Below are 66167 nucleotides of genomic sequence, written 5' to 3'. Positions count from 1 at the left end.
TCCTGCCACAAGGTGGCAGTTATACAATTACAGGCTGTTTGGAACCACAGCGAAACAAAGAGGATGAATGCGCTTATGCTTCCATGGCAGACCACAGAAGCGGTTCATCCACTGATGTAGAGCGAGGAGTACTTTGGCCCATCCCTGTCGCAAAACGTTGTTTTGTTGGTGGTCCTGCTCGTCCGTGTCCGTGTTCTTGAAGGTCTGTTAATTATATGGTAATGAGGATGGCAAATCTGGAAGTCCTTTGTAGGATTGTTACTCTGTGAATTTACAACTTCATAAAACACCAGTAAACGTGCTTTAATTGAATTACATGTTGAAAGTGGAACATTACATCAGGTTACAAATGAAGCCCGCATTGCTTAATGCCTTACTGATCTTGATTGAAGTTTCAGCTTGGTCTCCTTACCCCACGCATTTTGATTCAGAATAACTAAATGTCTTATATTTCACTTTTAGGGGAAACTATTTAAGGTTCCCTCCATGTTAACCCTTTCATCTCTGTGTCCTGGATGATGATTGGACGGTGTCGTGACGCGGTCTCCCATCTTGAATCGCCATTCCCCCCTGTCCTGCCAGAAACAATGATGTCACCCTTGTTGCCATGGTGCGCAGTCGAGTGAGCAGGAACATGCCCGAGAGAGGGAGGGAGAGGAGCTGCTGTGTTTGGGAGGCCATGCTAAAAATGACATTTGTACAGGGAAACAATGGAGGAGGCATAGTGCAGCATATAAACCTTTTCTGACTGACTTAGTGGTCTAGTTATTTTCAGATTTGGTTTAAGATGGTTTTCGCCCATATTTGATGACTTTATTATTTATTTACTTTTTTCCGCCTTCATAAGTAAACACTCTTTTGTTCTCGAAACGTCCTCCTTCCAAAAGAATCAGATTTTTGTTGTTGCTGTAAACAAACTGTGTGCCTCTAATGCTTTAATAAAATGCAAATGATCTAGTTTCTGTCCATTTTCAAAATGTAGAAATCCTGCTCATGACTATTTTTTTATCCCCAAAATCACAAGATGGACAAAGTAACAAAGTCAAACAACTTCTTTGTTACTTTGTGTCTTTGTTTGTCTATGACTGGGCATTGAAGTTTTAAGTAAAATACATACCAGCATTTAATTCAAATACAGTTCTAATAAATACATACCGGTACTGAATTGCAAATCCATATTGATTTTGTGCTTTCATTCTTCATCATCAATGGCCACAAAAAGTCAGATAAGCATAATTGCGGTTTAATATTGTTTTAAAAATGGCTGCATTTGAAATGAATCCGGACCAGCCATGCGGTGTTGTGGGTTTGTTGATAAGGGAGTCGTTATGGAGAACGCTGCGAGTTCTGCGTCGTCTTGAGGCTTTGTTTTGGTTGGGAAAATGCAGACAGATAGATCACACCGAAGCAGTGGAAAGTCCCCGTGCTGAGACGGAGCCAGTGCTGGTTTTACTCTCACTCCCACTGACCGCTCTATTGGCCCTCTGTACCGGGAGAAGACTGGCGGGAAGCAGAGAGAAATGCTTCATATATTACACACCGAACACATAAATTGACAACCAATCCACAACTATTTCCTCCAAAACATTTCCAACCAGATAGTCCTTCCCCTGCTGATTCCAGAGGTTTGGGCCTGACTGGGGAAACTAGCCAAGCAGAATTCAGAGTTTGAGCTCGGATGCAGCCTTGCAGTAACGCTGCTATTTTTAAGAGCTTTTTGTGGCCAGTGTTGTTTAAAGTGGCAATAAAACAGTCCCTTCCACTTGAAAAGACCATCATTTTGACTAATTGCCATAATTCACATTCATGACATCCCTTCATTCCTTCTTGTTGGAAAGCATGCAAGTTGACAGAAATAAAAGTAGAGCCATCTGCAGCCCGGGCGATTATTCACGCGTGTTAAAGCTCAGTTGTTGTTTTTAGACTGCGTTTGTGCTTTCTCTTATAGCTTTATATTCTTCCCTCTTTTAGATTGGCTGGTTTTAGGTGACGTTTACTTGTTTTTTCCCTCATATTCATGTTTATTTTTAGAACTTTGGAAACGAAGCTCAACACCGTTAATAACTCTCTATCCTTTACTATTTTTTTCCTCTTCTCGTTTCTCCCCTTCAGGTGAAGCAGTATTGAGAGGGAATCCCAGACTGCAGTCCCTGTCTCTGTCATCGTCTTCCTCCTCCTCGTCCTCCTCGTCCTCCTCGTCCTCTTCTCTCTCCTCCAGCCACAGGACAGGTCCTCCTCCCATCAGCCCCACCAAGAGGAAGCTGAGCGGGGAGCAGGGCGATAGCGACATGGATGACAACGAGCACGTGGCAAAGATGAGCCGGCTGTTTGCTTCACAGCTGTGAGTACATGCATTTAGAAGCTTTGATGACTTTCTACATGAGTAATATCTAATCAGATCAATAGGTACGTCTTTCTTCAATTTCCCTCTTCCAATTTCCCAATTTCCAGACATGCATCTCCCCTTGGTTTTAAAATGACTCATTTTCAACTACATGCAAGTTTGTATTGACCGTATGCTCGATGGAGCAGTGCACAGGCAGACTTTCCCAGAAGTCTTAGTTTGGATTTCATGCTGCTAAACCGGGTTTAGCTGCTCTCCTTTTAGTTACACATCTCTGGGAGCTTGGGAACAGGGATTGCACAACATAAACATTACTCAAATAGCCAACATTCCCATATTTCCACTTCCAGAGATTCCGGAGATTCTGGGGCACTGATTGGTGGTCACAGACCGCTGCGGCTGGAAACGGTCGAGTGTTAGCTCTCTTAGGCGAGCTCTCCTGTCTGATTCTCAACGCTCACATTCAGTAGTACTTTGTTTCACGCTCTATTTGCAGTGGTTGTTTGAAATATACGAAGCGGCTTGTAGAAAGACAACAATTGGCAATAAATCTAGAAGCATTTTTTTCCAGAACCAAAACCTTTGCGATAAGAGTATCTGGAGAAAGTTGGGTGCGTTTTGTCCGTGTGACAGTAAATCATTTCTGCAGTTTTTCAAAGCGACTATTTATTGCAATACAAATTACGCTATGTGAATGTAATACTAATTGATGTTTTAAGACTTCAAACTGCTCACTGTGCCGTGATTATTTCAGAGAAATAATCTGATAGGCCATAAACCCTTTACATAATCCACCTAAATTAGAACCTTCAAGTCTTTTGAGTGTTGGGGTCTCCATAATAGTCAGTTAGTGCTGAGGGCGACTATAAAATAGTAATTTTGCATGAAGCGCCCATCCCTGGTTGAAACCTGTATTTAGTGTCTGAAAAGTTTTCATTCTCATTTGAAATGTTGACCAAAGAACACTGATCACACTGAGATGGAGAACAAAGAGTTGTTGAACTAAATATAGCAACTAAAAACTGTTCCCATGTATAAACTGATGGGGCAGTCGACTTGCTCTAACTTAATATCACAATTCTTCTACTTTAAATTAGTTTAAATTTTGTTCAAATTCAATTTCACCTCCCAAGGTTTTTAGGCCCAGTGGGGAAACCCTCCCTCATCTGTCAGAAGTCATTATAAAGTGGTGAGAAGCTGAGAACACGCTCACAGTCCCTTATCTCTTTGAAGAATAATTACAAGATAACGGTTGAACAAATCCCTTCTTTTTGTTTTGTTATTCCACAAGCGTCATACTAACTAACATTTACGAAGCCTGAGCGGGGGGGGGGGGGGGGGGGTGAATGCCAGACAGAAACCCAGAGGGTGACCCCTGGAAGCCCTTCAGGAGGGACACGGATATGCCGACACAAACGCACCGTTGGAGCTTGTTGTTTCTTGTCTGCCCTGATAGTTCTGCTTCAAGTTTTGAGGGTGTTTTTGGTGATTGTGGACGCGGATAGACACCTGACACCTCCATCCCCAGGTGGGGGCTGTGACCGAGGAAGCTTGGGTTGCATTTATTCCAGTCGAGACAGGCTTACGTCTGGGGGGGGGGGGGACTTTCTTAACCAGCTCAAAGACTTTAATGTGGGGAAGCACTAGCAGGCATGATAAATGAATGGGATTTTGCTTTCGTCATCAGCCTGTTTATTTAACAATGTGGTTGTGAATATATTTTTCTCAGCAGTCTGAGTGTTTTAATAGTGTCTCTGAGTTTGTGCTGTGAAGTCACTATTGCAATACAAAGTTTATTGCACGCCTGCCTGTAAAGGTCCAATAAAAAAGGTCCCGCTGGCAGGCTGACGTGTGCATGTGAGCTGCGCTTCTCTTTCTGCATGTATGTTAATATGCTGTGCGTACTCTTCACGCATGCACGTGTCCTTGCCAATCTGTGATCAATGTTTGCGTGTGTGGTGGCGAGTGTACTTCTTGTCAGACAGCATGACTGTGTTTTCATTTTTTCTGAGGGAGGAGGAGTCGCCTGAAACAAAGAAGCCTTATCCCGTCCGCTGGAGCCTGCGGGCTGGAAGCTTGCTGCTGCTGCCTGCTCGCTTGCCCACCGCTCTGCAGTATAAAAGTCTCATGTCGGCTGTTTCACTCCTCCTCCAGAATAAGAGCTATAGTCACACAGCAAGGTTTTGTATAGATTATTATTATTTAAGTAATACACGTTCAACTGTAACTGCAGTAGCGCGTTTGGCACTGCTGAGTTATGTGAGCTTTGAGGATTTCCTTAGATGTTGCATGATATATATATACAATTGGAAGTTAACTGTATTGCAACTTCATAGTTTTATTTTGTATTGTATTATAAACAAACCAGTATCGCATAAAAAGCCCCCAGGTCAGATTTTTCAGCAAACTTGCCAGTCTGGTATCCATAGCTCGGAATGTATCTTCCATTTTCATGTTTACATGCAACATTAGAATGAAAAACGAGCTGGGTGTCATTCTTTCTGGTACGTAGATATGCAGTTAGCACAGTTAAGAAACCAAAAAAGAAGAAGAGGCAGAACTCAGCCAGTTTTTATGGGTGTCTGATTTTTGAAGCTCCAGGCATGAAGAAGGCAACAGGGACAACATCATCCGCAGAAAGCAGATCTCCTCCTTGAACCGCCACCTTATCGTGGCGGGGATGTTTGAGTGCCGAATGATCCCAGGGGTTATGTCATCGGGAGCTTTATGCTTTAATGAAAGTTTTTTTTTTTTTTATGTCAAATATAATTGCGTGACTTAACACTAGTAATCTTTGAATAATATTTGCTGACGTGTATTTCCTCTGGGTTTTGACTTTTCTCTTTTAAGGATGCAAATATTTTTGCTGCCGTTTACTCGGTCCCACTACCGAAACATGGCCTCAGCAGAGTAAGTGTAGCCAGAGTATACTTTATATTCATAGCTGATGGCTTATGGCTCACGGTGTGTGTTTATGAAGTATAGACATCCATTGCAGTCTTCACAGGGCCTGGTTGTAACCTTTGGTTGAGCTTCATCCGCCTCCTTTTTTGTCTTCTATTTTGTCTCCTGTGTCCTGATTCTTACCAGATGTTTCCTGTGTGTATCTCTCTCGCTCTATTTCTGAAAGGAGTGGGATGTGAACTTCGGTCCTGCTTAAGACTTACAGTGAAGCTTTTGCTTTTCTCTGCTGCTCTCAATGTTCCTCTTACTAAGATAAAGATAAGACGCCAAATTGTGATTCTGCCGTAGAGGTAAATGTGGCACACTTTTGAAACCAATATATATTCTTAAGTCTCTCTCTGTCTTTTTTACATATCGGTATTTGTTTATTTAGTTTTCCACAGTTGCAATTTGATAAGTTGGGCCATAAATCACTTATTGTCAAAGCAACAAGAGCAACATTTTAATTTCTCTAGTTTTACAGGAACACAGCAATTTGTTTTCTTTGTTTTGATATAAATGATCAATTTAAGAAAGATAATTTAATAAGAACAACCGAGATATTTAAAAGAAAAAAGAAGAATAAGAATAGGGACTCTCATGAACAGGGCAGTAGCGGTGTGGATTATTTTCCTTTACTTCAGAAATAGATCCGCTGCACTTGCAAAAATGCACTGCAAAAATGGCAACCACGCTAAAAGTAGTGTGTAACATTTTTGTTGTTGTCAAGCATTAATTTCTCGTTACAAGCTGTGCTGAGAGAAAGCTGGGCTTTCCTCCGTGATCTTACGGGGGCTTCCGAAGAATCGAACATTTGGACACTGATATAAAGCATTTTGAAAAATGTAGGAATACTAAACAATGTCTTCAACCAAAATCAAGTTTTGGCATTATTAAGACCTGATTTTTATGATTAACTCCTTTTTGACCATTTGATAGAATGAAAGTGATGTTATCGTGGGAAAAAGCGTGTCCTAAGCAGCCTGCCAGGGTTTACAAGAGCACTGCAAAGTCTCTCCCTTTTAAAGCCTCAGGAAGTCGGTCCCGATTGTGAGGGGAAAAAGACAAAAGACTTGGGAAAACAAGCCGGGGTTGCTAATGCAAGCTTCTCGGCACAACTTAAGGAAACTACTTACTTTGTTCTTTGTTATCGTCGAGGTTTGGAGCTTTCACATGCAGCTCCCCCCCACTCAGCTCTTCCTCTCTGCCTCCCTCTTTTCTCTGGACTATTTATTTGCAGATAGGGCCGCGGGCTCCAGATGCCCGACCCAGCAGTCGGGTTGCCTGGTCACAACTGGAGCTGCAGCTGAACTTGTTGTTTTGCATCCTAACAAACCTTAAAATGGCTTTTCCGGTGTGTCTTCTCCATTAGATGTTTTAAGAGGAATATTTGTTCACAGCTGATATTCAGTAAACTTGACTGCACTGCCCCAGTTCCAGGTTTCAGTTGTTTACTTGGAGTTAAGTGTGGAGCGGAGGAAGTCACGGTTGCATTGATTTGTGACTGGATGTGTTTATGGAGAGAGAAAAAGGATAGCAAGAGGTGAGTAGAGTAAATCTGTCTCCCTCTAACTGGGCCTCACTTTGTACGAGGGGAGTACAACACGCACACACAGAGCCAACAGGACACATTTGACGCACTGAACAAAGTAATTGCTAACTGTTAGCGTGGACAGTATCAAGCGCCGCCGCTTCACTGCGTACTGTATGAATCATTTACAAGCCATTATCATCGGAGCTGGAAAAATGAGTCAAAATCTGTGTTGTGTTGAACTCCGATTGCTCAAATCCCTAATCCTTATCTGGGCTATCTCCATGGTTAATTTGTGAGGTCACACTTTGGAAAGGACAAAGGGATTTTTCTCGGGGTGGTTGTGGGTTAAAGGAAGCGCGTCATGAATAGAAGCCAAGCGACAGAGGTAAAATAAACACACACGCACACATACACACACAAGAAAGACGTCAGCAACAGTTTGAACAGGTTAAATCAATTGTTGACAGTGAGATGAGGATGAAGACGAGTTGTCTCGTGTCTGTGCTGCGACAGGCTTGCTGAGAGAGGAAGATGATTTGCTGTGCTGCGGCTCAGTCGAGGGACACACAGAATGCGATTTGCTTGATGACTTATTTTGTTTTGTTCATTTAACAAATGTAATTGTTTGTTTGTAATTACCCCCCAGCGTTGATTCATGTTACAGTGTATGGGCACGATGCCTGAGAGAGTCGCGGGGAAAGGGTTGAATGCACATCTCTCTTATTCACCATGATCACATGAAAGCATGATATTTGTCAGGTGCTGGTGCTTAAGCCTATTTAAAATAAATGCATATTTGTTTATTTTTGTTTCCCTCTCTCTAAGCTGCTGTTAGCTTCTCTGCATTTCATTTTCTGTCTGCTGTTCATCGTCTTTCTTCACCCATCTCCTATCTGCTGCCAGCTCCTTCTACTCTTGGTCCATTCCGAGTTCATCTCTTGCACCGGGGAACATTGGACCCAATATTGTTAGCTTGAATTGTTGAAATACAAACACTGCCCAACATGCTTAATGTGCCTGCCTTTGTTTTCAGGAAGTCTAATGGCGACTACCGCAGTTCTCCTGTCTCCAAAGACCGGAGCCGGAGCCCCATGGAGTGCGTGGTGTTGCCCAGCGCTTTAGGAATCCACAGCAACCACCTGTACAGCCACGCCCACCTCAATCATCACCACATGGCCAGCCTAGCTGCCATGGACCAGCCACTGGCCCTCACCAAAAACAGCATGGTGGATTCTCCGCGCAGCAACGCAGCAACTTTGTCCACCGTGGCTCACTCGGCGAGCGCCGTGGAGCGGCAGCAGGTACGTTCCACATCACGTCCTCCTGATTCTTCTTCTGTTCTTGCAACGTTTTGAGTACAGGATCAGTTTGGCAGGTCCCCCGCAGGATTAGTAATTAGCTTCTATCATGGTGGAGAGACATTTCCTGTTGGGCTTGTTAGCCAAAATGTTTTCAACCCTTTGTGGCCACTGAGTCATTCACTCTCCCTCCAGCTTCAAATTAGCCTTTGGTCTGCCATCTTGACTTTATTTCTGCATCTCTAGTTTCCTTTTTTTGCTCATCCTGTCACTGTCATGTTGTTCTTATAATCCCTAAATGTTGACATTCTGTTTTCAGAATCGTCCTTCGGTGATCACGTGCGCCCCGGCCAACAACCGCAACTGTAACCTGTCTCATTGTCCGGTCTCTCATAACGGCTGCTCAAGCCTCACCAACAACTACAGGAGAACCAACAGTGAGTCCTGATCTGGCCTCTGCTGCTTCCCAGTCTCTCAGTGACTCTGTTACTTCTGTATTATTGCAGTGATGTCTCTACATGCCGTATTCACCACATTGTTTTTCAGCCATTTAGTTAACTTGAGCTATCAGCCAATCAAGTCTGCTTTATTTCCTCTGTTTGTGTGTGGCAGTAACATTCGCTTTGAGGCCGGAAACCTCCCTGTGGCCATTTTATTCTCTATGATCTCATTGAGGTTAACAGCGAGATTTAAAATGGGATTTAATAATAAAAAAATAAAAAAAACTGCACTAAAAAGGTAATTTGCTGTTTAAGTAAAAATATTTTTTCCATTGGCCTAAAAATGAACATTTCTGAGTTTTAAGCCAGTTCAAAGCAGTGATTTGTCATTTTTATGTGCTTTTAAAGATGCCTCCCTTTTCATTACGAGAACTAAGAGCTCTCCTTTTCCTGTTTTCTCCGATCCTCCCTGTTCTAGCCAACACGGCCTGTGACCCAGTAATTGAGGAACATTTCCGCCGCAGTCTGGGGAAGAACTACAAGGAGCCTGAGCCCACTGCCACCAACTCGGTGTCCACAACGGGCTCTGTGGACGACCACTTTGCCAAGGCGCTGGGCGAGACTTGGCTGCAGATTAAAAACAAGGGGAGCCCCTCGTCGACCAGCAGCAGCCCAAACTCCTCCCCCGACAGTCACATGGTCAATCATAACCACTCCCCTTCTGTGGTCTCCTGAAGGCGGAGTGATTTAAGAGCAGTTTCCCCCTATTCCCCCTGCACTCCCCACAACCCCAGCTCCAGCTCCCATGCCCCCTCACTCTGAGCAGTCACCAGCATCCCTGAGGGGATGCCTGCTGATCTGCTAGCATCATCCCAAACCCTCCAGCCTGCACTCCCTTCTCTGCACTCACAGAGGATCAACCGAGCAATAACAACGTGTATTTTTATAGTCTTCGGTGCTCTGCTGTGGTGATGCCAGACCAGTAATCAATAATACGGGACGAGGGTTCGACTTGACTGGGGAGCGTTAAGCTGCTCCGTCCAATCATTCTTCATCACTGCACGTCAAGCTCGGAGCTGAGAAAGCGTCTGCAGTTATGTGTATATAAAGAGAGTGGAAAGGTGGTGTTTTATTCATTTTCTCCTTTCTTACTTGTTTCTCGTTTTTTGGTTTTTGGTTTGTTTAACAGTAGTTTTGTGTATATTGCTTTCACGTTATGACATTAGACAGCAAACATGAGAAAGAAAAGATAAGTGGGAGACCCCTTTGGAGAAAAGAATCTTAAACCACCAAAGAAACTTCAGACACGGATCGATGCCCACCTCCAAAACGAAACGAAAAACAAACAAGCATCCGGTCACCGCCTCTTGGTTTTGTAACTGTATGTAAACTCCACTTGGTCTGATTTGTGGCTCTGCACATACTAATTTTTACACTATCTGGAATAATCCATCTTTTCTGGAATCCTGTATTTTGCCTCCCAAAGATAAAAAAATAATAATAATAATTAATATTGATTATTGCAATGACATGGCTGCCTTGGAAGGGAAGGAAGCAAAGGTTGCTTGTATTACCACCTCTGGCAAGCACCATCAGGTCTGACTTTAAGCCAAGCCATGGCCGACCGGTTGTTGATTGGTTTAAGTTGCATATGGTGGGAGGAAATGGCCACTCTCAAAAAGTGCCATTTAAAGTACAAATGTAATAAAAATTATATGTGCAAGTGGAGTGAAAATTATCAACATCATACAGACCAGCTTTTCTTATTGATCTTGAGCAACGACACAAAAGCTGCATTTGTCGATTAAGTGGTATTGGTTGGTATTGATAGATGCATATTTTGTTGCCCTCAAATGCACAAAACCACTTAATCTATGCCATATTGTTGGAATACATTTACCAAGGTTAATAAACCTGCAAACTATTTGGTTGCTTGACATCAGAGCCACCATTATTCAAAGTACAGTAAGTCCAGTAATTGATCTGAACACACTGTTCTCATTGTTACACTTCCATGCAGGTGTAATTACTATCTTTTATTGTTTGTTTGTGTTTGTTTTAATAGCTGGTATCTATTAATAGTTTTAAGCATTTCAATCTTAACTACTATTATCAATTGGACGTTAGTTACTTCATTCGTTGCTAGTAACATACGTAGACACTATACACTCACTGCTGGGTCAGTTGTACTCCATATTATTATTATGATTGTTGTTATTATTATAGTTTTGTGTTTTTATTTTGCATTAATATCCGCATGGTAACAAACTAGCGAGATAGCCTCCGGACAGGCTCTGTTGTAATGGTGAGAGCTGCAGTTCTCAGAATCCATCGGCTTGTTTCTGCAGCATGGTTCAAGCTTGGGGATGCACATTTGGCTACAACCTTTGGCTTGACTAAAATGAGACATTGCATTCATATTCTGACATAGTCAGCAGGTCCTCATCCTCCCAGAAAAGAACCTCATTCTGGGAACTAAGACACGAGTCTGTTTTGGCTGTCATCTTTCAGGCACCACCTTCGTGCCAGACTTCAGCCGCATTCATCTTGCCGTCTGAAAGTGCTTAGAAGATCACATCTCAGCAGACTGATGATGCCCGAGGAGAACTAGGTACCGTTACCTTGTGCGAGCTTTTGATTCAGACGTTTGGATTTCAGTACTTTCATTTCTGGAAGGTGCCTTGTTGATCTACAACTGTCGCAATCTGACTTGAATGAATTTAACTCCAAGGTGGCAAACATTCCTCCTGTGGGGGAACTTTGTTCGGGCCCTGTGTGCATTCTGCATCTCCGTAGTAACCAACGGAGCTAAAAGACAGCTAGGGTCAACACTGGAGTTTTCTGCGGACAGTTTTCTTGCATCTTCACAGGATGACAAAAGAAAATTCACTTTGCATCACATTTCTATAAACCCATGTATTGTAACAAAGGAACAATAGAGCATGTAAGCCAATTTGAGGCCATTCAGAGCATAGATTTTAGAGACGTTGTTTATAACGGGAGGATGTCTAAAAAGCACCAACATTTCCAGGTTTAGGAGGCTGAAAGGTGACATGGTTTAGTCATTTTTTATTTTATTTTAATTCAATATGATTGCATCCTTTAGTGAGTTCTCTAAATGAAACACTGAGTGTAGTTACATGTCCACACATTCCATACTCAACTATCAGAACCAGGTGTGAACCAGGACTGATGGTGGAAGTTCTTGAATCTACAGGTGCACAAATATTTGAGTCGTCGCTCAACTGCCGTTTAGATTCCCTTAACAAATGAGCGCTATTAATGTGCTCTCTGGGATTCCGGGTTCAGAGTGGTTTGGAATGGGTATTAGTCGTAGGCAGGTTTTGGGTGTGGGAGAGCGTCAGGAGCTGAGCTTCTGTTTGGATGTAGATCATGCCAGAAAACCGGAGGGGAAAAGGGCTGAGTGTCCAGAGGATTTAGTTTTTCTATTGTTCTTTCTCATTATCATTTCACTACCACCGTGTAGGTAGGAGGCTCTGTCTGCCTCAATATACACTCCCTACACACTGTAGGAAAATCACTATAAAAAATACTTTTTATAATAGCTAACTATAAGACCATCGTTACGCTGTGCGTAACGAATGTACAGAGAAAAAAAAATCGTAGGTATTTTTTGAGGAACAATTAATTTGTTAATGATATGTAGCTATTTAATTGTTGGTTTTCCCTGTTCTTATATTGTAATCATTGCATTTTCTTTTTTGTGGAAAAAAAAAAAAGTTGATCTTTTTTGTTTGTAGTTTGTCTGGTAAGAGTAAAGGTTCAAGTGCAGGAACACCGCAACATCTAAACCACAATAAGCCACTGGTGTGTTGGTGACAATCGCTACTTCCATGGGTCTGCTATGCCATTGTTTACTTGTGTTCCGTTATGAGACTTCTTACACATCCAAATGAACAATTCATTTGTTAGAGGAGAGAGGTTGGCATGTCGGAGCCTCCGAAGCTGTTTGCATGTTTTGCATTGATGGAACACAATCATTTCGCCACTAGCCCGGCAGATCTTGCTGGTCATTTCCAATTGTTTTCCAATATTTGTTAAAAAATCAAATACAAATCTACAAGTCATGGGCTAGCAGGCAGGTCAAGTTTCAGCTGCTGCATGTAAGCAATATACATTGGTGTTTATTGATGACTGTGTAGGGCCTACGGATTGTACCACAGTACGAGGTCCTCTGAAGTGGAAGTAGCATGTATAATGGTAGTAATACTCTGATCTGTAAAAAGAAATTTCTGAAAAATAAGTTGGATTTGTGGCTCTGTGTCTCCTGCTAAAAAGGTTTTGGCAGGCCACCTTTTTTGTACGTAAAGTAGCCTTGATGAACAATAAAATGCTCTTAAACCGCCGCCTGACTGCGTGGCTTCTGTTCTCGTCTAGCGTTTGGGACAAAGGTTCTGTCGATGGGGACATGTAAAACAAAAATGTGGTGTGAAAGAGGAACACTATTCCATATAAAGCACTATTTTACTCCAATATACAGATCATAAACTTTAATACAAGACAGACATTTTATTCCAGTTGGTGAAATAAAATGAAAAAAGTGCAGAACTACAGATCTTACCACACACACAGGGAATCGGATTTTCAGAATTAGCACTTCTCCAAACTAAAAGATTGAGCAGATGAAAGTCGACGTTTTGCTAAAGGATGCTTTAGAAGTCCCATTAATGCTGGAGCGGCTGATCCTGTGTCAGTTTGCTGAAGCTTTAAGCATTGTAACCAAAGAAGTAAACATTACATTAAACACAGTTTTTTTTTTTGTCCAAAACACAATATGTAAACAGTTGATTACACACATGGTGGGAACAGCGTCATACAAACAAAAGTGCAAAAACTACCTTGTTCAAGCTTTAATTCTGTTCCTAGTGTAACAGTGAACAAAGTAGTTCACTGAATATTCCAGGAGAAAAAGCGAAATGCTCATTTCTTTTTACCAAATGTCTGCTTTGTTCTAAAAATGAAGAATAGAGTATCGGTAATAGGTTTTAAATCTTGAAATAAGTGCTTGGTTTTGAATAGGCTAGTTTTGACCCCGTTTGCTGGTCTCTGCGTTGAAAACGCTGCAGTCCTTTAGATGCTCTCATCATCACTCATGTCCCAAATCTGAGGATAAAAAGACACAAAACGCATTGAGAGTGAAGCACATCCTTAATACAATACAATACAATATTACCTCCGCCGAGGAGGTTATGTTTTCGCCTGTGTGTTAGCAGGATAACTCAAAAGGTTCTGGATGGCTCTAGATGGAATTTTCAGGACATGTTGGGAGTCTTACCAGGAACAGTTGTTTAAATTTTGATAATGATCCAGAAGAGATCCTGGATTCTGCATCACTTTGATATTTTTTATAACATTACAGTCAATGGAGCTTCAAAATTGAATCCTGAATAATCAGAATTCAACGTGACAGAAACGTACAGAAGTGCGGGCTCTGATTCGAGTAGAAATGTTCCCAGTTGGGGCGACACTGATTAGATAATCTGCTTCCATTAAGACTAGATGAACAGAAATGGCATTTAGTCACATGGAAATAATTAAAAACATTACAGGCTTGGCTTAATGCACTGAAAAGGGTCGTACAAGGAAGTGGCAGCAATTTGTGACCATCTTTCTCACACACACACACACACACACATGCACACGCACCATTTTCATGACTGTGTCAGTAAACAAGATCAACATTCTCATGGCAGCAGATTCTTCACATTCTCTCCCAGTAAGACGTAATTCACATACCTCTAAGACAGACTGGAATGTTGCACATGAACGCTGTGGTTGTACACACACACACACACACACACACACGAGCATGGACGCATTAAGAAAACAAGCAAAGTGTGAAGGCAACAGAGAACTGATTTGTTAATTGATTCATATGAAGTTTTTTGCCTATTTTCTGATTAAATTGATAATTATTTGGTGAGTAAAAGATCACCCAAAAACGGTTTTCCACTGTCTTGCATTTCAAAAGCTATTTTTGTTAATACTCTATTTATTATGCTTTCTTAGTCACATCCTCGTTGATGGGGGGGCTGAACGTGCACCAATGTAAAATTTATCGGGAATAGAAAGTTTCCAAGAAATAATAAAACTTTGAAGTGGAACTGCAGTTGCACTCAATTCCATGGAACCATTATTTCAGGAAAAATCTTAAAAGTTAATCCAACCTCAATTTTTTTTTGGCCAGAAACATCCAAGGAAATTAATTTCCTAACGACAGACCTCTAAAAAAACCCAGACCCTGCATCTCTCTGAGATATTTTCCCTTGTGTATCTGAAGATAACGACCACACGGCATTTATACAAAGTGCAGTACCTGCTGGGAACAGTGAATGACTTGTGAGAGGGGACGCTCTACGACACTGAAGAGGTGGTGACGGCTCTGCTCTGAGTGCAGCACGTCCTCAGCAGAGCACACCAAGACCTCTCAGTTATTTATAACTGAGTCCAGATTTGGCAGGTTCCTGTGAAACAGTCTAGAGTCCCTCGACGACAAACTGACGGCGCATGCATAGTACGAATGCTGCGCATCCCATAGGATGCGCACGCCAAATCTGTCCCCAAAGTTCAACTAACTTCAAAAAATGTATGCAAAATTTCATTTGAACTAATTTCATAGTTTGTTATGGCTTTAAAAGTAGATTCAGGAAACATTTTATGCATTTATGTTTTCTGCTAGTGAAGTGAGTCGATGGATAAAACTACAGTCAGAGGTTTTCTCGCTGTAAGTTCAGCTGTCGATCCCTTTTAAAGCTCTATGAGGCTCAGCCTCGATGCAGGTATGATGTTACAGGACCTGGCAACACAGTCATACAGAACCTATGCTACCTTGAGGGTGTTTTCATTCGTCCTTTTATGCCCATGGACCCATCTGTATTCACAAGGGAGGCACAAGTGGCAGTCATGTGGTCAAAAGTTAGACGAGCATCCTTCAACTTGATAGGGCTAAATGGTTCGTAACCGTGACGTCGGGAGGTACTTTGCAGAGATAATCAGGAGACGTGCGGGACCGCATGAAGAATGATGAACAAATTGATATAAAAGATGGAGGTTCGGCCTTTCTGCTCCGCTGCTGCTGGGGAGCCGCATCAAAAGGACAGCGAGCAAAGAACTCTTTGAAACAGCGACACTGGAGCCCCTCTCTGGACGCTTGCCATGCCACACTGGTGTGTGTGCGTTTAGAGAAATCTTTTGTGCAACACAAGAGAGGGAGGGGAGCAAAAAAAGGAGGCGAGGGGAACGACCTTATGTAACTTGAATATCTCCAGTAAACTGTAGCTAACAACTTCACTGCAGCCTTTGAAGCTGGGCCGACTCCATCGGATGCGTCTCAAACATTCTCCTGCTCTGCTGCAAAGCATGAACAGAATAACGTAAAGTAGAGCTCAGCGTCGTCCAATTAGGGAGATCACTGCCAACAGTAACGGCCACTCGACAACTAAAGCAAAGAGTTAGACACTGTTCAATTACTTAGCCTTGTTTTCCAATATTTTTTTTTATATATGATTAAAAAATGATATATTTAAAACCAGGAAATGAACATACAAAACACAGCAGCACACATCAGCATGGGATCACATTGGTTTATCAGTAGAAGACATATCCTCCATTCCTTTGTGAGTCCAGAGTGCAGAATAATCATTTGGAAGTATGCTATGGAGAAGATGGACACCCTGTGAAATACTATTAAACTAAAATAATCACAATAACTAGAAGAGCGCAGACCTCCGCCGAGCAGCTCGTTCCCCTCCTAATCAGATTTACCAACCAAAAGGTTCTAAGTTGTTCTTGGTATCTTTATACACCAACCATGAAAAGTAAAAGTGAATCAGAGTTTCTGTGTTTGTAACTGAGTTTTGAATCCCTAAATGGAGTTTCCAATGTTAAAATGTAATATTCTTTCCTGACGTCATTCCAGATCCGATCCAGATTAAATTAAATAGATATGGAGGAACAAATTTTGAAGCTCATTAACTGCAATGTTAACATAAATATCAAAGTGATCCAGAATCCAGGATCTCTTCTGGATCATCACTGAGATTTTATCATCTATTCCTGGTAACATTCCCAACATTTCCTTACCGTGCGATGAACAATATTTCTTGAGACTGGATATTTAGTCTCAAGAAAACTTTAGGATTTTCTACTGCTTAAAAATCAAAATAATTACAAAAGGTAATGATTGCATTAAGCAACATCGAAACAAACGTCTGGTCTGGAAAGGAACTGGAATTTTATCTGTCCTAACTGGTCAACCCCCCCCCCCCACACACACACACACCATGACAGCACCTAAAAGGGATTGGCAATAACATAATCAGCCCATCTTCCACTTGGATGCATCCTTATCAAATCAAAACCTGGAGTGACTGCCGGTTAAAAAAAGGATGTTGGCGGTTTCAAAAGGTCTGAGAATAAGCTGCATGTAATCATGGTGAGAACGTGTTTGGATCGGTAGTCAGTTGGGATGTGGCTGATCTATAATCCCAGCTAGTTGTTGGAAAAGGCCGGGACCTGATCAGAGAGAGGTCTTAGCTGGAAGCCGAAGCCGGGGAGTCACAGCCAACGTTCTGCTGCCGCTGATTACCGTTTTCACACACACACACACACACACACACACACACACACACACCACAGCAGGCGTCAGCATCTGGGTCGTAATTGATATTTGTCACACTGCTGCTTCTGGAAACACTAGCGGTTAGCCGTTAGCGTCACCCCGTTTATCAGGAGCACTTCAGCTTTCGATTGTGCTGTCAGGCGCGGGCAGACGGTCCAGGGTTGTTCCGTGTACTGATGAATACTTACAGGAATACCTCCTGAATGCGGGTGGCCCACAGCGGGAAGCCAACATCTAAAGCCATTTAACTCGGCAGCGCTACACAACCACCGATGGGCTTTGATATTAAACACACATCTGCTTTACATATTAGAACTGACACCGAAGCACAAAGCGTCAAGCTTTCATCCTGGAGACTGGCTCCATGTGACGTGCAATTAGTGGGCCACACAGAGCGGTCCGAGACTGATGTGGTTTCAGGCGGCTGGTTGCAGCGGCGACTGCGCCGCTGGTTGAGGAGTCGAGGGGAAAAAAGCTCCAGACTGGATCTCCGTTTCATCCTTGTGATCTCGAGTGGTTTATGTGGAGCCTTTACAAAGAAGCTGTGGCTCATATCTGTCATTACAGCCGCCATGAAGCGCATCGACAGAGGAGACGGAAGCGAAGGCCCCGCTTCAGAAAAGGAACGACAGCGTTTGGTCGTGAAGCTCCAATGAAGCTTCTTCTGTTCAACAGTTCAAAAAAAAAAAAAAAACAGGTATCAACCAAGGAACGTCTTGATTTGCCTAACGTCTGCTGGACAGTGTTATGTGTTTGTTGATTTATGTTACTGGGGGGGGGGGGGGGGGACTCTTTCATCCTCTCTCATAAAGCCCCTCGAGGGCAGTTTTTACCTTCAGAAGTAGGAAGGAAGAGCCACACAGCTGCAATCAAAGAGATGACGTACCAAGTTAATAGTTACCTCCATCAATGATAGATGGAGGTTGTGTAAAGACGCTCATTTGTTTGTCCCCCCCCCCCAAAACAAAATTTGGGGGGGGGACAAACGGGGTAATATGTATTCTGTTACATAAAAAACACAAAGAGAATTAATGGAGAAATTCAGCCAGGATGTCCATTGTTTGGAAAAATAACTAAATAGCAAGTACATTTATACGTCAGACATCAACGTTTAAGAATTCCCATAACGCTGTAGCATCCTCCCGTCCTCTGGGGCTCCCAACTCGACTGCCTGATCAGAAATAACTACAGCATCTGGATCATTTTTTAATCATAACCTGACATGTCTTAAAGGAGGCCGTGCAGTAGACTAGTTTTAAACGGAAAAGTACACAGTCAATGTGGACCCCAAAATAAAAGCAACAAAAGATATAAATGGTTGGCGCTGATCTTAAACTAATACCGGCATTAGGGTGTAAAACATGCCAGCAAACGCCATCTTAAAATGTTTTAGAAAATGTCTTCTTGTCTTTGTGGGTTGCAAAGGTCCATAAGAGACTGGCAACCAAAAATCCATTTTAAGTCCTGAATATTCAAGTACTCAACCAAGTTCTGAAATATTCAAAGAAAATGTTCTGAAAATTAAATAAATGTTCATATTTAAACATTCTCTTTGGAAGACCGTGTGTAATTTTCCCTTAAAAAGGATCAACTAGGATAACAAGTGTTGAATTCTATTGCATCTCTTCTTCTAACACACTTAAATACCACACACACACACACACACACACACACGCTAACGACCATGTGCAGATATCCATGCTCAGTATTGACTATGACCTCATGCAGCACAACATAACTCCACCTGCTCCTGCTGTAGCACATGGCATTCCCAACTACATTCCTGAACTCCTCTCAGACAGTCCTACACAATGCGGTGGGAATCTGCAGCGTAGACGTTTCACCGGTAAGACACGGGTTAATGACTGGACACATCTTCACAAACCATTCCTCGACCGCGCCGTCGACGCGAAAGCGGTCGTTCAGCCATGATTGAAAGTTTATGTGAAAGGTTCAGAGAATCTTCACGCTTACGGTGGGATATTACGGGTCGTATTTAGAGCCTTGCTTAGTCTTTAAACGTTCTGTCCACAGAGACTAGAGGCAGGAAAAGGAAGAGGAGATGGGTGGAGACGGGAAGAGGAGGGGCACCTAAAAAGCACAAATGCCCTCTCAGCAGCACGTGACCCCTGACCCTGACTCAATCTCTGAGTGTATAAGAACCATAAAAAATGTCTGATCACCACATATGTTTTTATTAGAACATAATTACTGACCTCTAACTAGGTTCCAACTGAAATGCTAAATTAGCTGCAGAAAAAATATCATTGGCTGAAAATAACTAACTAAAGTCCTCTATAATTTCATGACGCGGCAGCAATGTGATTAAAATGAAGATGTGCTGGAACCGCTTTTTGATCTTGACATCAGAAATCAAGAGTTTTCAGTGATGGAACTGCCATGCTCAAGGGCAGCGCAAAAAGCCCGCTTTTACAGATAAGGAAGAGATATAATTAAAATGATATCACAAGACGCAGTTTTACTGTGGTAGATTTACAGAAGTGGTCGAATGCATCCTATTTATGTCATAATTTACAGTCAGAAAGGAATCATTTGATCCCTGTATAAGGGCTACTTGAGGTCACACATGGAGAAATGCTACAGAAGTCTTAAGCCTATTCTTTTCATTGTCTTCATTTGGAATTATTTATTTGTTTAAAGAAAACAAGATCATCCTTCAATACTGCCAAACATCTTGTTCCGGCCTCAAGCTCCATTGGTTCCTACTGAAATCTTTCAAAGCACTTTGAATATTCATAGAGCTACATATACCGGTAGTTGTTTTTGAAAAGCCTCAGAAATGTACACAAAGTACTGGGCATTGTGGCTTTTCAGCGCTCAAACTGGAGGTATTCCAGTATATGGAGACTACTTTCTTCCGGGAATGATCTTTTGCTCTACCAGCGAGGTATTTTATTACTGGTACACAAAATATAAAAGTCCATGCCAGATTAACAGTTGCCAGTGTTGATTAACGAGGGATGGGAAACAGCAGACTTCCTACACAGACTTGTCAGTGGTTGATTTTGGTATTTGCATGGCAAAGAGAAAGAAGCAGAGAGTTGCTATGGAAGCAAGATGAGGGGATGAGTGACTGATGGAAGGGACAAAGGAAGAGAGAGACAGAGAGACAGCAGAGGGAAAAGAGAAGGAATGGGGTGATAGTGATTGAACACTGATTTGGAGAGAAAAGAGATGGATTAGACAAGACCCGGTGGGAACAGGGTTAATGTATGGGTCTCAGCTGGGGCCACGTTCCCTGGGTATGTTTTCATAAACTCCAGAGCCAAACAAAGCCCCCCCAGATAGGAAACCCTGAAACCAAACGTTTTAGCAGGGAAAAGTCAAACGAGGAAGTGATGCAGCATCCGCCTTTTCCACGCTCATCCCATGTCCTAAAAAAAACCCGGCAGATTCTCCGTTCGCCTCCCTACTTTTATTTCCTTCACTCCAAGTCGGTCAAATGCTCCCGTCACCACGACGACCCTGTTCTCCCACTTCTCTCTGGGAGTCATTAAGGCCAGCTACAACCACAAATGGAGTCTCTCCGCTGGGTGTGGCGGCCTGTGGAGCAACAGCTGTGTCTTGTCGTTTCTCCTGAGACATCCACTGGCTGCTTGTTCTCTCTTTCAGAACAACTCTCCTGAACTTTTTAGGAATAATTTTGATGTTTTCTTCGTTCACTGATAATCCCACAATGCATCCCTCACATTTACGGCACTGCTTCTAAACGTTCTTTAAAATACATGTCAAACAAAATATCCCCTCTCGTCAATCCAATCGCTGATTCAAAATTTAGTAAATCTTGATCCATCAGCCGCATTCATCTTTTATGTTCTTATCTCAATCCCCCCCACCCATTCTCTGCATTTCCTCCTGGTCCCACATTTCCTGTATGCTAGAGAAATTCAATTTTCATTAACACTGCAGTCAATGGAGCTTCAAATTTTGTTCCTCAATATCTCAGTTGATTATTGATCGATGTTTATGGAATGTGACACAGTCATGTAGGGCGGGGGCCTCTATCTCTCTACTGAATTTTATCCGGATTGGATCCAGAATAAGGTCAGGAAAGCTGACTCCATTTACGAATTAAAAAATCAGTTAAAAATACACATAAACTCCGATTTACTTTTACTTTTCATGGTTGGTGTATAAAGATACCTAGAACAATTTAGAACCTTTTGATGATGATGATCCAGTTCACCATGTGGACAGTGTAAATCCAATTAGGAGGGGAACGAGCTGCTTGGTGGAGGTCTGCGCTCTGAGTGTTTTTCTAGTATTGCACAAGAGACGATCGTCTCGTCTACAGCCGCTTTGTTGCTGAAGCCTATTCCAGCTGGTTACGGGTGCGAGGCGTGGTACACCTCGGACATGTCGCCGGCGCATTGCGAGGCCGAACAGAGACAGACAACCCTCACGTACACAGTACAGACATTTGGAGTGATCAACGCACCTAAATAGCATGTTTTTGGAGGTGCGAGGAAACCGGAGAATCCCCACGCAAACACGGGGAGAGCATACAAACTCTGCACAGATAGGATTCAAACCCGGTACCTTCTTGCCGTGAGGCAACAGCGCTAACTACTACACCACCAAGCCACTACAAAATAAATATCTGACTGTAAAATATTTTCTCTCATGACATGTGTTCTTCATTTACTGGAAGTCCAGTGCTTCCATCCTTAACCCTGGTGGATTGATCCCTGATCCATTCCGGGTCAAAGAGTCGCTGGCTCCTGACTTCCAGTTTGTTTCCTTTAGTGTGAAAGTGATTGTGCGAGTAGTCATCCCTTCTCATGAGCAGGTGGTGCCTCGTGTGGTAGCTAAAAAAAGTGATCTACGTGGTTGAATATAAAAGTGAAAGTCATGTACAGCCTCTATTTAGTTCAGTTACTGTTGCATCTGATTAGGTAGCCGCCGTTGCGTGCAACCAGATTAAACTTCCTAATGAACCAGTTCAATCATGCAACTGTGTGTGTGCGTGAACGAGTTGCCAGTTCAGACCTGCCCATGATTTAATTAGAACTGTGAGTCAAAGCCAACTGACGTGTGGTCAGAGACAAAACCAAACACTCGTAGGGCCCTGTGGGCACACACACAAGCTCACACATGAAACTTGTATATGCATGAAAGATGCGCATACACATGGACACACAGAAATGTAGGGCCCTAAAAAAACAAATATGAAAAAAGATTTAATAAAATTATTTTATCTTTATTCCACTATTTCAAAGTCTTCAAAAAATGGACAGAGCAAAAAACTTTCCTCTTGACTAATCATCCAATCTTCATGGAGGAACAAGCCCTGGCACACACACACACACACACATACACTTTCACGAGGAGCAAATAATAACGCAGGATTTGTTATACTGTCCTGTGGTTTCAATTAGAAGTCAAACAATAAACTCCTTCAGCACAGGATGAGGTGTGGAGTCTGTTTAAACTGCATTGAAAGGTGTCATTAAAATGATTAAGATTCAACACAACAAGAGGAAATGAAGTCGGTCACAGACAAGTGTGTGCATGAGCAGAAGTGTTAGTCAGAGAAGAGGTGGAACAAAGACGCACATAAACAGAGCATGCAAACACAAATGGAGACATGCATGTATGGATACAACTACATTTGTGTGTGTGTGCGTGTATTATTTGGGTTTGTGTGCGAGAGCAATTATCTGAACCAGAGGCTTGATGCTATCATGGTGTTCCATGTGCTGCAGCATCAGGGGGGGAGATAAGAACAAGCATTGTGTGTGTGTGCTTGCGAGTTCGTGCGTGTGTGTGCATACATGCATGTATGTGTGAGTGAGTGCCATGGCTCCAGGGCAGATTACCTGTGACCAGCCAGCCAGACGAGAATCAGGCTGTGTGAGATAAAGACATGCACACAGAGACCAGTTCGTAGCCGCCTTTGATGTGGTCGGAGCATTTTGCTGTAATAATGACTGATATTAAGACGCCAAACTGAAATTCCACCTACTAGTTATTCCTTCAACATTACAACATGACCGTCTTATTATATGATTTTATATGACTTGTGTATGTTTGGTTGAAGATGTTTCTGCAGCAGGGACTCATTGATGCACGTCAGGACTGAAGCCTGCCCTGTTCGGCCCAAAACGAGCAACCTTAGCTAAAATCGAAGTTAATGCGGGTTCTGTTAGGATGCTGTGAGAACGCACAGTACAGCACAGTTTGATGAGTCATAGAAGCAGACCCATCAAGGTGCTCTTCCTGATCCATGTCTGCCACTGACAATGGTACATAATCATCAGAACTGGACTATGGAGCAATAAAAGAAGGTGGCCCAGCCTAGCCTGATGAATCGTATTTTCTTTTACATTACAGGGATGGCTCGGTGCATGTGTATCGCAAACCTGGAGAAAATATATTATTATGGAAAGAAGGAAAGCCAGTGGAGAGAAGGAGTTGCCTTGGATCCTGCCGTCCATGTGGCTGTTGCTCTGGCATGCATCACCTACCTAGCCATTGTTGCCCATCTTCTCATGGAGACTCTATTACCTAATGGCAGCACCTCTTTCAGGACGATAATGCTTCCTGCTACAAAGCAAAAAAAAAAAGGCTCAGGAGTGGTTTGAGGAACACAATGGGGGGTTTGAGGCGTTGACTTGTCCTCCAAATTCCCCATATCTCAATCTAATTGAGCATCGCTGGGATGCGCTGAGCAAACAAGTCTGATCAATGGAGGCCCAACCTCGCAACTTACAGGACTTAAAGGATCTGCTGCTAAGGTTTTGGTGCCAGGTACCACAGCACACATTCAGAGGTGCAGTGGAGTTTATGTATCAATGAGCCAGGGCTGCAAAAGGAGAGCTACATGGTTAATCTGTGTTTAATATACGCCTAGGCCCTAAACCAAACGTCAGTGGAAGACAGATTCCTGAAAAACAAATTAAGTTACATTAAAAATTCACCGGTGTGTCTTTTTCCTTCCTTCTCCTTCTCTTTACGCTTGCATTTCTCATGTAGTCACCCTATTTCATCTTAAAAAAAAGTCCTACAATGATGCTGCAGAGTGAACAGAGCTGACTGATTTGAAACAAGATAATATCAGCATGAGGAATTGGTGGCTTTTAACAAAGAAATAACAAATGTAAGATGGCATTTTGAAAATCTAAATTACCATCGCAGAAAAATGGTCTGCACTACACAAGTTAAACCCAACTTCATTAAAAACAATTACTGGATAAAGGTGGAAAAACCTACATGATAAAATCATTTCAATCATACTGGCCACATTAAACAGCACATTTTCAGACTGAACTGTAAATCTACATACATGATAAGCAACTGCAGCAAAAAGGAGCATTCTGAAATAAAAGTCCTTTCTGTAAGTGTAATGCTGACACGGATACGTAAATAGTTGCTAACAGCTACGGAAGGGGAAGAAGAGTAGGAGCTAAACAGAGACGACTAGACTTCCACTCAGTCGGTCGCAACCCAGTCATCCGTCTGTCTATCCGTGCAAACAGCCAGCTGCCAGGCCAGAAGCAGGCATCCCTCTGGACTGAGCGGCGCCAGGGAAGAGAGGCCATGTTTAGGCTGCTGCAGTTCTTCCCATGCATTGGGGGAAAGATGGATTCATAAGAACCTATTTACGACTTATGAAAATAGCTTCCCTATGATTGATGATTGCGAAGGAGGCCTCTTTGGGCTAAAGATGATAGACAGCGCTCCTATCAACTGTACATCCCCGTTACCCCCGGCAACAGTACACCTCTTCACCAGCTCCAGCCCTGTGCATAAGTGCATTTATAATAGAGATCCCACCAAAGTAGAATCGCTGTGCAGTGTGCTCGCCAAAGCGGCTTGGATCTTATCGCCTTCTATTCATCACACCATCCTCTTCATCTACTTAATCTCTGCTGTGGACGTAAAAAAAAAAACTTAAATATAACTGTATATTAGTGTAAAACTAAAAGCAACATTCATGTGTCCCAGGAATTTGCAAATCTCTCTGGCATGTGTTTAAAAGAAATAAGATTTTTGCTTTATTGCGTTGTCAAATTTAAACACAAGAACACAATACATCCCTAAATAGATATTTAAAATAAAAAATCTGTATCCGTGTTTTTTATATTTGGATGGTATTTTGCTGAAGTGAACACCCTGTAATGACGGAAACACCGAGCAGCTATGCTTGCTGAGCCTCATATTACCTACAGAAACAGAACGGAGGGCAGGTTTATTAAAAGGAACGATGACATACTGTAGCTGGCACACGTGATCAAAGTCCTGAATGCCTGTCAGCTCTGACCCAGAATGTGTTACATATCTCCTGTACAGGAGCAATATATATTCAGGGATTCTCACAAGCTATTACCAGCAAATAAATGGAGTGAAACCAGCCTAAATTAAATGTCAACTGACAGACAGCTGAATTTGAAACGTGTTCTAACTCGTTTGCGATTTCAAGTTAGTTACAATTACTTCACTGCAAATTATGTACATGAACTCAGAACGCCTGAACCTTGCACACGCTATTTTTTTTTCGCATCGTAAAATATTCACTGCGGAGAGAAGATGCGACTCTGACCAAACACCTCTGAGAAGAACCGTGTATTGAAAAAGAGAATCGCCTACATGAGAACTGCAGGAGTCACAAATCTCTTAGGATATTTATCTGCGACAAAATAAATGGAAAATAATTTGTAATGTAGGAAGTCGCCATGAGAGGTCAATTAAAATCTGCCGTCACAGAGAAAGGATTATTCACAAGTATTTGTACTAGCAAATACACACACATTGAAAAAACCCTCAACCACTCGGCAGAGTGTGGAAGGCTAGAAAGTGAGATTATAAGTGAAGCCACCGACTGATTTAGACTGCGAAGAACCAGGGAGATTTAAACTATGACTATGTATAGTCTTGTGTGTATGCAAGAGAGTGAGTGAGAGAGAGAATGATTAGACTATGACAGAAAGGAAGGGCATGGTCAAAATGATTTTCAAATAATCTCCTTAAAGGTCTCCTGGGATACAAATGTGTCATTTGGCCTCAGCAGTGAAAACTGAGTGACTGATGTCAGCTGTATCTCGTTGAATCATTTCTTTTCACTCCTCAGTTTGATATTCAGACATGAAACTGAATGTTTTGAAAACACAGCAGCAGCAACAAATAACTGGTTACATAGGAGGTTAAAACTAGCGGAAGAAAATGGAAACAAGCAACCATTCAAGAACGGCGATTGACAAGGGTCAATTGTTAATCAATCTATGTCAACTTCCTGTCACTGTCCGGCCTTGTTTTCACTCTCTGTGACTCATCGGACGGAGCCCAGCAAGCTAATGAAAAACCAGATTTAATATCGAATGTGTTCCTCTGGTCCATCTGGTAATAATTGTAGCATGTAGCAACCGTAGCAGTGTTTGGCTAAAGCCCTTACGTGCACGGCGCCCTCTGACGCTCAAGACCGTGTAATGTGTATATACGTGTGTGTGGTTTGAGGGAACATGTGACCGTTAAGAGTGCGCCTGTGCTGCTGCGCTCTCCCTTGTGTTGTTTTCCAAGCTGCTGGGTGATAAGCCAACGTAAATGACGAGTGTATTAGCAGCACTGTTTTACGTAGAAGCACAGACCAGAGTTGGGCTGAGCGTGGGCGGCTGGGTGGCCTCTGTTCCTCTGGGACATTAACGTGACTCAGGAGGATGATTTGTGGCATATGATGGTGCACAGACTGTTCTCAAAAGCCAAACACTCAGATTTGGAGAAACACGGGTGTCTCTATTTGACTAAACACCGCCAACTTTACTGTAATCGAGAGATATGTTATTTCATAACTTCATGCACAACATAAACCCTCTGTGTTGCTAAATGCTATGAGAGAAAGTTACCAATTGCAATCTATAGATCTGAGATAATACATGCAGTTTATAATGATAATTATTTGTTGGTTTCATGTTAGGCCCTTGCTGGGAATATTTATTTAATTAATTTATGTCACAAGATGGAGCCGAACTAGGAATACAGAGTGATCCATTCTTCAAGTTCTTCTGATGTCGCTTTCTCGTGACTTTCTGGCAACGCTGGTTGGAGTAGGTGGAGCAGAAAGAGCGTTTGTCCTGAGAGGGTCTCACATCCTCTGTATGGGGCATTCACAGTCAGAGAGCAATGCGTGCGGGAACACACACATCTGCAACAATAAATGGTGTCACTTACTGTAACTGATGAAGGGAATATGAATAATGAAGAATGACTCACGGGCACGCTTTCCTGCAATTTGTTAAAATCCAGCAATTGCACATCAGTTTTCAATCAAATTCATCTGGTTTATTAAAGTGTTGAATTAATAGTAAGGCCACAGAGGATTTTGTAGATGAAATCCCCCCCCCCCCCTTTATAAATACAAAAACCTGTTTTATGACGAGTTAACTTACATTATTATTTTATATATTGTTATTTGCAGGTTGGTTCCACCTGTATAATCTATGCATTTGTATTATGGTATAGCTCTTTAAGGTTGTGTGAATATTGCACTCATATTCTGCTTGGAGAAACACTCTTTCCTTTGTCTTAAGATAACACGGATTTCTCTGAGACCTATTTGTGAATGTATGGATAGATGTGTAAACAGTATTTTATGTAACATGATCCGCCAAGCCAAAGACAGAGGCTTGTGAGTCAGAGGAGAGGTGCAGCATCCTGTGCAGACAATCATTTCCTTCCAGGCTCTTTGAGCGACTTGTTCGAACTGGCCCTTTAGAGTGAGGTAATGTTCAGGAGGGCTGATCAGCTAACAGTATGCTGTTCTGACATGCCAACCCATTTTGACAAAAAGACAGCTGCCTGGTTTAACTGTATAAATAAGGGATGGTTGTGAATTGAATCGGAGGTTAAGTTCAGCTCAGATAACCCCTCTGATAACCTTTAGATTCTTATACTGACAAGGGTTGAGGTTTCCTTTGGGATATTGCAAATGTATTATTTGATATTTATTAAAATGGGACGTATGGGAATTAGTGACATCACAATCCAAATCCTGATTTCTCTACAACAAGACATGCGTACTGATAGTCGTCAATCGCTGGCAGCATGAGGCCCGATCTTATCCTGCTATTGCTTGACATTTCAACCTATGCCATGTTATTTCAGTTATGCTATATCATGATTAACAGACTTTTGAAAATGTGGAAAATCAATAGAAATGACTAGATACCAGAAAAATGTTTCAGAACTCTGTAATGAAGGCAGCCAGTGTTCAATTAGAAAACCCAGCTGAAAGCTACTGACGGCTGAGAGCTCAACAAAAGATTCCACTTTGGGAGGGCTTTCGATGGTTGAACTAAAGTTTGGAATTATTCTGGATAAAGTGACAAAGTTTGGATGTTTTTATACTTTTTTTTATTATTAGAGTTTTTCTTCTTGATGGATTTCCATTAAAATTGGTAGGAGGGTGGAGCATGGTGCCGTGCAGTAACCCATACAATTAGCTATGGATCTAGATAAAGGGACAGATCCGTGAATTTCTATCCTTCAACTTTATGGCTCTTTTTTTCTCTCCAGTTTTTATGAAAGCGAGGGACACGTTCCAAAAGAAGCACTGAATTGTGGTGGAGATCTGCATCAAGCGGTGGATCCATCACCCCCCCGCCCCCCCTTTACTTTGAGAGAACCCTGAGGTAAGCCATTAATTGTACCTTCTCCAACCACTGTGCACATAATAATAAATATTTTTAATTTCTTGAATTACAGAGTCAAGTTGATTGATGACTACTTTCAGGATGGGCTGGGCTTCTTCCACTGGTGAGTAATGGTAGATAGGCACATTTTATATGATGGAACTATAAATATTCTGTGCGCCAGAAGGGACGATTTGGCTGCCTGGCTGTGGCCGAGCGGTTGACTATTACCGTCTTACACTGTGGGAAGGTCATAGCTCCAAGGACCGCAGTGTGCAAGAGAAAAGGGCCATACCAAATTGTACATTGATAGAAGGAAAGGATTCAGTAAGAGTTGAAATCTTGTCAGAAAAATTCAGATATGGTTTAATTTTAAATGCCATAAATACTCATGTTGACGAATGTCTGTGGTAAACAAAAGCAAACGTCCACCAAGCTTTCAAAAATGTGTCACCGATTTTCCAGATTTCCACTCTGTTATGCTCTTACAAGAGTATGAAATCCCAGCAGGACTGATCTTACAAAGAAACCATTCATACTGATTTATGCATGACCACACACACACACGCGCACACACACACGCTTTTCTCTCAGTCTAAACTTTCACCCAACTTAAACTCCCCTAAAACTCTGCGGTGGCTGCATAAAAAGTAGTTCTCAAGTTACAAACTCACTCAAAATAGGCCATAAGTACACGGTGCTGCTATCTGCTGACGTAGATTAGAGTAGAGCGGTTCCATACACTCGAGTGCACAAATACACACACACACCCTGTAATAAATTCAGTACCATGTTTCAAGGAGAGAGGATGACGTCATTTTTTTATTTTTTATTCTGAATTCTGTCTTGTTCCTTTTCATTCATTAGGCTGAACCTATCTAGGCTGAATCGCTGACCTAAAGTGAGACAAACTTCTAAAAATGACAGAAGCAACAACCACCAGGGATGAGGGCTCTCTTTAGAGGTAAATAAGAGCCATCAAATGCCACTAGCAGTGATGATCACCACCCAATGACAACTAAGGAGGGACCTTTTGTGGAGTTTTTTATTTTTTTTTAAATGGTCAATTCTCATTATTTTCAGCCAGTAACTTCTTAAAATACAAAACACCGATCCGAAATGAGCTCCAGGACGAGCGGTTTATCACATGAAACAAGTAATAATAGGCTTTCACAAGCAGGAGAACAAGTTCTATCCTTTCCTGGAACTCGAGAAGCAGCAAAAACTTCCACAAAACTTCCAAGGTTTGTCGTCCAAGTGTCGTTCATTTTCAGAATAGCTCATCTGTGTGCAGGAAGCAGGCACTAAGACTTCTGACGCAAGCGGACTGAGCAATCAAAACAATCTCTCCATCTTCTGATGGAAGAGAAAAGGTTCTACGCCAGACTCTTCAACACACTTCATCAGGAAGAGGAGGGGGAGGAGTAGAGAGGAAGGGAGCATACAGAAAGACGTGATAGGGAATGAGGGAAAGAGTGACAGGAGAGGGAAAGGAGAAAAAAACGAGGGGAAAAGGAGAGAGGCTCAAGAGAGGGACAGAGTGATAGAACTATAAACCTGCTTTCCTTCCCTTTGACAACTTTCATTTTCATCTCCTGTCTTATTTTCCAGTCTTTCTCTGCCTTGTACTTCCTCTATGTCCCCCTTCTCTTATCTACCGCTTCTTTCTTTATTATATCACTCTTCCTTTTCTCTTCTCCCCTCCTCCATCGGTGTGTTTCCAGTAGGAGTAGGAGAACGCTGTGGGATTTTCTACGGGATTTTCCCACAGCTAAGCAGGAGTCGACCCAACCTCACTCACACCCACTCATTTTCTGTCTCTCCCTCCACTCCCCCCCATCTCTTGTCGGGGGGGGGGGGGGGACGACTTGAAGCAAACCACCTACACTTCACCACGAAGTATTCTGGATGCTTGCTGTAACTTTTTGCTGTTTGTCGTTTCATAGTCCTTAACCACGTGCTGCCATAGCAACAGGCTTCGATGGTTCTACAACAAAATTCCTCTCCATTTGCTCAAGGCTTTATTCTGCAGATGAGGATATACAGTAGCTGCCATGAGATTTTATAAAGAATAATATACAGATTTTCCTCGCGTCATACTCAAGTCCTATATGGTTTACTCCAGCTTGCAACTTGTTTTTCCAATGTGAAGGAAATAAATTCATAATCACAATTTCAGTTTTCCTCACCCACATCCAGTCAAAGTCAAATAGCCAAACAAAGTGAGAAAGGGTCAGAAGATCATGCTGAATAGTGTAGCATTCAATAAGACGTTTCATTAGTCATTGATCCCCGGTTGAACCCATCCATCCATTTTCTACTTTGCATGAAACGGGAGCCTATCCCAGCTCACTGTGGGCGAGAGGCGGGTTACACCCCGAATGCGTCGCCAGCGCATCGAGGGGGGCCACACAGAGACAAACAACACGCACACACTACGGACAAGTTAGGTTTATCAATTGACCTAAACTGCATATTTTCGGAAGTGGGAGGAAACGGAGAAAACTCCGCTCAGATGGGATTCGAACCCGGTACCTTCTTGCTGTGATGCGACAGCACTAAATCAACTGAAAGCTGTTGTTCGTATGCTTTTTTAGCAGGTTGAACGCTGCGGTCTGTTTTGTTTTTTGTGCAGTTAAGAGTGACATCATGGTGAGAATGCATGTCTGCTAGGCTAAATGGACACAAGCTGGCAGCTGTGAATATGCTTCGACAGTGGCTTCCGTCCGTTGATGCTGTAAGGCTTGTTGTGTGTCTGCATTTGCATGCGTAGACATGAAAGTGTGATTTACTGTAATTTACCTCTGCAGCCTGCGTCTCTTGATGCAACAGAGTCAGCCCAGTCAGATCCTCCAGGAATGAATGGGAAGAATTAAAAACCTGGGAAAGGAAGTTGAAACCTTCCTTCTCATAGTGGTCCAGGACCTGGATAGGAAAACATCATAAACAATTACTGTTAGAATAATACATCAGGCAATTAACAAGGCATGGCATGTAGACCTCGTGTTAGACCGAAGGTACGTTTGATGACTTAGACTATAGAACCTGTTTAATCTATTCCAATGTGCTATGGACTGCCTATCTGCTCATCATTCACCGCACTTTCAAGTAAGATGTTGGAAGATATCACATTTATAAATATGCTTTGATGATTTTGTTCAAGTGGAGGACGAGTGATGCCAACATTATGTTTGTGACCTACGCTAAACACGGTCCATGAAAATTAACAGACACAGACAAACTGTTCTCCTGCCAGCATCACGCCATACCTCTGCGGTCTCGCTGACACACACACACACACACACACACACGTGTCTGCTGCCCTCTGGACTACCTTTTATTGTCTTGGCCACGCCTTTCATGGATGCCCACAGACCATCCTCTGCAGGTGTAGGGTTTCCTCTCCCTCAGACACCACCACACTGTGAATTAATACCTGTGTGTGTGTGCATGCATGTGTGTTTGCAGACTGGCGTCTAGTTTTGGAGCCAGACACACCACACACACAATACACACCGAAGTGTACCTTGATCATCTTTTCATCCTCCCTTTTATTTCCTTCCTTCTCTTGTATTTCTTTGATTCTGCACTGCTATCCAAGGGATCAGTTACACGAGACGCCAACGGCAAAAACCAACCGCTTATGACACAGACAGCAGCACGATGGCTGTGGTGATAACAGAAACTGTTATGCACAGGAAGCACGCATAAATAACTTACTAACAACAGCAGACTCTGAAAGCTCCAGCCCAATGGCAGACTTTTACTTCTCAGTGGTTCAGATTGTAATAAATTCCACGGGATTGAACAGTAAACAAAGCCTAATGAAAAATGAAACAAAATGAAATGAAAGTAATACGCATTATCAGGTTCAAAACGATGTTTAGATTTTAACATGCTGACAATAATAAAACCTACATTTTATATTATCTATTGGTAAGGGTGTAAACTTTCAGAATGAAGCACTGGCAAATGCGCACGGCGCGACGCATAATTATCAATGAAATTCTTTGGAGGTTTTTTATTTCTACTATAACGTGACACTACACACCAGTGTGAGTGAATAATTCCCGGTGACTGGTGGCTTTGAATTTCCCAGTTAACACACATGGTCAACATGACATTTACCAACACCATACTGACTCATTAAGTAACCACTCAGGCCTTATGGTACTCTGGAAAACGGGTGCTATTCCCAGACATAGAGCTAATAAAGTATGTGCAGTAAATGCTCATTGGTCGTGGTACAATGCATGGAGGATTGAGGAACAGCCCAATGGAAATAAAATACTGACTTTATTTATTCTACGAGTTATAATATTGAGAGAAATTGTGCCAAATGTGAAAATATATCTAAACTAGAAAAACACTGCCTTCTGTACGTTTCTGAGACCGATCAGAGTCGCGTAGAATTCTGATTACTCAATAGTTTGGCAATTTCAAACAGCAAAACAGATCTTTTATCATCATGACAATAGTTTGTCATACTAATTGTGAAGCTACGCTGTTGAGGCCAGTCCACTCAGAGGTTCTGCAGTGAAAAATAAACTAGAAAAGCACTGTCTATCTCCCGCTCCATGAAGCAGTCCCGTTCAAAGCGTTTCTCACACACTAAAACATTTTTGCCCATTTTTGCCGGAATATTACCACCAAAAATAAACTTTATGGAGGGAAAATGGCGTAGAGCGTGGACAGGCAGAACGCAGACACAGAAACTCACTTTTCCCATGTTTCTACACTATTACGGTGATTTTGGGTGCTTAGCAACCCTGAAATATAAGACAACAAAAGTTTAAAAAATATTTTACTCTTAATAATCATAGCATATTCTTTGAAGTGTTAGCGTAATAGTGGAACAGTGTGGAGATAAAGCCACGTAAGCTCTCTGGCGTGCAGTTTTACTGGCTTGTAGCCTCAGAAGTTAGGAAACTCGTGCACACACAAACGCACGCACACACACAAAATGAAAAAAAGACCAACTCTACAGGAACTGCTCCAGCCCAGACAGGGGCTGAATTGTTTTGTTTCCATAGTGAGCTGGCGCACACAGCTGACTGCGGCAGGAATACACACAGGCACAAACACACAGAAGACAAAGACAGACACACACACTACAGTGAATGCACTGATAGATGGACAGAGGGACACACAAACGGGCGAGAGACGGGGGGAGGGAGAGAAAGTAAGAGCACGGGAAGCAAGAGAAGTGAAATATTAGTTGGCTTTTAGAAAATAAAATAAAATAGGCAAATTTCAAAACAACAAGGGAAAATGTGCGTGGGTGAGACGAACGCAATCAAAACATTTTGACCAAATTCACCACATCACCTTCACCCCTGCATGAGCAGTGGATCGTCTTTCCTAAACCCGCGTTGTTCATTGTTCCCGACTACACGGGCTTGACTCGGCCTCTGTCGAACCGCATGAACCCTCCACACAGACCGAGTAATCTCATCAGTCAGAGGCAGAAACATGACACCTTAAAGATGGGGAGGAACTTCGTACTTTTTTTTCTGGTGGTACAGAACACCCCCTCTCCACAGCCTCTTGGTTTCTCCCTCTGTTCCGTCTGTGTCTTGTTCTATCTTCACGTGAAAGTGATAGATCAGGGGCTTTATGACCTCTTTGTAGTCACAAAGATAAAGAGCTAGCCAGCCCCCCACACTCATCCCAACACCCTTTTTTCAGCGCTGCACTTTCTTTCAATTGATTACATTAATCTAACCAATTGCATTGCTGGATGCTGCCGACTGCAGGGCCGCCTGGGCAAATGATTGGCTGCAGAACGATCACACAAAAGCAAAATGTGTCCTCGCTTCAGATATGTGGACCCTTCTATGGCCAATCTCTCGCTCTCACCCCCCCCCCCCCCCCCCCCACACACACACACACACACAGCTGTGGTGGGGAGCTGATTCCACTCATACGACAGTCACTGACATCAATAAGCAACTGCTGCCTGATTGTTACCATATGGTTTTCAGTGAGTGTGAGGCCTCAGTCCTTTTCTTTTTGAAAAAAGTTTAAACATGGATCCACTGACTTAATGTAGACTTGGGAGGCACCCCCCCCCCCCCCCCCCCGCCCCATTTCCGCTAAAGCTGCAAACTGTGCTTCAAAACAACATCACAGAATCTGATAAGCAAATGAAAATCCGCCGAGCTTCGTCTCTATTTCAATCTTTCTAGCACATTGGAGCCTGTTGTCTAAACATTGCCTCATTAGACTATTGGATTTGCGATGACACAATATGAACTCTGAAGTGTGACTTACAACAGGCGAGCAGGCTGTGCATTTGTCAAAGGCCAGACTGGCAGGGAGAACGTTGTCAAACCTCGAAAGGAAGCCTCGGATCTGCAGAAACAGGATCAATACATCAAGAAGCGTGACAGACAAGAGAAAAACTATGAATGTCTCTCTCTCTCTCTGCAGAGAGATACAAGGTGATGAAAATATGATCAATCTGAAAAATAGAAGTCTTGTAGTTTCATAAATGTTGTGTTTTCTGCAAAGAAAACTTTCAGTTATCATGAAGAGGAAAGAACGATACATTTAGGCTTTGGAAGGAAATGAATGTAATAGTAAACATTAAATCCCAGGGCTTGAATATTTGGAAGCAGTTGTACGGTCAGGTTTCTACAGTTTAACACAACGCTGTGCTGAGAGCGCCCTCTGGTGGCACAGAGGCTACAGATTTTTTTATCAGTGAAACATTGTTCTTCCTCTGAAGGTCATCTTGATTTATGATTACTTTAATTTTGACAAATTACCCCAAATAACGTTTAAAATCCCCTGGCCATATACAGACCAACACAACTATCACCAATATTTTCCTTTCATCACACCCTCCTGTGTTTTTAATAAAAGCTCGAGCCATTATCTGATGGTCCTCACACACCAGAACATAAAAGTACTTCCTTACTATTATCCAACCAACAATATGCGTCTGACAGTGGTGACCAATTACTGCATAATTGCACAGGAAGGGAACAGCGGTGGGACATTTGAGTGCTCCGTGATATCTTTATGCAATCCATTTTGAATGACTCTTCACGTGGCTAAATTTGCACTGCCTGATCACTTGCTGCTCATTTCAGTGAAAACCGTATGCGGACGGCTTTTCAAAGATAGGAATAAAAAGGGACAGAGGTAGTGAAGGACAGCCTGCAGTAACATGAATGTGTGAAGAAAATTGGCAGAGCAGACATGGATGAGTGAGTCACACAAAAGGGTGAGCGTGGGCAAGCGAGAGGAACTTCAGCAGCTCTGAATAAACCTGCACAGACAAAGATCCGTTTCTAGTCCAGGTGCCTACGCACGTGCCTCGGTCTGACGAGTCCTCGTACGTTTTTACTTTCTTGTCACCTCAGGATGTGTTACCATGAAACTAGGTGGAGGAATGGACATTATCCCATCAAAGGGAGCAATGGAGTAGAGCCGGATAGCGGGTGGGTGCAGGATTTATTTCACCGTCAGCAATTTAACTTAAAAGGTCACAGAGAGATTTGCATGAAACTCTGTCACAGTGAGGGGAACAGGTCGCCACAGCTTTGGGAACATCTGCCCGTAAGAACAAGAAACACATACTGTATATACGGTATATATATATGGAGGGTATATATATATATTCTATCTGAACTCCTTGAGGTACATTTGAGATTGGTGGCAGTCTTCCTCTGTTTGGACACTATCATTACGCCGGCTGACAAGTGGAGCAGGATGAGTCTCCAAGCAAACTGCATGATGGACAAGTAAAAAATAAAAAAATGTTTTGATCTGACTTGTCTGGTGTTAGGGACAAGAATAAAGTGTTACCATTTTGTTTCGTTTTCATGCAAAAAAAAAAGATTTTTCTCGTTCCTTAATGTTTATCATTATTTTGTTTTAAATTTAACCCCTTGACAAAAAAATAGACCCAGAGAAACAGCTTGTGTATGGATTTTAGAGAAGACTGAGGAAAACACTGCTTTGTGAGATTTGGGGATGGCGTTTGCAAAGGTTGAAAGAAATAAAATATGATGCAGTTTCTATAAACCACCACAATCTGTCGCTGTTGCACCAAAGAGAGAATTGACTGCATCTTGAGGATGCTGAACACCAGTAGAGAGACTACTGAATGAGAAGGTCATCCAGGCATAATATATGCAAAAGAAATGGAAGGAAGGAAGTATGCCTATTATTCATCCTTTGTGTAGTCATGGTCTCTCTCTCTCTCTCTCACACACACACACACACGCACACAAATAAATAATTTGCATGATGTTTTTCTCTGGATCATTTGCTTCAAATGCTTTGAGCAGCAGACGTGTGAAGCAAATGGCAAATACTCAGATTCGCACAGTGATGAATGTTGATGCGATGCAAATCTACATGGTGACACATTTCAGTATGACAGTAAAAGTAAGCACAGCTTGAAAAGATGCAGATCATCTTGTCTTCTATCTGGTCACCTCCGAGCCTGGGAGGTGTGTATTATGCTTCCTAATTTCCCTCTACACCACCAAGCATTCTGGGAAATATATATATATATATTAATTTAGTATAAATACATGCTTTTTATTAACTAAGGATGATTTTTGACATTTCTATTTTGCCTGTGTAAATTACCACAGAAATCAGGAGAAAGCACCACATTACTGATCTCATGTGATTATTTTTATGATCTAATTATAATTCAAAAGATTACAGAAAGAAAATACAAGTAGGAATGTGTTGAAGTAATTCGCCTCCTATCTTCATAAAGAGTTTTATGGAGTTTTACTGCTTTGACCTTTGAAATATGAAAACCTTTTTATACATAATGATGGAAATTTACATCCTGTTATTTGGACATTTTTCCACTGCTTATTTCTACTTTACATCCAAATTTCAAAAGGAGAGAGTACAATACATTTGCTTTTCTTCTACCTTCTCCAGGTACTCTGTCCTGAGAAAACAGTCTATTTCCATAGCAACTGCATCAATAGAACAGAGGGAAGCTCAGAATTTTCACCAAGGATAAGGAGCGATGGCCCACATTCATACACTGCAGGATGAAAGTGAAGTTCATGTGCAAACAGCATTCTCAGTAAAAAGAGTGGATCCTTTTGAGTGGCTCTGACCTGATGTGGCACTAGGCCCAGAGAGGTGGGAGGTTCATTCATCCTGTCATCACTGCTGCTCGCCACTGCATAGCCCCTGATGAGGAAGGAAGAAAAGGAGGGAATTATATACACGATTGTGTCAGCCATTTCCTGTCGTCAAAAGCCTTGATGCATGCCAAGTCATTTTCTTTCAGCATACAGAATCTTAATAAGATATTAAGGTTGCTTTTCCTAGAGGAGACCTCTTGTTTACCAGTAAATCTACCCAGGTTTAAAAGATTTGACTCTCTCTTGATAACAAAAATAGAAATAGCGGCCAATCTGAGCTCAGAGCGATTCTGCAAAGTAAAAAGTCTTAGTCAATCCCCTGCAAAATTAATTCTTGATAGTTTTAAAGCCTATACAGAAATCAAAGGGGAAAAATAGAGATCATGCTGTAAGGGAACAAGGAGTTGTGTAATGATAGGAGCTATAGCTCTTATGTAAAAACTCTCCTCGTCTTTCCTTTCTAAGCTTTTCATCCAGGAGAGACAGAAGAGTTCTTCAATAGATTATAATGTCTTAACATGTGGTGAAAGTGTCTTATCAAGCCTAGCAAAGCACCACTTCAGTAAGACTTTCATCAAAACCAGCACACACATTTCTCACACACTGAACAGGGATTAGTGTTTTAAAAGATAAAGTACTGGCCCTCAGGCCTGCCGCTCTCACCTCTCCTATCCCAGAATGCATTGCTCCTCACTTGCCTGCTGTCTTTGGCAGGTATGAGCATATACCTCTCTCCTTGCTCTCCACACTGCGGCCTACAAGCTGCCCCTCTGACACCATCCATGCTTCTGTCTTTTCGACTGTTCTTACTCCTGAGCTCAGGGCGTGTTCCAGCTCCTCTTAAACAAGCAGTGGTAGAACTGCTTATTCAAGAGAGAAATCCCCCCCAAGCAGCTCATCCCCCTCATCATTGGATTTACACCATCCACATGGTGATCTGGATCATCATTAAAAGGTTAAAAGATTTTTGAATCAGTAAATGGGGTTTCCAATGTTAAAATGTAAAATAAAGTCCTGACCTCATACTGGATCCAATCAAGATGAAATTCGGTGGTGAGATAGAGGCCCCCACCCTACATGACTGTGTCAATTTCCATAAGCATCGGTCAATAATCAACAGAGATATTGAAGAACACATTTTGAAGCTCCATTGACTACAATGTTAACGAACATTTCAAATTGATCCATAATCCAGGATCTCATCTGGATTATCACCAAATTTTAATCACCTGTTGCTGGTATCATTCCCAACATTTCCTGAAAATGTCATCAAGATCCATCCAGAACCTTGTGAGGCATCCTGCTAACAGTCAAACAGACAGGCAGACAGACAGACCGACCGACGCTGGTGATCACGTAACCCCTGCCTCGGTGGAGGTAAGTATCACAGTCACACTGAGCTCAGAGTAGTTTATTCACAATGCTGCAAAATGAATCCTTTAGTGATAATTGTCTGAAGCCCATGATTGTGCATGTGAACAATGGCATACGGACCTGAAAAGGGATGAAAAGCTGGACATGAGGTGAAACGGAAGTACGAATATAAGAGACACATAACACTTGTACGTAAGTCTGCTTACCCTTCACTGTGCTGCAGAATGGACACCATCATCTCCACAGCGAGGGCTCCAGCGATCATAGCCAGCCCCGGTCTACTAACTGTGCACTGCTGATCCAGAGTGCGATCCTTCGTTGACTATAAATGTTTTTAAAAAAGGAACACAGAATTATCACTTTTGGCTTTAAAATAAATCGGGTTACATTGCTGATCTTTCGTGGCTGCGTATTACACCCTGGATCAAAGTACATTACAGAGACATTGCATGGTGTCATTATAACAGCTGATGAACTGAACTGCAGTGGTTTTATTTTACAACTTTCTGTTCATTCATTCAGCAAAACTGAGTGGAACGGATGAGATTGTGATCATTATTCCAGTCTGTAATTCGCGCTGGTGGCGGATGGTATTTCGACTGCCGTTTTGAAAAGCTGCTGAAAAGTTACATTATACTTTACTGAACATGGACACCCAATAGGCCTGACCAAGGCCGATGTGGAAAAACTCCTACCAGTGATCAACAACAGTCTGAATGGCTTCATAAGGAAAATCCCCAGATACATTTCTTTGATGTAAATAATTATGAATCATTTCAGCTTTAAACATTTGATATTAAAAACCATATAACTATATAAAAAGAAATCGGCTTTGTTTCTATTCTTAAATGTTTCTCTTCTTACATAAATGTTTGTTCTTGATTCATTTTGTGGGTTAATGAGCTGGGTGAATGTTAGTTTTCTCACATCTCCTGGTGCCACAACATCATTGCAAAAATAGCAGCCCAGCTTGTGCCCCGGGATGTTGGAGAAGAGAGATGCTCCTGGGATCGAGCCGGCCGGTGTCAGTGAGGAGGAGGAGGAGGAGGAACCTGAAGAAGGAGAGTCCAGCTCTGCAGAGGCACTTTGACTGGTGGAAGGTTTCTTCAGGCCATGGCGCATCACAACAAATGTGTCAAATCCTAGAGCAGCGTTCACCACAAGCTAAAGAGCAAAGGGCAATGATTATGGGAAATCGTGATCATAAAAAGGCTTTAACAAACAGCAGGACATTTGAAGGAAATCAAATGAACCGAATGGGTTGAATGATTTCAAAGGGAAATGGCATTAAGCATCAACGGGCTCTTTACAAAGCTGAAAGCCTTTGGACTCATGAAAGTAAAGGAAATAAATTGTAAAGCCAATCTGTGGTGAAGTCATAAACAGCAGGAATGGACAAACAACATAATAAGCACCCAAAGAACATTTTAACCAGAATGTTAGAAAAATGGTGTCGCATCAGTGATACTCCTGCAGGCCCTACAAGCTCCTGAAACAGCATGCAGTTGTGAGATATGCCAAGAAACACAGAATTCAATATGTTGAACAAAATAAAGGTAAAAACAGAAATTGCTATTGAGGAATTTCATTTTCCTGGAACAGAAATCAAACAACCCAAATTTGAAGTTCCAGCTCAGAGGAAAAACAAGAACAGGGCTAAAAATGTGTAAATGCCCGGTGTCCAACCAGACCAATCATCTGTTGAAATCGGTTCCTTTCATCAATATTAGCACCTCCATTAAAATCCTCGGAATACTTTACAGAAAATATTTTTCTGTGTTAATAATAATAATAATGGATTTTATTTATAATGCACTTTACATTCAGGAGAATCTCAAAGTGCTACAGAAAAAAAAAGAAAAATTAAAACATTAACTAAGAACATCAACACCACAAAAACAAAACTTCTAAAAACATGAAAGCATATAAAAACCAGTGCAGCTACATAAATGCTTTGCGGAAGAGGTAAGTTTTAAGTCCTCTCTTAAAAGAGTCAACTGACTGTGGTGCTCTTCGGTGGACAGGGAGGGTGTTTCACAATGTAGGGGCGACCGAGCAGAAAGCATTGTTATTGCATTTACTAGTATAAACATGAGCGTGAAGTTGAATAAAAGATTAAAACTAGATAATTTAGAATATAATGAAATCTTTTTCAAATATGCGACAACTTATTTCTTCCATTTAGGGTCAGACATTTTTATTTATTTTGGGATGGCAGTGCAGTATAAATTGTATAAAATATATCCTAACTGCTATATAAAAGAAGATAAAAATAAAAAAAGCCCTGAGTTTTCAAGTCCTAAATGTGCTTTCTGCCAATTTCTTGACAAGCTACTATCACAGTGGCAAACTGCATTTTAATGATATACTGCACATTATAGCCATTATAGCTTATAAAACAATTTGTAATAAAAGATCTGAGCAGAAAACAATGTAAAACTCAATGCAACAACAATTCCAAATGTAAAACTCCAAATATAAAATCTCAAAAGGTACTACCGGTACTGGTTTGTCTGCTGATGCCTTCATATCAGGTTCAAGCTGCTTTACCAATTTGCTATTGCACCTTTGTTTAAAATATACTGATGAAGGTAAAGATAGATGGATGGATGGAAGGACAGCAACAGGCATTGTACATACAGCACTGCTTCTTACCTTCCTCTTGCTGGCAGCTATCACTGTGGGAAGCCAGCGGCTCTCTCTGGTATCCATTAGCAAGAAGACCACATCGTGTTCTGAAATGAGCTTCTCCAGCTGCTCGACGTCCCTCTGGGCCTGGGACAGAGTGGCCTGAGAGAAATTCACTGGGTGGCCAGGCATGGGGATGCTCATATTATAACCCTCAGCATTCTGCAGCAGGAGACAGAAAAAGAGGCAGCAAATCACCAAAGAGACACTGGTGACCAAAAAAACCAGCTTTTTATTTACCCTACTGATCTGACAATGATTATATGGTTTTAATTTTGTGTAATAATTTGCAAGCAAATAAAATGGCATTACCGATGGCCATGATGTAAAGCATAATGTACATTTGCTTTGCCTGTAGATGGTGACATGTTCCTTAATGAAGGGACCATGCAGACTCATTTTGCCCTATTTTTCCAAGACCCACAGAATATTGTGTACTGTGACTATGCCAACAGCAAACCCACCAAATAGAAATTTAAAGTCACTTCTTTCATTTTCCGTTCTTGAGCTATTGGCCGCTGAAGAGAGGCATAATTCAATTCCAAACCTAATTGACGTCTTGAGACTGTGAATGTTCGGATTCAGATTGACGTCTTTAGATGTCAATGGCATCGATTTAATTAAGTCTAAAGGATTGGGCACCATGGGGATATGAAAAATGCATCGTCCTAATGATTATTTAAACAAGCATGGGAGCTGACATGTCTAATATGTCACTGACTTTGCAGACACCAACCAGTAGCACAGACGCGAGCCCGTGCATTGATTGGCTTGTGTTATTTGCAGGATAGCGTAGCACACACATGCACTGACAGTGTCTGCAGTGTGTTCTAGGTAGGTGTAAGTAACACAAATTCTACTGCTCTGGCCTCCATAACTCAAACTTTAAATGTCACGTTGGAAAGTCAGTTACACTGTTTTGAGGTGCTTAAAAATGCTAATATGAATAAACAAGCATGATCCGGATCAACATTAATATGCATTTCAGTCTATGTGTTTCTGAGGGGCTTAATAAATGATGGGTTTGCTTCTCCACACTAAAACAGAGACCTGCTGTGAGCTTTTAACTGATTTTTCATTTAGCAATAAAGCAAATATCCCCCCCCCCCCCCCCAAGAGAATTCACTGATTAATTAATTAAAGTGATCCATCATCATTCGTCCCTTCTTAATGAACTAGAAATAAGATGCCTCATTTTCTGCATGGTTTGGTGTTCACATCCCAAATATGACTAAGCATGCAGGAACATGATTATAAAGCTAGCATAAACCAAATTCAGATGAGTGTCAGGTCAGTCCATTATACAGCAAGGACAGGTTACACGGAGGTAAAAAATCATCCATCCATCCATCTAGAGGCGCGATTCACCCCGGAGGAGATGCCAGCAATGCAGAACGGTAAAAAATCAACGAAAACAGAACATGAACAAAAAGCAAGACAGATTCCAAGTGATGATGTGAAGAGTTGCAGAAGCGTCGTTACCATGTCCCATGTTATTCTATTACTGAGGCAGTGTAGTTAGCGATGGCATGCAAAAGAGATTCTCGTTCTAATACATGCTGCCCATCATATTTTTACCAGGAGACACATTCCACGCATGTGCACCCATGATTATTCGGCTTTTGAGACTCACCACACCAGGGAAGATTTTGGTGAGTCTATCGACAGCTGCCGTGGCCTTGGACTTCCCTCCTCCAAGACAGTCCTCAAATTCATAGAGGGGCTGTCGAACTGGGTTGGAGTATGAGATCTTTGCATTGTCAACAAATGTGATGCGTCTCACTCCCCATCCCTGAAGAACAAAGGAGAAACGTTAATTTAGTTGCATTGTTTTGAAAAAAGGAGCCACTATCTATTGATGCAAGCAACGTTCAAACAACTTCAGAATAAGCGGCGGTGTCTTAACCCCCCGGTTATCCTTAAATATTACGGACACATTTTAACCTTGGGGTCAAACTGACACCAGGGATATTTGCCTCCAGAAAATTATTTGCAGAAAATTGTTGACCAAGTTTTTGTGTCGGGGAATTTGTCTAATTTGATGAATTAATAAATAACTCCTTGATAACCTGTCCTTCCACATCACCACCAGGACAAATGTTTGATTTATTTAATAATTAGAAATAATTTATCTTGAAAAGAAAAACATATCAAAACTTATGACGTTCAAGTCTTAAAATCCTGAAAGACAAGTTGATCAAATATGACAGACTGGGCCATTAAGGGTTAAATTGGTACATTATACTGGACAACATCCTAGAAGCCGCTTTTAACTAAGACACTCTATAATAACTTGGTCAAAATATGCACAATCTCCACTATCTATACAGACGCATCTAAAAGATAAATATGCCGAATTTGAGCAAAAATGCTAATTTACAACCGCAGTCCCTAGGCAGGTTACAGAAAGACACAACAAGACATAAGAAAGAACAAGAGTTTACAATAAAAACACAGCGCAGTACAGTACATTACTAAAAGGTTTAGAGCAAAAGGTTAGATTCATTCATTCATTTTCCTAACCGCTTTGTCCATCACCGGGTCGGGTGGAGCTTATCCCAGCAGTCAACGGGCGACAGGTGGGGTACACCCTGGAGAAGCCTCCAGTTCACCGCAGAGCCACACACAGACAGAAACAATCACACACACTCACGGCCAATTCACCTAATTTGCACGTTTTTAGTGAGAGGAAGCTGGAGAACCCGGAGAGAACACATGCAGACGCGTAAATGCAAATCTTTAAAAAGCTCAATAGCAATTAATCATTGCTAAAGGAACTCTAAAACACTGTCAGGTTCTATTTGTAGATCATCAACGTGTTCTTACCATGAGAGTCCGAGCTACATTGCAGCCCAGAGTCCCAGCTCCTAGCAGGAGACACTTTGTGCTGACCACCTTGTCCAAGTCCAAGGAAGGAACCAGCCTCCACCTCATCAGCTTCAAGTTCAGGTCCACCGATGACTCTGCAAGCCTGAAAGAGGAGATAAACAAAGACAATCTTTGTTCACAAAGGTGATGCTCTGTTTTATACGAGTCAAAGCAACAGAAAAGGCATTCATAACTGAAGTGAAGTTCACAAAATATTTGTTTCCACTGTGGAATGGACACAACTGGGGGGCTGTTTTGAGTTCTCTGAGCTCTCCTCGTAAAGAGACAGTAAAAAAAAAAGAGAGAGCCTCAAAACTACAAGGATGAGACACGATGTAAACAAGACAGCTAGCAGAAGACTCATAACAGGATTGTGAATTATCTTGAGCTAAAAGTCACTGAAATCGATTCCACCATCCAGTTTTTTATCTGCTGCGTTGATCAACACAAGCCAAGTGTCATCCAGTTTATTATATTTTGAGAGTCAGCGATATCTAAAACTGATACCCGCAGAAAACTGCAAGTCACACCAAAAACACTTTTGATAGATAGAATTTACCGGATGGAAGGGAAAACATGTGTTTCTGTTTACAATGAACCGTCCATTTGATGTAAAATAACAAAAACACCGTCGCTGGAACTAATCATCTGTTTCCACTGAATATTGCTGAAGAGATTATTGTTTCCATTATTACTCTCAGTTTTACATATTAACATGTTTATATTGTATTTATTACCGTTTAGGGTCCATGCATTCACTGAGGTTGACCATCCTGGGCCCCATGGCCCCCTTAACGTTCTTCTCCCAACCCACACTCTTTGGACATGCTGCAAAACAAAAGATGAAAATAAACACACATTGCCCATTAGGTGTAAAATACCATTTTACAGAGAACATTGCAGCACTTAATGCATATAATTAAGCCGTTAAATAACTTCAGTTACATTAAGGCAGTAGTGGGAAGTAGTTACGTACTCAAAGACAACACGAGCGTTAGTCAGACACAATAAAGACTATCTCACCTCTCCGAGAGGTAACAAATGTTTAGCTGTGACCAAAACTGAGCTTGCTGTATTAGAAATGTTGGACTGAGATAGAAAAAATGTATCCTTTAAAAACAATTCCCTCTATGGGCATGAACTATCAAACAGAAAAGCTGAGTCATTTCTTGTTGCCAGAGTGGAATCACTGTGAATTAATTAAAACCCGAAATGCAGATGAAGAAAGCCATCTCACAGAACTCCCACACTACCCCACCCCTCCCCTGGATCAACAGATAAAGGAATAATGAAGAAGTGTAGCATTGGTGGAAAGTAAACTACATTTAACTGAAACATTAACTCCAAGAATCCTAACATGCGAACACACATATATGTGAAAATCACAGTAAATATGCCTGACAACGCCACGACTGCACAATCTCCGGAGAAGCAGCTGTGCAACAGAACAAAATGAGTGAGGGAAGTTGCCAAACTGAAGAAATGAGTGATGGGATGACAAAATGTATGTCCTATATGGGAGTCTTCTGTGTGAGGGTGGCTGGAAACACACACCTTTGTCAACATGCATGAAGGAATCTGAGTTACCTGTAGTGCAGGGAATCTTGGGTAGCTTGATGTGGAAGACAAGACTATGCTGAATGGAACGGCTTCCCTGTAGCGTCCTGTCTCTGAAACATAGCACTTCCACCGTGTCCAGCTTTGAGCCCCTGATACACAGAAATGAAGGAAATGCAAAAGTCAAGCCATTAAAAATAACACGCATATCACGCAACGACGACCACTTAGAAACAATTACGGTAAGTATACACTGCATATATATATATTTTTTTAAATCTCACTTTACATGGCAAATGTACTGCATTTATACAGTATTCCTTCATGCTCAATGGACCTCAGAAAACCCATTGACCCTCGTTCAAATAACAGATTTCATGGATTTCCCTGTAAAGCATTAACCCACTAATCAGAAACAGTTCAGCGCTTCTAATCCACCACACCCCAAGAAATGTCTACGCTTAGCAATTCACATTTACAAATCACACTCAAGAAGTTACAGCATTTCATCTAAAAGTGAAATATAAGAGGGAGAAACAGTACCGAACGTAAAAGAGTACTCGCAGTAATGTGATTAAGACATACACACATAGCGACACATCTCTCCACATATGGTTCTAACATACTGCTGTCAGATATTACACAATAGAACTCCAGTGAGACCAATAAGTGTGTGAGACATAATTTCTATGTTGTAATTCTATCTTTATTCATCTAAAGCCAGTATCGACAGTTTATGTACTAGAACACGGAGAGAAAGTGAAGTGAGTCACAGGATTGATGTGGTTCGTATTGGACAAAAGCTGCCCCTGAATAAGCCTGAAGGCTACACTCTCCTTTGGTGTGTGCTACTGGTAAACCAAGCCAGTAGCCAGAAGCCAAAAAGGCCTATGTGTCCTGGTATCACAGTGTGCTACTGCGAAACTGGGCTTGATGGGGCAAACTTCCAGCTTCATCGTTCTCTTTGACTCATCAGGTGAACAAACATTCACTCAGAACCTGGCATAAAAAACCTCTTTAATAAAAACCTCGTGTTTATGCTTCCAGACACAGAGCAACCGCCTACTGGATTTGTAAGCCAAAACAAAACAGACCTGCTCGGACGTCATCCAGAAAGATGAGTCCTCCATCCATCCATTTGCCACCCACCCAAACATTATTGACTCAGGATTTATCAGGTGGATGGATGGCTGTTTCATTCCAAACACTCTCTGTGTGCGTGGACCGTGTGTGACTACAGGAAATAGATTAAGAAGAGATTTCCTGTCTTCTTTGGCTTTGTGCCGACATAAACAGTAAAAGTGTAAGATGAAGAACAGTCATGGTGGCATTCATAAATAGATGCATTGCTCACCACTGCTTAGCTAAGAGCACCAGGAGGTTTCTCATAGGCCAGCCTGGATGCTGAGACAAGGTACATGGATCATAGACTCCCACAGTAACCTAGAAAAAAACAAACAAGGTCTGTTTAACAAACTGTGTGTATCAGAGAGAGAGCGCGAGAGAGAGAGAGTCAGTAAATATAAGGAGCTGTCTGCTGTAGCTCATATTTCCAGGTATAAAAATATTTATAGAGTATAGTCTTGAAAAACATAATTGGATGGTCAGGATGAGCCATAAAAAGTACTTTATTTGAACATAACTGCATTTCTTTCTGTTTCTATGAAGATGGAAAATATTGGATGAAACCCTTCAAACCCAAGTCGTACCTTTTCAGCGCCAGTGAAGAATGCATCCCAGTCCTCCAACGGTGCCATCTGAACAGTGTCCTCTGTGTACTTCATTAAGAAGTAAGGAACTGCAGTGATCCTCCTTTTGATGCACAAATCATCATAGCCCTGCTGCAAGGCTGCAATCTGACACAGAAATAATCTGATTACAATAGTAACTAGAACAGCACTCAGAGAGCGCAGACCTCTGCCAAGCAGCTCATTCCCCTCAAAATTGGATTTACACAGTGATCTGGACCATCATCATCAAAAGGTTAGAAAAACATTTTTTGGTGTCTTTATACACCAACGATGAAAAGTAAAAGTGAATCGGAATTGATTTTAACTGATTTCTGAATCCTGAATTCTGAAATGGAGTTTTGAAAGCACCTAAACTAGCGAAACCTAAAGTCTTGTGTTGTTTTGTTTGCTGAAAACCTGGAGATTATGTTTATTTATGTAATACAAAGACTGATCTGTCATTGGGGATGTAAATGAAAAAATGCGCATGTGAAGAAAGACAAAAGAAGGAGAGATGGGGACTGATGATTTGAGGATGGAACTGCCAGGGAACGGCGCTAGAGGACGACCTTGGAGAAGATGCATGGACAAAGTGAGGGAGGACATGAGAGTGGCTGGTGTTGGGGAGGACGACACGGCAAAGTGGAGAACGTTGGCTCTCACGGGATGAGCCGAAAGAAGAAGAAGAAGAAGAACCTGTTTTGCTGAGAAGACCTGATCGAGGACAGAAGGCTCTCGGACAATCTTAATTCCCTCTGAGAAACACAGAGCAGGGAAGCAGAACCAGTAGTAGAAATGGTACTTCTTCAAATCCTGAAAAAGATTGGTCAGAAAATTTTAATTAAAAAAAAAATATATATATATAAAAATAGAAGCATACAGTCAATAATACACAAAACTATCATGATTACAAGACACTGTTTATACGCACAGCAAAGGTCAGCAGAATGAATCTGCAGAGAATGGACGGGTCCTTCAATGCAGTCCCAGAACAAACAGCATCCCAAATCTGAACAGCAGAGAGGAAAGGTTTGATTCGTCAACCTGTTGGCCTGACACACTCTGTCTGAGTGTTTGTGTGTGCGTGACAGAAAATCCCCACTATCATCTTTTACCTCCATGGTCTCTTTCTCCAGAAGAGCCTTTTTATCTATGGTCTTAAAGGCATCCAGCGTATTGGTGTTATACAATGTTCCACCAGATCGACAGCAATGAGCCGGAGTCGGCCCATCCCTGACAGGAAGAGCACATCACGGTTTTGCATAAACGACATTAATGCAAACCGTATATTGTGATTTTACTGGTGTGCAATGTGCTGAAATTCATACATGTGAATAAAGAAATGTTTCAATTCAAAACTGATTTGTATCACACATTTCAAAGGCCTTCATTAAACCATAACAATAAAAGATTCATACAATTTCTAAGAATACCGTATCCACCACCGCATCCTGACTTCGACGTGTTTGAACACATTTTGATAACTGCTATGGTAAATTCGTAATTTGTTACGAAAACGTAGCCTTTTTGTCCACCTTTAATTTGCACATAGAAAAATCCAACAACACTTTATTTATAATCTTTTTCACTGCATTGTGGAAAGTAACAAGAAAGGAACATGTCCCATCATACTTACTCTTCAAATGCACTGAACTCCAGTGTAAGGCGAGTGGGCAAACCGAGAGGGTCGCCTACAAGACAGAAGAGTGAATCGAGTGGCAGCAAGTTTTTAAAATTGTCGTTGAACATATAATAATCTAGATAAAGCTGTTTTCACGTGTAATATTACACCACAAAATAAACATTTGAATACATACTGCCCCACAATAATTACGCAGTAAGACTTAACAACACATTCAAAAGCAAACAGGAAAATGTCACATTTTGCCTTTACCGTCTCATTTTACAACTAACCATTGTAGTAATGTCCTTTGATAGATTTGGGGCTTTCATCCAACCTGTAGTCATTGAGTTTCTTCTGAGTAAGCTGGTGCCAGAAACCTGCCTCCAAAGCGCTGCTGAAGGGAGCAAACTGCAGCTTGAAGTCTGCAGTGGATGACGTTGCTTCACGGGAGTCTGATGCCATTACGACTTCATGAACATCCTGCAGAGGCAAATGGTTTAATCTGTACTCTTCAATAATAATCATTTAGATAACCACTTCTTAGATTATTAGCTGTTATGGTTGTCAAATGTAGTCCAGAAACACTTTAATACACTTTCAACACCATGTATATAAAAAGGAACACTATCTATATTCGATAGGTCACTTCAATCAGATTAAAGTTATTTCATAATAACTTTTATAAAGTTATGTGTTGGTACTCAGTGACATTTTCTGTAGTTGCACTGTGTGCAGATACCGATTAGGGCTAAAAACGAGTCTTTTATGTTGTAAAGTCCATATAAGGCTGTAATAAATAGACACCTTTAAGGTTTATAATAATTTAACTTGTGAGAAAATATTTATTGTGACATTTCTCAGAATAACTTACAAATCAATTCCATATAATATATACACATCATGCAATAATAGATGTTATCTGCGCATCAAATTGCAAGGTCACCTGGTAAAATCTGACACTGCTAATATTTTCTTTAATTGATTAATTTATGTGCGTATTCTGCTGTTAATATTAAGTAGAAATACAATGCGTCGAGTATCACCTGGATTTCAATCATTCCGCAGGAGCAGAAATGTTTCACCCTTTCACCCAGACACCGAACATTCGGCACTTAACACACGTAATAAGTATTCCGTTTCAATTAAGGCTAACGCTGAAATTCCCCTTTCAATGTTGTTGTTTCTGGACACATCTTGATAGTGAAAACAGAAGCCGGTGATTCAAATTCCTCTGGCGTTATTGTTGTTGTTCTTTCTAACACGACGACAATCGACAATGGCAATTTAACACAACACTATAACTTCACGCCAGACGAACTGCGGTAAAGTTAAACAATGTAGACACAAGTTGATAATTCACAATAACAAGCTGAGCTGCACGGACTCACCAGAATCTTTACTTCCGGGTTGGTGGATCATGTGATCACGGGACTTACTAAAGCGACGCAGTATGGGTGCGTAGCCCGCAAGCTAGCCTGACTGCACGGAAGTAGCTCTGCGGCTGCGCTCTATTGTATATTTATTATTGAGTAGACTATAAATAGCCAAAATATAATAACGAAACCAGAAGCGACGAAGCACGAGAAAACTGACAAAACCGTATACGCGGCGTTTCTTTTCATGTCGGAGTGAACAGCTGCTGCAGCTGATTTGCCCGCGCGCCACCAGGAAGTAGTCTTACTTTGCGTTGTGTTACACCTGTGCCACGCTTAAATTTGTTAATGAAAAAGGAAAAGGAAAGTAATTCAGCAGGAATAAATATTTAGGTATCGGAAAGTCGCGTTTCCACCTGAGTCGCCAGTGATAGCTGATACCTGATAGCTCTGTCGAAAATTTAAATACCAGAATGTGACGACAAATAATGGACCGCCCCATGTAAAAAAAAAAAAAAAAACAACACACACACACAAGGCATCAAGTTACAAACGCTTGTTCAGCCATATACTGTATGGTGATTGTTAGATGGGCCCATAGTAGGGTGACAAATAAGATTTCATTGTGTATGTGTGCCACACACACACATATATATATATATGAAAAATAAAGAACTCTTTATTTTTCTTCTAGAACGTGCCTGTAGCTAAAATCTATTCTCATAGAAATACATTTTCAGCAACATCAGACCATTGAGTTGCCATGCACATGCCGCGACCGTCGTCAAAGTGGATTGGAATTTACAGATATAAGCATTGTTTAAATATGGCTCTTGTTATTTTGCCTACAAGCAGAGCATGGCAGGTTTAATCTTTAAACGTCCTGTGAAGACATGACTGTTATCGCACACGTGGTTCCTCTGCTTTTCCCCATCGCAACATCCACTACCATCTGATTTGTTTGATTTGACTAAGAAGTGACTCATAAACCCGTCTGCCTTCACTGGACACAAGAGACTGTGTGTTCCTTCATCTAGTTTTTTTGAAGTCATGGAAGTTTAATATACAATATAATATATATTAAAAGAGAGAAGGGGGGGGGGGGGGGGTTGGTATGTTCTCCCCGTGTCTGTGGGTTCTTTCCGTGTTCTCCGGCTTCCTGTCTCTCTCTCTCTCTCTGACAAACACAAGCAATCACATTCATATTCCATTAATTTATTCAAACAGTGTTTGTGACATAAATATATCATTACTGTTTTTGGCATATAAAAAAATAACACCAAGGATTGTATATTCGGACTCATGTGTGGGCCTGAGTGTAAACTTTGTCACCTTCTTCATGCCTCCTCTCCTCCCTCTGTCTATTTGGTTCTCCTATTTTTCTGTCAACCAAAGGCCAGCACTACACAATCCAAAGAATAATTTAATTGGAGGGGAGCTATAGTGTTAACATGATTGTTCATCAGGGGGTAGTAACACAAGTAACATGATTTTGACCTTGCTCTCACCTGAAGAATTGCCAAGTATCCATTCATCGATGGAAAAAAGATACGGTAAAGTGAATGAAGGTGCTGATACTATTATTACACCATACTAGTCTAGTTTTATCATGACAAGAAACATGTCGATTATATGCACGTGAACACTGGCCAGGATAACCAAACCCTCCATGGTGGCTACATTACTAAGGAATCAATACTCTTCCAGCAACACAAACCAAGAAACCCACAAGCCAATGTTAACACAACATCACGAAAACACGTTTTTAATTGAAGATTGACAGTCCCATGGGCTTTTGCACTGTCTCACCATTAAAAAAAACAATAACAACAGTAAAGGATAAGTCAGTATCCTCAGTAAATTGTCCTCATTTGATGAGGACAAAATGGTGAGCCCCCTCAAATATGGTTCCAAACTTCCTTTGCAACAAAAGTGAAATAAAGCCTATCCCAATCCAATACTTCTGTAAGAACCCTGTAGATACACACACTGTTTCATAAGGGACATCTAATGTCCTACATAGTAACATAATGATTAGAAAACAATGCAAAGAATTATCAAAGATGCACGAGAGTAGTTTTAAAATGTAAAATATTTCAAGATCACGTCACATCTCATTGTTACATCATTGATTGTGACCAATCAATAATTGTGATCAATTTACTTTATTGTCATTAGCAATCAATAGACAAAATAAATAATCTGAAATTTTGGCATCCTCATATGTTGCTAAGTCTGACTAAAATGGCGACTATAGATATAAAAATAAAATTTTGAACAAAAGGATGCTTAAAAAACATTTGCAGTTTAATAAATACTGAAACCATGCATGGCCCTTTAAGACATTGAGTTGATGCAACACATTCCTCCTCTGTAATAGCAGCAGCATTCAGTGATTTTGCCATCTTTACTCTCCGCCTGTCACAAATGAATGTTCAAAATATTTTTGAAGACTCTTTTAAAGTTGCTGCTGCAGAGTGGGTATATAAAAGGGTTGAGAGTGGAGTTCATGTAGCCCAGCCATATGGTAAACATGTGAAGGTCATGGTGCACACACTCTTTGCAGAATGCCATGACCATGAAGACGATGAAGTACGGTATCCAACACAGCAGGAACGCGGCGATGATGAACCCCAGCTGCTTTGCTGCCTTGTGCTCCTTATGTATCCTCAAGCTTTGGATGCGATGACGTGACTGGCCGATAAACCTTTGCCACGCCTCCTTCAGGGTAACTGCGTTAATCGCATCCAATTTGGCATTTTCAACCTCTTCCTCAATCCAAGGTAGAGCTAGATTGAGGTTGTAGTTGTTGTAGAGCACGGGGGCATATCTCCCCGTGTTTGACACCTGACCAACATCGTGCACGTCACGCACTGAGTTTGGCACTGTGACGTGGCATTCATTCAAGGATGCTTGAACTTTGTCCTCATTATTCCCCTCAGAAGAAATGACACTCTGTGGCTGCTCCTCAGGAGACAAGGAGCACCTGTCAGTCTTGCACGGCGGGCTGATCCGTTTTATTCTAATGGGGAGGGAGGATTTCTGGCAGTTCACACCAATTCTTCTGTGAGATCTGGATGAAGCCGTTTTAGTTTTGTCAGCATCCTTGAGGGAATGAGTCTGATCTAAAGTGTTCTGATCCAACAAGGGCGGCTCTTTAGAGAGTTGCAGTGTGGCCTTACATTCCCTTTTAGGTGATTTGGAGTTACTTTTCAAAGGAATCTCAGCATTTTGTTCATTGTCGTTTTCTCCGAAGGAATCGATCGCATGGATGATCCTCTCTCTGTCTCTAAGGTGTTGCCTTACTGCCATGTAGATGTGTGTGTAAAACCACAGCATCAAAAGTGAAGGCACATAGAAGTTAAAGATGGCAGTAATGACTTTAAACCATGTGACAAAGCGAAAATCGGTGTCGCACTTGTTCTCCTCCTCAGGTTTAAGGTCCACATGTGTGAAAACCCTCCATCCTAAAATTGGTATAATCCACATCATCGACAGCAGCCAGGCTCCAGAAATCGTCACGCCGGCTTTTCCCCGAGTTCGATATTTCAGGTACTTCAGTGGTTGTCTGATAGAGCGGTACCGATCCAAACATAAGATAAACAAGCTGAAAATTGATGCCGTGCTCGCCACATAGTCCATAATAAGCCAAAATTGGCAGACAGCCCGCCCGAGCTTCCATTCATTTTCTAACAAATAGACCAGATTCAGAGGCATGACTGTTGTCCCCACAATGAGATCCGCCACAGACAGGCTGACAATGTAGAGGTTGCCAACAGTGTGAAGGCTCTTCTCCTTCTTTACTGCGTAGAGGACAAGTAGGTTCATCATGACAGTGACGAGGGAAAGCAGTCCTAAAAAGACCCCCAGAAGGGCATTGTAAAGGAGGTCATGGAGGGTCAGGGTGTAATTGCTCCTCAGGGAGTCGCCATTGAAGGCAGTCCAGTTGCTGTTATTGTCAGATGCGTTGGTGCTGAGGTGAGGAAGGTCTGTGGGAGGAGAGAGGCAAGACTCCATTGTGGAAATTAGATTGCCACATCTAATGAAATCCCATCGTGGAAAATCACAGGCCGGTCTATCTTTAACTGGAGAATTTGAAGTGAGGAAAGTGTTTTCGCTCAGATTGAATTCACTCTTTACAGCCGACTGTCCAGTTGTAGATGTTACACTGTGCTGCCATGTTAATCAATTTATTATGCAAACCCAAACTGTTGGCACCTGTAAAATAAAAGAAAGACAGATTTTAGGCACATGCTTGTTCTCAGTCAAAAATGTGTCTCAATAATTATTAAAATTTACTGCAGAATGATGCTCGTGTACAAATTGTACACATGTATGCACTGAAGTAGCATTTCAGTTTCCATTGAGCGAAGTGAATGTAAATGGCTCCAACCTCTGAGTAATATTTTAATGTAAGAAAACACTTTATACATAAATAATCTCGAGTTTATTAAGAAACTCAAATTCCTTTCCTGCATTTCTGGCTTGGATATTTTGTAGAAAAAATCTAGAATCCTTCTTGTTCTTTCTTTTCACTGTCCAGTTGGCTTTCTTTAACACTCACAGAAGTGGAGGGAGGCAAATCCCATCAACACAGCAGCAGACACAACTGAGGCACTGACATGCTGTCAGCATTGTGTAAAATCTGTGTTTTAGCAGTCTTTGAGCTCTACACCACATCATTGTTGATCAAATGTTTCAGTCTGCAAAGCACAGCACGATGTCTCGCAGGAAAAAATATTGATATGCTGGGACATTGATTTTTTTTTAGGCTGAAATAAAGTCGCTGTCATGGAAGCAAGCCCGTGTTTCTGTTTATAGCTTTTTTTAGTTCGGATCATTTCTGGGACTAATCGTTGAATTGAAAAACATTATTTTGATCCTTGGACTAAAATCCAAATATCAGAGAATCTGAGAATTTTTTTTTCCTCTTAGTATTACACAATTATTGTGTGTGTGTTTTTTTTTTGACCAACAAGAGCATCACATTTTGCTCATATAAATTGTCACAACATAAAAGTGGGGATCCAATAATATAATATAAGTCATGTTATAGCATTTAATAATGGGAGCACAGCACATGCAAGGGCTGGCATGATGCCACTAGGAAGATAAGAGTCATCCATATTGCATGTAGACGTAAAATCAAAATCTTTATCATCCCGTGCAGTGTGTTGTTGTTGTCACCATAAATTCCTGATGAAACTTTAACTTTTATTCCGGTTCATTTAGTTTCTTTCGTTCTTCTGAAAATAATATGACATGTCTACATGTCTGCTATACGCACTGATGATGACTCAGGAGGAGGAATAAAGAACAACCTCAAGATGCATATTTTTGCAGGCTTTAATGCGACACAAGTTAAAGATCATGGCCTCTTGATATTTAAAACATTGCATATCAGGTGGTCTCCATGCAGGTGCATTGGCAGTCCCAGTGCTTCATATGCATCAATACACTAATGACATGTACCACTATATTCATGTCCATCCAATTAGAAAAGTTGAGGAGGTCCTCTTCAACTTCGAACTGATTCCTGGTCGCAGGAGAAATTACAAGGGTGACGCAAATGACAGTATAAATCTGAAATTAATCAGATAAATAAATCCAGATTAGTTCGCTCTCACATGTTACCGTTATAGACATTCAGTCTCAACCACACATCTATGGCGTATTTCCGTGCGTTGTGCATACAGTAGCCAATAATCTGCCCTTCATAGTTTGCGTTTTATGAAATGTTAATTGATCCCTTCTCAGTTTAAAGCCCGTGATGATTGATCCATAAACCTCCCGATTAAATCAGTGTCTGAGCTGAAATGTGCGGCTGTAAACATTTTCCTCCCTGTTTGCAGCTATGAGCTCACACATAAAAGTTCTTCCTCCGCAACACAAATATTTTAAAAACCATATGAGTCAGTGTATAATAAGACAAAGAACGGCGGACAGCTGCGCCGCAATACGCCTCTTTCTTACTGCGCGCCAGAAAATTACAGGCTATTTACGCAGCGATAATTATTCAATAGGATCATCACTAATGATTTCTGTCTGCATAATTAATTACAAAACAACGGGAAGTTTTTTTTTGTTGCCCTGCTTAAAAACTGGAAGAGATCACAAAGGACAAAGGCGAGGGGAGGACCACCTGTTGAACCGCCGCTGCGTCTGACGTATACATTTGATGGGTTTTCAGCACAAATACTTATTTTGTAACGGCAGCAAATTGTATTTGTCAGCTTCCATTGAAAACGCGCGTCTGTCGGGATGCAGTTTCACACTTACCGGTGATGGAGACAACGATTTCCAGGACAGTCCGTTTAATTCCATGCTGCACTGACAGAGGTTGGAATAGCACATAAAAAGTTCTCTCTCTCTCTCTCTCTCTCTCTCCAGCCTGTCCACAGGACAGTGATTGACACCTGATGAAGTCCCCCCCATTTCAATTTACTGACAGTGTGCGTGTAATGTGGGCTATGGGGTGTGTGTGAAATTATAAACAGGGGGGGATGCCCCATGAATCCACTGCACTGTATACAGCAGTTCTGATCCCAATGCAGTAAATGTTTTGCATCTGGTTTTGAATATTTGTACGAAAGCATGCCATCTGTTTCAAATTGGTGGTGAAGTGAATAGCCTTGACTAAAACCTCTACATCCAGTCCTCAAAAAAATTCAATCATGGTGAATTTGTGATGAAAAATGGAGCAAATATTGCAAACTTAATTTAAAATCACCATCAAACAATAAAGATGATTGTCTACGGTATTTTCAAGCATCTGAATCTTCAACATCTGCCATTCAATAGAAATCTGTCTGGGAGCTGTATATGAATTTGTAGTGAGGAAGTGACCATGGCAACAGACACACACACACACACACACACACTAGAGTGATGATTTTCATATAAGCCTAAATTGTTAGTAATTTCTGATTTAAAGTATAATAGAATATTAATTGTGAGATTCAAACTTTTAATTACATTAGCACCAACGAGCTTGTTCTGTTGGTCTTGAGTTGTTGCCTCTTTGTTTTGCCTAACAAGCAAAAAAAACAGGTGGTCATTATTATTTTTCAAATAAACAAGCTATTCAAATGGGGATATTTTTGGATTTACCATTTTGGCTCATAATATTTGATCCAGTTCTGTTGGCTATGGAGTCTGCAAGATGAGGTCAAAATCACAAAAAGGCTGGTCGTTGTTGTTAGTCATAATAGTCTCAACGGTCAAGAAGAACTCGTCTCATATAATTGTTTTACTCGTGTCTGCAGTAATACAATCATATCGTTTGGTATTTCATTTTGACTGCTCGGACATTATTTGTATATAATCTGGATTATTGTGATCACGATCTAACAAAAAATAGGTGGAATAGGTAAAAATAACATCAGGGTACTAAATGAAAACTATAATGTTCGAGTGTTTTATTTATTAAATTGACGCAACATAAGGTCTCTGCAATGACGCATGCCAACTCGAACTACAATAATTATCTCTGTGAAATAAATACAAATATATCCTGCTTTCAAAACAGGTTGGTGCCATCATTTGACCTTAACAATGCTAATTATTAACTATTATAAACATTTAAAACAGGTTGATGTCATCATTAGACCTTAATGATAATTATTAACTATTAAGAACATTCCAAAATGCTGAGAGGGCGGCCAGCCAGCTGAAGACACTCTGCTGTTGCGATACCAATTGGTTTTGCTTATGGCTCACAATCACTCACAGTGAGCACAGGTAACCTGGACCCCCCCATGTGCAGCTCCCACACACCACAGGTAACCTGCACCCCCCATGTGCAGCTCCCACACACCACAGGTAACCTGCACCCCCCATGTGCAGCTCCCACACACCACAGGTAACCTGCACCCCCCATGTGCAGCTCCCACACACCACCTTGTGGCAAGATTTCCAGATACTGAATTCCCAGACCTTTGTGGAAAATCCCCCTTTTCATCAAATACCAGCAAGGTGGCTGAGTGGACGTTGTCTGAGGCAAAAGGATGGTCATCTTGAATGTGTTAATGAATGCAGGAAGCCAGCCATTGTTAACAAACAGCCTAATTTGATATCTGGATGAAGATGGATTATAATGTGCTCGTTCATACAAGGACAGGGGTGACAGGGGTGACAGCCGTGCGATAATTGAGCCACCGGGGATTCTGAATGATTTGATCAATATTTATATTCTATAATTCATACAGAATTTGTTTCAAATGTCCCTATGATAGGAACTGTGTTATATTAAAGGACAGACTGTGATATGAATGTGAAAAAAACAATAAGGTTTTGGAGCTGTGGTTGACAAACCTTTTTTTTCTCTCGTGTGTGTGTGTGTGTGCAGAGACCTTGCTAATTTCATTATAGTATAAGTAGTGTAGGATCTATAATAGTCCATAATTACAGAACAGAGAAAAAAAATGGGTCAATTCCCATTGGTGTTTGGGGTAGTCTTCACATAAACCAGATGAACCACCGGTCACAGATGCGACTCGTATTAGCTATAGCTATTATACAAAATGTGTTTCATTACATATTACTGTTCTTTACTATAGAACAAAACACATGCAACCATGTCTGTGTTTTGTAGGCTAAGGACGACCTCTGCTGGTCAGACCTCCACATGCTGAAATATCATATTGCAAGATTGCTGGCAATGACGTCATGTTTGTCATCAGCTCACAAAGGAAACACAAAATACATTCAAAATCATTATAACTCGGTGATTTCTTTGTAAAAGCAAGGCGATTTGGATCATTTCCCCTATTGATCACACAAGCCAGTATAGAAAAAAAAGAAGAGCATGAAAATACATGAGCCTCGTCTTCCTTCATGCGGGATTTACCTTCCTTTGTTTAGGAATGGTGAAACCAGTTTGACAAAAAATGACAGCAGCATCCACGACATTGCTCTGTCTGTGTCTGGGTTGTTTGTCCTTCGGGTGGACCACCTTATACAAGTACAGTGCAGTACTTGATATACCGAGTTACGCTAACACTGGGATGGATTAGTCATTTGGGAGCTTGCCTTTCAAACAGAGCAATTAAAAAAAATGTGTTCTTCTGAAGAGTGTCCTTGAGCAAGACACTTAATCCCTAGCAGCTCCAGTGATTTGGATTTGCAGCAGTCTGTGCAGCGTGAGCCAAACCTCCGAAATTGGAGCACTTAATCGTGCTATTTTGATGAAACCACTTGGGAACATAGAAGGACTCTGATCTTTTAAAATGGAGACTGCATTAAGTCTGATAATTGATTTTTTTTTTCCATTATTAAAATGTTTAGCTTGAATGTAACAATTTCTAAAATGAGTAAAAAAATAATGCTAAAAACCTATTCTTTGACACATGGATCTGCTAGACAGTTTGAATGGGGCTACCATTCTGCCCCCCAATTGACTTGATTTCAAAATGTTTTCATCATGTCAGCATTTTTCAGGCCTGATAAGATTGTATCAGAGCCGTCTCCATCGGCACTCTGTCTGCTACCATTCAGGCAAGGTGACTGGTAACTGGAATGACAGAGGGCACTTCGTATGTCCTCCACATCATTTTTCCGTCCATTTTTATAAACTCATCATCAGTCTCTCTCTCTCTCTCTCTCTCTCTCTCTCGCTCTCTCTCTCTCTCTCTGTTCAAATCCCTCTTCTCTCCCCTCTTCCACTTAATTTTCTCCAATTTTCTCCGCCCCCCTCCCTCCCTTTCTGCAGTCACATAGTCAGGCATGTGAGGTGAGGTACTTATGTAATCTGCTTTCTCCATATAGCCTTTCTCTCTCTCTTTTCTGTCTGTCCTTCTCTCTGTCTTTCTCCCTCCAGTGATGCCAATTTAACAGTAAAATGGAGGCAAGTCACTCATAGAATTGAATTCACACCGATGATTTACAAAGCAATATGTTTTCCAATACAACAATCAGACTTAAAAAAAGAAGAAGAAGTAATACAAATATTAAGATGGGGAAATACACAATCATTTTTACATATCCTGACGTAAGCTACTACTTGGAACCATGATGATGATGAATATACTTATTAGATAGAATGTTAGAGTACAAGTACAGTCAAACAGTAGCATGTATTACAGTACAAATACAGTCAAACATCCTGTCTAAGAGGAGCATTTCAAAAAAGCCCTAGCGGTCTTGTTTCCGTTGAAAGTCCTTAGTACATAAATCATCGACATTTAACAATACAAATAACACTAATATTAAATTCCTCAATTGATGCAAAATAACAATAAATTAAAAAGATACATACCGGTAATATGTACAATGCGATCTGATGAGTTGTTAGTATTGAAAATAAGTATTCCTGTTTGTTATATAAGTATTTAGTCCATGCTGAGTAAACAGAAATAGTGAGGTACTGGCATATTCGAAATGTTTTAGCCAGCAAGAATTTAGCAATGTGGAGGTATGGGACATTCAGTAAAGGATATCCATCCTGAAACTCTGTTCATGTTCATGACACTGTTAAACCACAGAGTGTGATCTGAATAAGAACTGGCTGCATGTAAGGGATTTACTTGTTTGTATTATTTAGCGGAATAACAGTATTTTTTTATATTAAAGTATAACAATAATATTGTTGAATTCACCACGCAAATCTGTGATACTGACCCAAATATAATATTATTATTTTGGGGCTAATTTCTACTAGCATTTCCTTCTGTAATACGGACAATGCAATACGTGACTGTGGGTATTGGGGGATTTGCATGTGCAAGTGTGTAATGTGTGTCTGTGTGTGGGTGCCTGGGTGGTGGATTGACTTGAACCTGGGGGCAATCCTGCAGTCGACAGACTCACTCATCTGTTTCAAATGATGAATAATGTACTGCACTGGACATAGACAGAGCAGTGCAGAACCCACCCACCCCAACACACACGAAAAACACTACACACGGCACACATGCTTAATGGTACACACAGACAGTCTCACAGCTGTACACAACAACAAACAGACAAACAGACTTGCAGTCCTTCAAAAACACGTAAAAAATAACAACTGTATTACACAATCTAACAAAATTATTTAGGTATACTTGTCAATAATTAAAATATCAAAGACCTTTTATCAATAGCATCAAGATATTTAAAAAGAATTAAACTCATCATTATGCAAGAAAGACATTTTGGATAATAGCTGATTATTTTCAACTTCCCTCCAGACAGTTTAATATGGTTATTTGTTCTGCTAAAGAAGTCCACATCAAAACAGAGAAGTAAACACACACGCACAAAAATATGGGCGGTGCTTTTGGCACTGCACTGCCGTCGAGTCTAATTCCTCCTCACGCCATTGCTGGCAGGCTGAGATGTGTTTTCAAGCATAGAATCTGCAGCACAGTAATACGCTGCATGTCAAACACCACTGATAAGGCCTTATATGATGAGCCCCTGGAGGGGAGACATGGTGACACTGATGCGGTGAAATGACGCTGGCAGACAGCCGAGTTAATGATCTTCTGGCATCAAAGCTGCTGCTGTACAAAAAAACCCTCAATATGGCACAACTAATCTTTTAATTATTTTTATTTTTCCAAGGCAAATCCTAAGCATGTTAAATAAAATTATGCATTCAAGATATTCTGCAAAATGTGGGGTCAAACAGAGAAAATTGGTTTTAAAATGATAACTATGTTCCATCTGTAGTTTACGAGTTATTCAGTGAGCTTTACCATGATTAGCAAGGATAATGTTTGATTTTCCCAAAGTGATGTTTAGTACTGAAATATTGATTATCCAAGATCACTGAGTGGTTTATTTGGATTGTCATTTGGTTGAAGCTTGAAAATATATTCATGTATCTATTTAAGGTAAATATTACATATCCCCCCCCCACATTACAGTATTTCTTATAGAAAGATAATATTCACTGGTCATTTACAGATAATACATTCAAAGGATCAATACTGTGAGAGGAAAAAGGAGCATCAGCACGCAGAACATGGTTCTGTCTGCAGCCTATTTTCTTTCCTTCTGCTTACCCTCCAGATTGATTAATTTAATCACTGTTGATTTTGGTGATCAAGGTAATGTAGCGGGGTCAGGCATGGCAGGACGTTGCAGAGGGTTTTCAGTCAAGCATTCAGAGCACTGCCTCGTGAAATCATCTTATGCTGTTCTAGCTAAAGCATTCAACTCTTAAAGCATGATACATGTGATTTGTACTGCAGCTGTTCTTTAAGAACAAGACACATGGATTTTGTTGTGCTGATTTGACTTTCGGACATCCGGACAATCTGGTTACCATGGAGACCTTTTGTTGAAATTAAAAACAACATGAAATGGTTTAATTTACATCAGTTAATTTCACACCCACATATTTCTTCCTTATTGAACAAACCTTTAGCATTCAGATTCTGACTATATCAGATTATATCACTTGAAGAAAACAGACTTTGATTTATAAAATGAGTGCAGTTTCTTTGGACCAAAGCCAAAAGCCACGGCTTTTTCTTTAAACACACAATAAATTAAAAGTGCATGGTTGCACATTTTCAACAATTAATCACCTTGTGTGGCTTTACTGCATGTGTTTCCAGTGACATAAACATGTAAAACATGATTACCATGTAGCTGAGAGAGAGAGAGAGAGAGAGAGAGAGAGTTTATCTATGTAATTCCAGGCCCTGTCCATCATGTGGCAGTGTGCAGCTTTTTAGGAGTTGCTGTCACAATGGCGCAGAGCCAGTCAAAATCAGCTTACACACACACACACTCGCACACACACATACACAATATGTCTGGTCTTTATCTTCGTATGCAGCTTGAAGCTTACAGCCTGCTTCCCCCCCTGCGTTCTCCGGCTCCTGTCTCTTCGATGCCTCTGTGGAAACACAGGACCTTTTAATGGAGACAAGACAAGGCTCCTTGCTACACTGGCTTCTTGTCATTCATGCCAATTCATGACTGTAATGTTTGAAAAGGAGGGGAAATCAAATACAAATAAAAACAAACCATATTTGCTCTGCCTGTTTTTCTTTCCATTTGAGAAAATTAGCATTTTTAGCAGAGCACACTGACAAATTTTGTAAAATCAGATTCTGGAAACATTTCAAGATGTCTGCAGATATGCTAAAGAAAAGACACAAGTGGTGCATTCTTTGTTTAAGTATGTGCATGTGGAGAGATTCATTGAGGGTGGTTTCTTTTGTCTCCCTTACAGCTTAACCTTTTCCTTTCTCATTTCCTGTTCCATCTTTCTGTTCTTCCTTTTGAAACTCAACATCTATGCAATATGTGACTTTATTTAGTAAGTACATATTTGTTGTAACTAAGTTATTTTTCTTCTGCCGCAAAATATGTTTATCAAGAACAAGAACAACAAAAAATTCATCGGATAACATTGATAATTTTTCAAATGAGTGAAAACTGGGAAAATGTCCTCCACTCAGGAGAGTCTTGGACTCTTGAATATCTGCTTCTACTGAATGAACAGCAGTTGTTCAGATTTTGTCAGAGTTTCATGTGGGGAGTGTATACTAAAGTTGGCCCATAGACACAATTTGATTTAGGCACCACCTCTTCATGCCAAATTTGTCTATTGTCACACTGTAAACATAAAACACTCATTATCAGTTTAAATATTTGAATCTTTGTTTGTGCCATCAGCAACAGCAAGGCAGCAGCTGCACTGTCATCATGTGTTGAACCTTCTTTCTCTATATATACTTTTTTAAATTAGAGGGGACTGGTGTTAATTTGCACTGTTACAAATGACAACGCCCTGAGATGAACTGGCGGCTTGTCCAGAGTGTACCCCGCCATTCGTCCGGTAACGGACAAAACGGTCGACAAGATGAATGAATGAATACAAATGACAACATCCAAAGTTATAAAGATGTTTTATCCAGGTGTGCAGAAGGGTAAGGAAAATAATAACAGCAGTGATGATTATTAACCTGTCATTTGTTAGAATATAAATAAATCAGTTCTTGCACGGTCTTCATCTTCAGTTATGCTGCTTAATTCCTTTATGCATTGCGCAGCACCTTATTTGTAGTGGGACTGGACCTGCTATTACATTAGCCAGCAGGGAGTGGGAGCATAGACGAGAGGGGCAGCCAACCTGCCAACTGGACAGTGTTTGTGGATAAGGGTGGAAACACAGAAGATGGAAATCTAATTACCAGCACATTTGTGGAAGTCCAGCAGGGCTCAGGATAGATCAGAGCAGGTCCAAGATTAGACAAGGAATGATTCATGTGCACCACACACAGATTCATTCTGCTGAGACAGAGGAGAACCCTGACTGGGAAACAAACCAGAGTTCTAGACCTCACTTGCATCTACCCGAGAACACATGCTGACCATCTCCAATGCCATCCAAGAAAGCCCACCCAAGTCAGTGAAGGAAAGTGTGACACAAACTGGAGGCCTGGAGAAGAGGAGCAGAGATGTGACTACTGTTGCCGATCTGGTAACTGGAGAGTGTTGTATAGAAAAGAAATTAAACACCTTATGAAGGTTGGAAGTCAGGACTTCTTTTCTAGACTGAGGCTTCATTGATCTTAAAGTGGTTGCAACATACGATATCTGATGAAAACAGTCTTTTATACATGACAAATATACATACACACAAGACCCATGGAGACATTCATCACTTTCAATTCATCAGGCAAGAATATGTTGTGTTTGTGCAGAGCCCAAATGTGGTTCCAAGACCAACAGGCACATAAAGCAACAGACCACCTGCACACACATTTACAGCCTCAATCATTTCACAATACCCCCCTCCCACTCTGAAACTATTTTGCACATATCCATCTTTCTCCCCGGCCACACAAACACTCTTCCTGTCACACATTCAGAGTCGGTGATCCTTACTGTGCAATAAAATTTAATTTTGTGCTACATATTGTCAATTTGATTTATAGTGATTTGTTGTGCATCAATCTGAGACCAGATCTTGGCTGTGCGAAAGGAAGGACTCACTCAATTATTACCTTTAACGGCTTTATTCCACCTCAACAAT

General features: G+C 41.2%; 3 protein-coding genes across 3 annotated transcripts in view; 1 reads left to right on the top strand and 2 right to left on the bottom strand.

Moving 5' to 3' along the window:
- The window catches only part of vgll4b (vestigial-like family member 4b), a 13804-nt gene extending 4510 nt beyond the window's left edge, over positions 1–9294 (top strand). The window contains exons 2-5 of the mRNA XM_068742748.1: positions 2113–2341; positions 7855–8122; positions 8439–8556; positions 9038–9294. Coding sequence (XP_068598849.1) covers positions 2113–2341; positions 7855–8122; positions 8439–8556; positions 9038–9294 — 872 coding nt within the window. The remainder of the gene's footprint in view (positions 1–2112; positions 2342–7854; positions 8123–8438; positions 8557–9037) is intronic.
- A 3780-nt stretch (positions 9295–13074) lies between these two features.
- On the bottom strand, positions 13075–50279 carry atg7 (ATG7 autophagy related 7 homolog (S. cerevisiae)). The gene is made up of 18 exons (XM_068742453.1): positions 50108–50279; positions 49830–49884; positions 49309–49426; positions 49125–49202; positions 48890–49006; positions 48173–48319; positions 47818–47906; positions 46494–46615; positions 45644–45734; positions 44865–45009; positions 43672–43830; positions 42006–42200; positions 40278–40514; positions 39557–39672; positions 37947–38022; positions 35119–35199; positions 31648–31770; positions 13075–13683 (listed from the first exon to the last, which is right to left on the bottom strand). Exons 1-18 carry the CDS (start codon positions 50277–50279, stop codon positions 13651–13653), a joined length of 2154 nt encoding a protein of 717 aa, XP_068598554.1. The 3' UTR covers positions 13075–13650.
- A 3332-nt stretch (positions 50280–53611) lies between these two features.
- hrh1 (histamine receptor H1) lies at positions 53612–55207 on the bottom strand. The gene has a single exon (XM_068742961.1). It carries the CDS (start codon positions 55205–55207, stop codon positions 53612–53614), a length of 1596 nt encoding a protein of 531 aa, XP_068599062.1.
- Positions 55208–66167: the final 10960 nt, after the last annotated feature.

Source organism: Brachionichthys hirsutus, chromosome 8 (genome assembly GCF_040956055.1).
Source record: "Brachionichthys hirsutus isolate HB-005 chromosome 8, CSIRO-AGI_Bhir_v1, whole genome shotgun sequence".
NCBI lineage: Eukaryota > Metazoa > Chordata > Actinopteri > Lophiiformes > Brachionichthyidae > Brachionichthys > Brachionichthys hirsutus.
Note: the sequence above shows the minus strand (reverse complement) of the source record. Positions and strands in the feature narration are given on the sequence as shown.

Coding starts and splice junctions, on each gene's coding strand:
- hrh1 (XM_068742961.1), bottom strand. CDS start 55,207: ATGGAGTCTTGCCTCTCTCCTCCCACAGACCTTCCTCACCTCAGCACC.
- atg7 (XM_068742453.1), bottom strand. CDS start 50,279: ATGGCATCAGACTCCCGTGAAGCAACGTCATCCACTGCAGACTTCAAG. Junction 49,885..50,107: donor CAAAGGACATTACTACAATG/GTTAGTTGTAAA, acceptor TCTGTCTTGTAG/GCGACCCTCTCGGTTTGCCC. Junction 49,203..49,308: donor TGGAGAAAGAGACCATGGAG/GTAAAAGATGAT, acceptor TCTGCTGTTCAG/ATTTGGGATGCTGTTTGTTC.